At 37.5% G+C, this 72,089-nt stretch overlaps 1 protein-coding gene across 8 annotated transcripts; it reads left to right on the plus strand.

Moving 5' to 3' along the window:
- Positions 1–21,148: 21,148 nt before the first annotated feature.
- LOC133818597 (uncharacterized) lies at positions 21,149–49,056 on the plus strand. Of its 8 annotated transcripts, XR_009885964.1 has the most exons (16): positions 21,252–21,497; positions 22,197–22,646; positions 22,741–22,775; positions 22,862–22,940; positions 27,590–27,668; positions 28,702–28,758; positions 28,890–29,047; positions 30,470–30,526; positions 31,213–31,366; positions 40,647–40,917; positions 42,964–43,077; positions 43,742–43,867; positions 43,949–44,000; positions 44,544–44,774; positions 48,485–48,546; positions 48,664–49,056. XR_009885964.1 is itself a non-coding variant. In XM_062251562.1 (15 exons), exons 3-15 carry the CDS (start codon positions 22,416–22,418, stop codon positions 44,694–44,696), a joined length of 1,566 nt encoding a protein of 521 aa, XP_062107546.1. In that variant the 5' UTR covers positions 21,149–21,245; positions 21,374–21,497; positions 22,197–22,415; the 3' UTR covers positions 44,697–45,084. The 8 variants fall into 8 exon arrangements, 6 of the variants coding, with proteins under 6 accessions (XP_062107546.1, XP_062107545.1, XP_062107548.1 ...); XM_062251562.1 differs by lacking the exons at positions 48,485–48,546; positions 48,664–49,056 and adding an exon at positions 21,149–21,245 and having other exon boundaries at positions 21,374–21,497; positions 44,544–45,084; XR_009885963.1 differs by lacking the exon at positions 48,485–48,546.
- The last annotated feature ends 23,033 nt before the right edge of the window (positions 49,057–72,089 follow it).

Here is a 72,089-nt window from a genome sequence, read left to right on the forward strand (position 1 = left end):
TGAGCTGTGGAAACTTTACGTCAATGGATCCTCTAATGAAAATGGTTCGGGGTAGGAATTATTCTAATCACCCCAACGGGAAATCGCTTCCATTCGGCGCTAAGGTTTGGCTTTGAGGCATCGAACAACGAGGCTGGGTACAAGGTGTTGTTAGCAGGTCTTTGGATAGCCGCCGAGCTCAAAGCAAAAGCCAATCATTGCTACAATGACTCACAATTGATTGTTAACCAGGTCTTAGGTGAATATCACGCTCGTGGCATAAAAATGGCAGTGTACCTGGAGAAAGTTAAGGCAGCATTTAGGGGGTTTGAGTTCTACGCTATAGAACAAGTCCCTCGAGAACAAAATTTGAATGCAGATGCATTGGCCAGGCTTGCCACGGCCAATGAAGCTGACACGCTCAATGTGGTCCCAATAGAATTCCTACCGACCTCGAGCATAACCGAGTCCGAGGAAGAGGATGTAAACATGATTGACTCACAACCCACCTGCATGACCCTGATAGTTGACTACCTCAAAACCGAAAGTCTCACAACAGACCAAAACGAGGCTAGAAAGCTTATGTACAAAATACTAAGATACACCATTTTGGAAGGAAAACTATACAGAAGGGGATACTCTATGTCACTACTTAGGTGTGTAACTCCCCTAGGGGGCAGGAAGATTTCGGAAGAAATCCATGAAGAATTTTGTGGAGACCACACCGAGGGGCATATCTTGTCAAAAAGGTGATTAGGCAAGGATACTTCTGGCCAACAATTAAGGCAGATTCATTCGAGTACGTCAAGTGCTGTGATAAGTGTCAACGGTTCGCTTTGATACTGCGAACTCCACCCACCAAGATTACCATGATGAGCTCCCAATGGTCATTCACGATATGGGGAATTTAACTCATAGGCTCCTTGCCAACTGGAAAAGGTGGGGTAAGATATGATGTAGTCGTTGTCGACTATTTCACAAAATGGATCGAAGTCGAACCCTTAGCCACCATCACTTCGAAGAAAGTCCTAGATTTCGTAGTGAAAAACATAATTTGTAGATACGGGATGCTCAGGAAGATTGTGTTGGATAATGGGACCCAGTTCAACAGTGATTTATTTACACACTTTTGCGAAAAGAATAGGATAATAAAAAGTTTTTCCTCTGTGGCCCATCCCCAAGAAAATGGCCAGATCGAAGCAGTGAACAAAAATTTAAAAAGTTCTTGAAGAAAAGGATAGAAGAAGCTAAGGGGAGATGGTTAGAGGAGCTACCTCAAGTCTTGTGGGCATATAGAACAACGACAAGAACCTCGACGAGGCATACCCCTTTTTCCCTGGCTTATGGGTGCGAGGCCATGTTGCCCATCGAGGTCGAAATCCGAACCATAAGGCGCGACACATATGACCAAACCTTGAACCAATCCCAGCTCGAAGAAAGACGAGACGATGCCCAGTTGAAAAACGCTGCATACCAGCAAAGGGCTACGAGATATTTTAACAAGAAGGTTCGAGATAGGAAATTTGGATTGGGAGACTTGGTGTTAAGGTGTGTGTTTCTGGCCACACGAGACCCATCTGTTTGGGTGCTTGGGCCTAATTGGGAGGGACCATATCAGATTGAGTCCATTATTCGACCTGGAGTTTATAAACTAGCGAGGCTGAATGGAGGATTGGTCCCGCGAGCATGGAATGGTGAACATCTATGACCTTATTATCAATAATATAGGAATGATGTTTATTCGTTTTAACCAAGCATGTATTTGATTTTCACTTTTTGATTGATAAAGTACCAAATTTCATTCAAATGTTGTATTTTTATTATTATACTTTTTTGCAAACCCTCGAAATTCAATAACCTAAGATCGCAATCATAGGATATTAAGGGGGCATAAGTGGTATACAATCATACCATAGGCTCGAAAAAATATAACATAAATAAAAATTAACTCTAATAGCAATGTTTGGATTATTAACCAGACATGAAGAAAATAATAAGTGTATGGATCATTAACCAAACATGTGAACTAAACAAGTCTAGAACAAACCAGCAAGACCTAATTGACAGTCAAAAGTTGGAATTCTAGATAAACCAACTATAAATTATAAGTCAAAACTAGGGTTGGAAATTTTTGCAAATAAGTTTCGACCTCGTAACCTTGAGGTCATACACGAGGATGAGGAAAAGTAACTGGAAAAACAAAATATAACTAGACTAACGAGGTTACATACCATTTGGGTATTCTTTAAATACATGGTAAAAGTAAAGTTCCACCTTGATAATAACAAGTCGAACATGGAATTTCAAATAAACTATGCATGAATGTATTGAAATTCGAATTTAAACCCGATGTATATTTGTATGAATAAACAAGTATAAAAGTAGGTCCTTAAACATAACATGCTCAAAATATTTCGACCCAAAAATATGATGCATGGCATTGAGGCAAAAAATTAAAGGGAGTCAATATGCAAAAAATTGAAAGCATAAAAACTACTATTAGAATATAACATTCACGAGATAATAGAAATAGCTCAAAATTGAGCTGTAAATCGTCTTTGCCCCAAGGGCACAAAAAATATAATTACAAAAAATTCTAAGGGACACAACCCTGTTTGAAGCAGTTTAATGTTGATTGGCTGAACCAGACTCGACCTCCTTACCATTCTCATCCCCATTCCCGCCATCCTAGGTGGTGGTTCTGACCTCATCCTCGGCCAACCGAGCCTTCCACTTGGAGATGAACTCCTCTTCTTTGTCCTGGAGGAACGAAGTGTCGATGTCAGGGTTAAGAGACCACATCATGTACATGGCTCGGTCTGTAGCCCAATCTTTCTTGGTCTTAAACTCCTCGAGCATGTGCTTTTCCTCATCCTTAAGAATTTCGAAGGCAGAATTATTTTCCTCCTTCAGGCATTTAGCCTCGGCCTAGGCAACATTTGTCTCCACTTTTAGGCGATCAATCTCGGCCCTGGCAACATCAAAATTCGTTGTCTTGGTATCGAGTTCCGCCTTCATGTTATTGACAATAGCTTCAGAGGAGTCAGGTTTGGCTTGGAGAAGTTTGAGGGCATCCTCAGCCTTGGCTCAAGCTTCCTCAGCTCTGACTTGGGCCCCCTTGGCCTTCTTCAGACCATCCTCAGCTCGGATGCGAGCCTGGTTTGTTTCATAAACCAGGGTTTCAGCTGCCGCCATTTTTTAAGAGAATACAAAGCTCTTAAGAAGGACACCAAGAAGGGCATGAAACAAAGGGATTTTCCAATGGTTAGAAAATAAACAAGAAACCAAGAAAGTAAAAGTCACGAGAAACAGACTTAGTGAAACCCCGAGCTCCATTGTTTGGTCAGTGAGGCATGTGGGATTCTCTCCCCTCAAAAAATACCACACCTTGGCGTCGAGGTTGTTGCAAGATTGGCTTGTTCGGGATAGTAGGTTCAAGCATAGGTCAGCTCCCAGGGACCCTGCCACGTTCTCCAGGGGGTACTCTCGCATGTGGGATGACGCCATGAACTTACAGGCCACGGTCGGGGCATCCGTAGGCTTGAGGGCCAAAGGAGGCATGACTTGTTTGCCTTTGTCTCCAGCAGGGGTCAGACATGGAAGATATTTCTTCTCTTGGGGAGGTGGCATGGTCTCTGAAGGCTCAATGGTGGTGGCCATCAAGGTCATGAGAGTTGTGTTAAAGACCACGTTCGTGGAGTCCGGAGCCTGGGCCTTGGGCTCAGTAGAAGCAGGTTTTGAGGGAGATGAGCCCTCTACAATCTTTGCCGACTTCGAGGCGGCTCCTTTCTTCGAGGTTGCGCGACCTCGCTTGGTCCCTCGGGGCTTAGGGGGCTATCCCAAAAGGTTGTCAAGATCTGACTCCATGTCAGCTAAAAAGAAAAAGGAAGATTAATTAAACCGAGAAAGAAGAAAAAAAAAAAGGATTATATACATTTCTATAGTGAAAACGACTAAGTGTCAAGAACCTAACAAGAAGACTCACTAGAGCTCAAACTTGGGGACCAAAAAATTCCTTTGTCTTCTAATGAAGCTATGGGAGTCCCCTCCCTAAAGGTGGGGGACATCCTCGAGAGGTCCCTATAATCGTTTGTGCTGTATTGCACTCCTACCCCATCCCAATCCTTGTTTAGGCTATACATGGTTTGGTATTTACCAAGCCAACTATCAAACCTACGAACCCTAAGGTCTACCCTCGACCATGCTAAGAAATTATCCCTGGGGTCCTCAAAGATCATCATTACATCAGGCTCGTGCTTAAGTAATGAAGGAGACCACATGGACGAATCGAGCATGACTTTACCTCCTGACGAGCTCGCTGAGGCCTCATCCTGTGCCTCATTTCCCAAGCCTGAGGGTTCGAGGAAGCGAGGTTTATGGGCTCCGGAGCTTTGACTTGCATAGTTTCCTCTCACAGGGAGCTTGGCGGTGGGCACGAGTACGTCCTCCCTTCTCACATACTTGCAGTTGCTGGAGTCATCGGTGGTCTCGCCTTCTTCTAGTAGGTTGCACATCCGAAGCTTGTCCTCATGAAGAAGGTAAGAGAGAGATCGTCGACCATAGGGAAGCTTGAGGATGGTTTCCGTACACTCCCTCATGGCATCCGCGGGCTGAGGACGATGGTAGGTGGCTATATAAAAGATTTAAGTAAGTCAGCAGGGCTCACAAATTAAAAGAGAATTTAGCCAAAGAATATGAGGTACTTACAAATTCTTCGAGAGAAGCAGAGTTTAGAGGGAGTGAGACTGTTTATCCAGAAGAAGGCGGTCTTGAAGTTCGAAGGGTGATTTGGAATGTCCTCAAATAGGCGCTTCTCTTTTGGGTAGCTGGACAGATAGTAGAACCCATCCCCGCCATGAGCTCGGAAAGGGTTGCTTTTGAGGCAGAAGAGATACAAGATCTCGTGTGCTGTGGGCTCCTCCCACTTCATCTCCTTGTATAATGACTTTACTGCAAACAGAACCCTATACGAGTTTGTCTAGAGTTGGAATGGAGCTATGTCAGCATAGTCGAGAAAGCTCCTAAAGTAATCCTTTAGGGGCAGCAAGGCCCCAGCTCCTAAGTGCTCGCGGCCTTAACTTTTCTATCTGGGTTGTCTTCCCCAGGTGCAGAGCAGCTCCTCTCACCAGAGCTGGTCGGCCAGCATACCAAATTTTGAGAAAGCTTTAACCCATGGCAAGAGAGGAGCTCATAAATTTTTTGGGTCGAGGTTATGGAACTTTGATAATGTTCAGCCTCGAAGAAAGAACTCTTCGAGACCGGGATGGAAAGGGGTTTGGGAACTTTAAGTGGTTGGTTAGAAGGACCCTCCATTAAGCTGAATACGAGCTCACCGGGTGGAAAGGGTGCAGTGACTTTAAGTTTGAGATCTAGTGGGAAAGGCCTGATCTCAGGGTCTGGGTCAGGATGAGCTGCCACTTGGACTCTCTTCGACCTCGTCGATCTGACGTCGAAAATGGTCTCGTATATCTTCTTGATCACACCGCTCTTTGTGCTCATAGATCAATCACTAGTTTTGGGTGAAAGGTGATATAGGATTGGGAGTCGATGGGTGGTAAAGGATAGCAAACTTGGGCCCTTAGCGATTCTCAAAGTACTGCAACATCTAACAAGGAAGAAAAAGGTGAGGGCCCATCATATAGAAAATAATAATAAGGGATTAAAATTTTGATAACTCGAGCTCAAAAGCTTGAGATAACAAGATTTCCTCAATCGAGATTGAAGGCTCGAAAGGGCGAGATTGACTCAGATGTCTATCCCAAATTGTTGTAAAGTTCAGGCATCGAAGAGTGCACCCACGCGAGAGTGGGGCAGTTATTACCAATTTAAAAGAATACTAGATTTCCAAGGAAAAAGTTGGCAGTCACCTGAAAAGGCAATGTTTTCGGGATTCGTGCATTTAAACCCTAAACCAAAACCCTATTTCTTAAGCTACATGAAACTTATGACCAAAAAACCCCCCTTTCCAAAAAAACTCCATTTTTACACATTTCTACCATAAAATTTTCAATCTAAATTGTGATTCTAAGCATGCCAAAACTATTCAAATAAAAAAACTTGCCTAATGCAAGAAATGAGCCATAAAAATTTGGCAAAAAACCAGAGATATCCACACAGATAGAAGAAACATGTAAAATGGAAAAAATGTATATATAACAAAGAAAGATCAGAGTGCTTACGCGAAGAAAACCGGGGGTATGAAGAGATTGTTGATTGAAGGAGTAGTTGCAGGAATGATCTCACCGAACTAAAGGTTGATATAGTGTTTTGCTTTTTAGGCTTTGAGAACATGCAAAGAAAGCTCTGGTTCTTTCTTTCTTTCTTTTTTTCTCTCTTGTTCATGCTCTCTGATGAATAAAAGTGGGAATGGAGAAGATGGAGAAGAGGTATATATATACCCCAGTCAGCATTCCCAAAAGTCGAATTGATCTGGGTCGTTGGTTTGCATTAGAAGAAGATCCAAGGGATCATGTTTGATTCCAGAAATATGGCGGCAAAAAGAATTGGAAGGGACGTGCGCAGAAAAAGAGAGTACTCAAGTACACTGGGTATTCAATCCCCAAGTGATGCGTGTCCGCACTCGAGTGTGGTAGGTGACACGATTCCCGAAGGTGGAGTTCAAAAGTTTCCTTCTCATAGGATTCGAACCAACATTTTTTAGGGGGCAAAATGTTACACCTAAATTTCGATATCGTCATAAATGAGCCTCGAAATGTAGGCTCGTAAAGCATTAGCTTGAAGATAACAATCAGTGGCTGAATAATTATAAAATTTGCATGATTTTTGACTTATTCTTATTGGCAATCGAGCACAAGTTTAAAAGGCTCGAGCTTAAGCGTCAAGCCCGAAAGAACGAATCTTCTCTGATGCACATGGGTGTTATTCAAGCTTTAGTTGTAAGCTCGAAGACATTGGTCTCTGAAAATTGAGCTCGAGGAAACCATTAGCTGGGAAGGAGGCTGGTGGGAATAACAAGCTCGATGTATTGTGTAATGCCCCGGATTCCCTAATGTGGTTTAACGGCTGGATTTGTAGGCCGGGAGGGCCATAATTGTTTAATTAAGCCATTTAATGTGTTTATGCATGTTTATGAGAATTATATTATAATATAATGTTAATTGTATGCATGTCGGTGATATATGTTGAGACCACATTATGATGTGGGTTTGTTCGAGCTGTTCGACATGAGACGATCGTAGAATGTTGATTAGCGGTTTAGTCACAACGGGTTTAAGTGTCGGGACTTGGGTTGAGTCTCGGGGTGATTTTGATGATTAGAGCTTTACCGGGAGATAAAGGGTAACGGGATGTGAATTATTGGTATATGAGATTATTGAGAATAGCGGGAATTGGAGAGCGTTAATTATGATTAACGAGTTTGGAGGAAAGTACCAAAAATGCCCTTGGGAGTCTTTAGAAACCATTAATTGACCTAGGGGTAAAATGGACATTTCACCCCTAGGATAGATATAACCTTTATTAGCTGAAGAAGGTGGTGGAAAAAACAGAGTATACTTTAGAGTTCTCCCGTACCTTGTTCTCTTCACTTTTCTTTGTGGTTTTTGAGCCAACTTTGAGGATTCTAGCTTGGGAAGCAAGCCTTGGGAGTTTGGGAGTGTGTTCCACTATTGAAGAGCTTCATAAGCCAAGCTTTGGGTAAGTTTCTAACCATAGTTTCTCTGGTTTGCTCTGTTTTGGTTTTGTTTTGCAGCTGAGTTTACTAGGATGAATTCATGGGTTTTGTTGGGAGTTTTGGCTAGGGTTCCCATGCTTGTGATGTTTGGGATGTGTTGGGATGGTTTTTGGGTTTATTTGGCATCAAGAATAGGCTTTGGAAGCTTGGAGATCGAGTTAGAAACGAAGGAGATGAAGAAGGTCGGTTCAGGGATGTTTTGGGCTGGAGGTAGCGCTACAGCGCCCACCCTAGGGCGCTATAGCGCTCCTCAGGAGGGTTTTTGGCTTTTGGGAGGTTCTGAGTAGAGCGCTGTGGCGCTAGGGGTTGAGCGCTGTAGCGCTACCCTGTTCCTTCCAAACCTCGTTTTGAGTGTTTTTAAGGGTTTTTGACTTGGGGTTTCAATCCTTAAGGCCCGGGATCGATTCTACTCACCGTGTGGGCATGTTTCGAGGTCCCGAGGATGGTGCTTAGGTTAAGACCCTATTATTATGGATTCTCATTAATGGAGGTTATAATTGGTTGTGATTAGGTAACCGCTAAGGAACTAAAAGATCGATCGTTCTCAGGGGTCGTCTTTATCATACTTCTCACTCGAACTTGAGGTAAGAAAACAGTGTATGGATACAGTTGCACCCTGTACAGGTATATGACATGCATGGTTTGATATTGAAGCATGTTGGTTGATATATGTGAACGTGGATTGCATATTAAATGCTAATGAATGCTGAATACCTGTTTAAGACACTGACTAGCCAGGGACCGACTCTAAAGTCGATGATCACGCATTGAATGGCTCTATGGCGTTAATGCGGGACCGACCCTAAGGTCGAAGAACTTATAAGCGCTTGCCTGGTCTACGACCAGATGTCTATAGCCAAGGTATACGACCCCGGCGACCGTTAGTCACGTGGCTAAAGGGACGTTGTCCATAGTTTCGACTCTAGAGTCGTGAGGGAGGTTATGTTGGTGACCAGTCACCATGCACCTGTCCTGAACAAACTTATGAATGAAACACTTATCGATTAAGCCCTGGTGACCCTATCGTCACATGGCTAAAGAGAGCGATGCTCATTATTGTGACTTTCGGCTATTGTCACCTATTTGCTGGACTGATAGTCCTGGATGATTATTATGATCGTCGTTGATATTGTATCGTATTTTGTTGTGTTTTCTTGCTGGGCCTTGGCTCATGGGTGCTATGTGGTGCAGGTAAAGGAAAGGAAAAGCTTGGCCAGCCCTGAGTGGAGAGCTTGGGCGACGTTGTGTACATACAGGGCCGCTTGACCGCCACGGTCAAGGAGTTCTCAGAGGGACTAGGGGTTTACCCTATTTTTTTGCCGCTTAGGCCGGCGGAGTTTGTAAATTTGGAACTGTAGCGACTCTTTTGTATTACAAACTACTTGTAAACATTTTAAAAGGCTCATGAGCAGTTTTTTTACTTAATGAAATGTACCCTTTCCTTTTTACTGGTTTTCTACCTTAACCTGACAATAACACTTAGATCACGTTTTTAACCAAAGGACTCGGGTAGCGGGTCAAATTTCCGGTTCACCGTTCTCCGTAACTGTTCTGGGGTAGCCAGGGTGTTACATATTGGTTGATCTTGAAGGCGCGTTAACCATGCGTTTAAGGTCAACAACACGTTTTGCACACAACAGTTGTTAGGAGATCCTTATTCCTTAGGGGTTTGTTGTTATCTGATGTTAAATCCAAATTATCATGGGATATTATGTAATTAATGCATTTATTTTTATTTACTTAAAATTTGAATGATTGATTGTAACTTCTTCAAATAAGGGGAAGATATTCTGTCAACCAGGTCTACAAATAGCTTGGGGAATTTCATTTGTACAGGGACAAGATTGTACTAAGAATACTCTGTTGAATTGCTCTGAGAAAGCTCACGAATCAATACTATTAACTTGTGGACTAGGCAGATTCTAACTGCTGAACCATGTAAGAATCCTACTGTTCTTTTCTTATTTCCCAAATTTTTTTTGAGTGCTCTTCAGATTTAAGTTGACGAAAAACGACGTCAACACCTTGAAATAATAATTTCTTAACAAATTATTTCACCAAGGGCAATCCCGTAATTTAGCTTGTTTTTTGAAAATTTACCAACCCAGCTAGGACCGATAGTTGTGACGGCATCGTAGAGTACACTTATTGGTTAATACTTAGATAACGAGGTTTAAGAGTTTGAATTAGTCGTTTAGTGGCTAAACTAAGTAAGGACGATAATACCCTTACTTAGTAAAACTGTAATGACTAAAATGTCCAATAGTTTATTAATAACTTAATTGCCATAATTAATCTGAGTATACTGTAGGAATTACTAAAAGGAGCGTGTAGATGTGGTTTAAGGATTAATGCTCGGAGCGAATGAATCCAAGTAAGTCAACCTTTGACTTCTCTGGCTACAACATGAAATATACTAGTGTATTGATTGCTAGAAATAGGATATTACACTAGTTATGGGAAGGGGCTCAATTAGAGACAATGACTAGGGGGATGCTTAGATCCTTTCTGGGATGGTGCGGTAGGTACCCCGCCTATGTTAGCAAAGTGCATACGGTTTCTGCCTTTGACATTCTTATAGTCTGGTTCAAGTCCGTGACAATTATTATCGGTTCAGTTCAAGTCCGTGACAATTATTATCGGTCCAGTTCAAGTTTGTGACAATTACTATTAGGTCTGGTTCAAGTCTGTGACCCTCTGTCCGGTTCAATTCCGTGATCTCTAGTCCGATTCAAGTCTGTGACATCTGGCTATGGATTAAGCATGCGGGTAAAACCTAGAAATATCTATGAGTTGGTGTAACCCTGGTTACACTCTTCATAGTACTTATGCCCTAGGTAACACGAAGGTTACCCTGGTTGGGATTTAGGGTAGGGTTAATAGTGTTGAGAGTTGGGTCTCCACTATTATTTGTTTTAAGAGGGCACCCAAACACCCCGACTTTATTGGAAACTCCCAAGTTGGCTTCTAGGAGTTTTTTTATATTATTCCTTCATATATTTGCTTGCTCTGGGATTTTCTGTGTGCAAGATTGATTTGATTATTTATAGTTATCGGGCATAAGCATAAGTTTGTCGGGACGCTTAGACGTTCTTGAATTGTCTGTTTAGGGTCCGGATTTATCCAGTACCCTAATTCTGTAAGTGGTTTGATTTCTGGACAATGACTTGGTCATTGACCCCTACTTGTTTTTATGATTTCATGCTGCAAGGTTGAACTTACTAAGATTTTTTGCTTACTTAGTTGTTTCATGATGTAGGTAAGTGCAAGGGCAAAGCGGAGCAATGAGTGCTGGAGTCTGCTTGCAAGAGTGTACATGTGGCCCGACATTTGGGGAATATTTTGGGAAAATGTCTTTTGGGGCTAACACTGTTTTATCAGTTATGTTTGCTTAAATGTTTAAGAACAGTTGTAATTGGTTAAGTGTCTGCACACAACTTTTCTATTTAAAGCTTTTTATGTGAATTTTTTGGATATGTTTATATTGAAAATGTTATTTTCTGCATTGTTTTTGGTTTGGTACTTTCGGGTCTTTACAGACGGAAGTACGTTGAGTATTCCTCACGCCCAGAAGTGAAGGTATTCTCATTTATAATTTTTTTAATAATTCAACATACTAATAACAAGCGTCCTTTTTTTGTAGAAACATTATTTGATCAACTCAACAAATAGGAAAAAGATGAAAGAACCAAGACACAAGGGTTCTCTGTCCACATCAGATTTGCGCTACAAAAAAAATATGTTAATGTCCTTGTAAATTTTTTTTCTTTTCTTCACTTTTCCTTTTATTAATTTTGACAAAATTTATTTGTTTTGTTTTTACGTATGTGATAGCGCAATCTCGAGACTAGGAAACCTGCATCGATCTTAGATGCTTGGGTGAGTACTCACCACAAACTAGGCACAGGTGTTGGTATTAAATATGAAAATCAGAATACGTAGTGGAATAGAATCTTTTTAAAAAAATTATTAATACTAGCCAAGATCATACATATATAAATATATTAAATAGCACATAAAAGGAATAGAGATTACCTCTCGTAGCCTATCAAGTGTTCTTGAATCTTTTCGTATAAATCAATGATTCATTTCTGAAAGCTCACACCATAGCCTTCCAAGCCAATCTTCAAACATACAATAACGTGTGTGGGCACGTAGGATTCAAATTTTTGTTTAGACTCTCTAGATGTACTCAACACATGAGATCTAGAGAGGATTGAGAAGAGAAAGACTAGAAATTTCTAGAATTTTAGGTTTAGGAAATTCTATCGTTTCTTTTCTTGAGAGAGTCTGATAGTCAAAAACAACTTATTAAAAAAAATTTCTTGAAAGTATCGCTTCTTTCAGATTTATAAAGATAATTAACTAATTTAACTAATATTTATTTTATTTAAAATAAAATTGATCACTTACAACTTATTTAATTATTTGATTTAAATCTTATTTAAAAAAGAATAATTAAATAAACAAATTAATTTGATATTCAAAATTCAAATCCTAGTGATAGAAAATATCTTTGGGCTCTCCCTGGTTTTTTTATTACATTAATATTTAAGATAATATATTTATCTGATCGCTAAAATCTGCACGCAAGTATACGTGGTCGTGTCAAATAATAAATTTTGTAAGAACAGAGATTGTCCCACAGAGACTATGAACCAATTACCAATAATTGCTTTTTCAGTTCTATTTGGTGATTAAAATTAAGATGAATAATTCTAACCTACGAACACAATTCAAATAACTTTAAACAGAACAATGAATCAACAGATTAAAAATCAATAAATAAAAGCCTAGGAATCAATTTCATCAACTTTTCTTTCTATTAATTTTACTAATTAGTTCTAAATCTCTTCTTCCTATTCTAATAGTAGGTTAACATAAATTGATTCCTATTCTTTTTCAAGATATAAGATCTTAGCCTATATGCAGGTTTTCTACATCTCTGTGATAAACTTAAACATGTAGAAGGCATTAAGCATGGAAACCTAATTACTCACAAGTCATACAGGTGCTTTCGTCCAATATGCAACCTATGTCTATATAATGATAGCATATTCAATTCTCATCTTTAAAATTTTGAATCAAAACCATTAAATCAAGTATTTACTAGCATTAAGCAAATATCATATAGATTAGAATAAAAAAGAAGTATCAATAGAACATCACAATAAAATTAAATTGAAATTCAAGCAACTACATTAATCCATAGATAAAGGATTTATTTCATAGATAACATAATGACAATATAATTCAGAATATTGTTCATAGAAAATAACGTATTGAATTACGATGAAGAAGAAATCTAGAAACTAATAAACTAGAAAAAGAAATCTAAATACAATATTCACAACAGTCTTTTCTAGATCTAGGGTTTTTAAAACTAAAACTTCCTCTCAAAATCGTAGAATAATGTCACTTAAATAGTTTTCCAATGCTCCCAAAGTGAAAAGACTGTTTTATCCTTCTGAAAGTGACTTAAGATTACAAAAACTGCATCAATAGTGCTGGTTTTCTAGCGTTGTAGCGCTACTTACAGAGCCAAATTCTACCGAGAATTCTCTTACTAGCGTTGTAGAGCTAATTTGGTAGCGCTGGGGCGCTACTCTTCAAGATTTTCAAACGCTGTAGTGCTACTTACATAGCGATGTAGCGCTATTTACAGAAACAAATGCTTTGAAGTCATATTTCTAGCATTGTAGCACCATTATCATAGCATTGTAGCGCCATTATCCGAAACATTACTTGAACTTCTTGCTCCCGAATGACTCGATTTTCTCCAAAATAACTCCATTTTCTTCCACTTTCACTTCATTCCACTCTTTTCACCATCTTAGCGTCAAAAACCTAAAACATGAACAAACAAGCATAAATCTGCAATAAAATAGCCCTAAACTAATGAAAACCCTCCTAAAAACTAGACCATAAACGAGCCTAAAACTCGTTTATCATTATCCCAAAATAAATATTAGTTAAGTCAAAATTAGCATTATCTTAAAATATAAATTTTAAATAAATATCTTATAATAAGATAATTATTAATCTCTCTCTATATTAATCTAAACATGATTAATATTTATTTTAACATATAGTTTTTCAAAATAAAAAATATATTGTTAAATAATTAATTAATTCACAATTAATCAATTGTCTATAATTATCACATAATTATTTTCTTACCCCAGAAAATTAATTCCTTTGCAATTTAGTCATGCTCTCTACAAATCTCTCTTATGACATCCTTACCCTTGACAGTGTAGGACAGATGTGTCATGGGGACCATGGACCTATAATACTATGTTCCAATAAATCATATTATTAACTCTTTATTATAATAATCTTATTTATTAATTTCATTATTACTCTACTATAAATATGAAGTTGCACTCTAATTATTTATAGAATTATATTTACAGAGTTTTCTTTATAGTCCATTGATATAATCAATAAATATAGTTCTGTCCTCCAATTATTGGTTCGTTAATTAGAGCTAGTCAAAATTACCGTTTTGCCCTTCTAATTACGTCTTGTTCCTTAAGTATCATTAATTCACTAGCGAATAATTAATCTATAATCAAATTATAGATTTGAGCTCAATAGCTATTCAATTCCAGAATCAATCCTTAAAGGAACCAATATTCGATCCGTTAAGAAAGTGTGGATTCTATTATTGTAAATCATGTTCCTAACCATTCATGATATTGAATCTCCAAAACAAAAGTCACTAGCCTGATTATACTAAGAAACCTTCACGAGTGAATCAAAAGATCCAATAAGCACAAACAAGAGTTCATGACTACTCATATGATTTAGACTGATCTACAAATGATCATCTACTATGATAAGAATTACATATTTATGGAAAACAGTAACTTTAGAAAGATAGTTAATTCATATCGGTTCTGTCATATATAATCTCTATTATATACAGTACCTTTACCAAGATGTATATCCATATCATTAATCAGAATCTAGACTACTTGCATCCCGTATGCTTAGTAAACGATACTAGTAACCATTCATTAAAAGATTCATTACTTTAATATGTTACAAACTATTTTATTTATTGTATATGATCTTAATTATCTCGTACTAATACAAGATCATAACATCATAAATGAATATAGAATTTTCTTGATATTCATATAAATTATTCAAATAATAATTATAACATTCAAATATTATAAAATCGTACTTTTATTTAAATCAATAAAATATATATACATGCTTTTAGGGCATAAATCATAACAATAGGGTGGGTGACGGAAACAGCGGAACAAACCTGGGTATATTAACTTCTTTTTTTAAAACTTATTTGAGTTTATTTTTACTTTGTTAATTTGTAATCCATAACTTTTTCTTTTGTGTATGATAGAAAAAATTATATGATGTTCCTCAGGCGCAAGTATCATAGTCTACCATTGAGGATCCATCAACCCAGTCGACTCAGCCATTAGATGATGACTTGTCATTAGTACAGATAGTCTTTGGAAAGCTTCGAGACCATCAGATGGGTTACGACCTTATACTTACCACAAGGGACGTTACACATCCGTCATCCTATACCCAAACCCTTCCACCTCAGCTATCTCAGCCACCATACCAGTCTAGAGATGACGAGATGGCTGAGATGCGGAGACAGTTGGAGGAGCACATCCAGACTCATTGCATTGGCCCATGATCTGAAGATCTGCCTCAATCACCTCAGGATCTCAATGTCGGAGGGCCGAGCTAGTAGGTCAAGATCACACCTATGTGTTTTGTATTCATAAAACTTATCTATTTATAGTACAACTCATCTAGTTACTTTTTATTTTGAGTACAACTCATCTAGTTAACTTTAACTTTTCAAAATCATATGTATATATTTAAGTGTTTGATGAAAGTATTTTATTATAATTTAGTCATATTCTTTCAATTATATTGTACACAAATTGTTGTTATGTTGTTCTTTATACAAATAAAAATAAAAATATTTAATAAATAAAAAAATGGATTTTAGAAAAGCCTATACCGACGACATTTCGCATTCTACCGTCGGTAGAAACCATCATTTTTGTAATATCAAAAATACAATTTTTAAATGCCTAGAACAAAAAGTCAAATTTCACATCTTCATTATGTGGAACCGTTAGTGTTTTACACCTAGCTTGTGTAATACCAATTGAACTTTGTATTTTAACCCATCCTAACAAAATACACACACACAATGAAATGATAAAATCAAGTTTGGCTCATGAGGTCTAATCATGATTTTGATGATATAAAACTTAAGACAAAGTTACACAACTTGGGACAAGTCTCTATAACCCTTCTCTTGTGTTTTATTAATTTGATTTCTATTGTTGATAATTGTGAATCCTTATTGTTGATTAATTCTATTGATTCTTATTCTTTAGTAATTGGAGTTGTATTGAATATCATTCTTCTAGATTGTTGATTATTGAAATTGTTGAAACCCTCATTGTAGAGTCCAAGAACTTTACTTAGCTAAGTTAGATAGTAGTATTATAGTAATTATAGTATTATCTTTATGACTGTGGATTTTTGGTTCAAAGACCGGGATTTATTTGGACACTCATAGTAGTACTTGTAGATTTTCTAAGTTTAACCTATAGTGTAGAAATATTAATTTTAACCTAAGGTTTGATTAATATGACTGATATTGAGGATAATATTTATTATACTATAAGGTTTAGATAAGAACCAATAGGATTTTAAGCACATGTTATGTATGGGTGATTAAGGATTAAGTATTTAGAGGATTAAATTTAATAAGGGTAAAATTTGAATGCTCTAAGGTCAGTCAGCAGCTTTGAATACGTTTGAGGGCTTAGTCAAGACTGTTTACTCAATTCAAATTAAGCTAAAAATGTGTAATTTCGTGTTTAAATAATCAGCGTATGCCGATATATCGCAGCTATAGGGGGCGATATATCGCAGCACGTAGATACGGAAAACACGAAACAATGCACGTTTGCCTCGGGCATAATGGTCCAGGCGATATATCGCCTATAGGGGGCAATATATCGCCTCCTTCAGCATATTTTGAATGCTTTTGAATTCGTTTTCCATTCAACCTTTTGATAAGTCCAGCACCTTTTTGAACGAGTCTTCAGCCTCTGCTGAACGATTATTCAAATTATTTTCACCTAAAAAGCCATTATTTTTATTCAAGTTAAATTAAGATCCTTTCATTCCTAAACTCTATAAATAGGACCTAGTACCCATCCATTATTCATCGTTTGCTCTAAGTTCAGAGGCTGCAAGTTGCTAGGTGAGTGTGAGAGTGTAAACACTTGGGTGGGGAAATCATAAGCTTGATCATCATAAGCTTATCAAACACTTGGGAAAGTAAGGATTTATAGTATTTCGGTTCGAGGTTTAGATTGGTCTTACAAGTCTTCAAGGTAACCCAAACTCTAGTTTGTTTCTGTACTTTTTCTTTAAAAGTTCTCATAGTCTTCTACTTATTCTAACCTTATTCTTATTTTGGTTAGGAAATCTAAGAACTTGCACATAAGTTTTTGGTAAGTATTTTCTCAATGGTTTAGTCCTTCCATTCCTTTCAATTCTCTTCTTCTCTATACTCACTCTTTTTCAAATGGTTCTTAGGAGTGTTCCAAAGTCCCACCTCTGTCCTCTTATCCCGGTATTTTGGTAAGGAAAATAGGATAGAATTCATATGTTATATGTTTTATATGTTATCTTATGGTTTTTATGTTATGAAATATGTTATGATATGTATGTTTGTAGGCTTGGGTATATGACCCATATGACTAACAAGCCCCAAATAGATTATGGGCATATGACCTGCTTAGCTAGTAGGACCCCAGTAATCTAATGGACATATGACTTGTTTAGTCTATGGGACCCCAAGTAATAATGGCCATTATAGTATGTGTATGATATAAGTGTTATGTTATGTTTTTATGTTTCTTATGAAATTTATGTATATGAACTATGTGGTAGATTTTCCTTGCTGGGCATTAGGCTCATTCCTTTTTGTTTATATGTGCAGGAAAATAGCTATAGTGGCGGGTAAGGTTCGTGGATGCTTGGGGAATGTGTATCGGTGATGAATGGATTCAAGGAGTCGAGAGTTCGATTTCGAGGATGTAGTCTTTTATTTATGGTTTATGTGTATTTTTCTGCACCTATTTATGTAATCTCTTTTCATTTCAATTAAGCTATGTTTTCTTTTTAAAACAATGGGATCCCATATCCTGCTTTGAGTTATGTAAGTTTAAACATTGGTTTTTACAAGTCTTTAATAAAGTATGATCTTTTTCACTTATAAGTTCTATTAAAGATTAGGGTCTATGTATAGTTTTCGTTAATGGTCCAAAGTCTAGAGTAGTTGGATCATTACACTCATCCCTCAACACCATTGAAATGCATCGTTTTTGCATTGATTTTCACTTCAAGAATCAAGTTTTAATGGAACCATCTAAGTGGATTATTTTTGCATTACATTTCCTTCCATGTTGTCTTCCAAAATTAAGTTTTGATGGACCATCAATTTTGCATAAAAAAATCATTCATAAGTGTTCAAAACCTATAAATTAGTATTGTAAGTGAATATATTCATAGGTTTAAGTTTTGGAGTGGATTTCGATTAATTAAAACATAAAAAAGAAATTTGATGGACACTTTAATGGTGATGGGAGGTGGTGGTACTAATGGTGCTAATGGCAATGACAACGTTATTGGTGGTGGGGACATTGAGGGGATGCTTTGTCGCCTTAGGGAGATGATGCTCCTGTACAAAATTTCATATTACATGATCTTTGTTTATTTTTATGTAATTTAGATATTATCAAATAAACATGTAAAATCCTGGAACATGCTCCTATGCATTTGGTACAAAACATAGTAAATTAAAGAAACTTACATTACGTAGCGAAACTGGAAAAACTCCTTCCTTCAATCTCTCTATCACTTGATTCCTTTATGTAGTAGAGTATTATCAAGAGATTGAACTAGATCAGCAACACAATCTTCCTCACCAAGCTTTTGATCAACCTAGAACTAGTGCGGGCTGGTTCTCAACACATGAGATAAAGATCTAAAAGAGAAGAAGAAGAGAGTGAATGACAAAGAAATGATTAGATGTCTAGGTTTTCACTTACTCAATGAATCAATTGAGACTAACTTCATAAAAGCTAGATATAATATTCCTTATATAGACAACTTAATGTGATTTATCTAAATTTAAATTAATTAAAAATAATAAACAAAAAATAAAAATCTTGGGCTCCCACAAATGGACTTGGACTCAATCTCTTTTGAATTTAAATCCTAATTGGACCTAAATTCAAAAACTTTTTTATTTATTTATCTTTTAATTAATTAATTAATTAAATCCTTATTCAAATTAACTAATTATAATTTGAAACTTGATTTAATATTATTTATTTATATTAACACAAATTTATCAATATTAATAAATTTACCAAAAAATTCTCTTTTATTATCTAAATCTCATATCTCTATAAAAATTTCCAAAAATGACCTAGTCAATTTTAAAAATTCAAATTGATAATTAAATCAATTAATTGAGACATTCCAGATGATTTACTTAAAGGTGAAGTGAGGACGATGGATCCATTAAATCAAACTCCAATAAGTTACCATGAATTTATTTATGAATAATTTTACTACATTTTTAATTCCTCGTGACTCCACTATAGACTAAGAATTGAACTCTTGAATTCATATAACGTATTTTCCAAACCATAAATATGTTATCCATTGTTATAACTATTACAGTGAGTCATCAATCCTCTATCGATGACTTACTAATGAGCTGAGTACAAATTACCATTTTACCACTCATCAATATTTTATCCTTAACTCCTACTAAGTTCCTTATAAATAATATTTCCGTGAACTTAATCACAGAAATGAGATTTCAACCATTTAGCATTTTGAACAAAGCAATTAATGAAATCATATTTTCACTTCTCATAGAGAATTATAGATTTCATATTTATGAATAATATTCCCACTCAACTACACCACTAAATATCCAAGATGTAAGTATGAGCTAGACCGTAGGGTAAGCTGGTAATGAACAAGAAAAAATATTTAAATAATATAATTAGCAGAATATTATCACTCAGAATTAAGATTGACTTGACCTATGATCAGCATTGTGACATTGATTATATTCGATGACAACGATGTTTATTTATCTATCAATAATCAATATCGTTCCTATTCCAATGTAACCAAATACATCCGATCTTATCTACTTGGTCAATGCTTTGGACAAGACATCACACCTCAAATGTGTAAGTAGACCATATCGTAGATTGCCCAATCAGTGAAAATCTAATGCACTGATCTAATCTTAGGACTCGTTCTTTTAAACATTTAATTACAACTATAATCCAGTGTGACCAAGTCACTATAATTGTAACTATTTATATGTTCAATATTTTATAAATATTTGTATTATTTCAATAATCATGTAATAAAACAAGCAATCAATAAGATTGTCAAACTAAATGATTTCTACTACTTTTATTGACAATATAAAATCACGTTACATGTCTGGCATGGTTTTATAAGGGCATAAAACCAACTGCTCCACACATTTTTTACACATAAACATTACACATACTCACGTGACAATTTTTTTTTAACCAATCATGTTTAATATTTGGATGTAAAAAATGTGTGCACATATCATTACTCATTTTTTTAGATGGGGCATTATGAAGGAGCATTTAAGCTTTGAATTTGCCATGTAATTTCACCTAAGAGTAATGATATGTGCACCCAAAATATGCACCTAAACCTTACTCCGAGTGATGTGTTAGTTTAGTCTAGGCAATCACATTTATTAAAACTATGACTTACTATTTTAAAAAGAAGTGTCACATTGTAATGTTTAATAAATTTAATAGGGATATTTGCCGCAAACCCCCTATTTTTTTACAAAATTTGCGACAAACCCCCCAATAAAAAATTTTGGTGGCAAAATCCACTATTCTTTTACTAAAGTTGCGAAAAACCCCCCAATCAAAAATTTTGGTAGCAAAACCCCCTTTCGTTAATGGTTTGTTGCAAGTTACCCTTTTTATGTGTTAGATGCTAACTAAGATACATGTGACAACACTTTATAGGACCACATGTCAAAAAAATTAATTATTATTTTTTAAAATAATAAAAAATAGAAAAAATAAATTTTAATTCTTTTCAATTTAATTTTTTGTTTAATTTTAATTATGTATTATTATTATAAAACATTAATACCTAAAATGGATAGCTTGCAACAAACCGAAATGAGGTTTTTTCACCAAATTTTTTGATGGGGTTTGTCGAAACTTTTAAATAAAAATAAAGGAATTTTACCACTAAAATTTGTGATTAGGGGCTTTGACACAACTTTTGTAAAAAATAGGAGGCTTGCCGCAAATATCCCAATTTAATATATGATTATTTGTTCAAATATTTAAGTAAACAACACAAAAATAAAGGCACAACAAAGATTACCTGTACGGCAGTGTGGAAAGCAACCCGAACACCAATACCGTCCCTGAAGATCTTATTGAACTGAACAATGGTGTGTTGTTCGTATTCTCGGTTCCACTATTCGCCACCTCCTTCATCTTCTTCCTCCAGGAAACCCTAACTTTTCTCCACTTTCTACCTCTCTCTCTGTTCTAATGGTTTGTATTTACTATTTGTAAGTGTATATGAGCGGAGCGGGAGATAGGAGCTTCTTCTCCGAAGTCCGAAGGCGCACTAATTCATACGTCGTCTTTCATAATTTTTCTCGAAAAATTTATCGCTAATCTCTGCCTCGCTTAATCAGGTTCGTCAATTTATTGCGTTCTTATTCTCCCACCACCACCGTCTTTCATACATGTATAATATTTAAGTAAATTGTGGAATGGGAGAAGGGCAAGGATGTAGGGTAGATTTGATGGTTCTCTACTTCTATTCGATTTAGATGAATTTCCTTGAAAATTTGTACAATGTGCAGCTTTCAGTCTTGCAACTTTGGAATTTATTCATAGGTGGTGTATCTAACCAACCAAACTCCTTTACCAAGTTGTATTTGTTATTTTACTTGTTTATTTTTTTTTATTTAGTCAAAGAACTTTCACATTCTACAGTAAGTTTTTGGTCTTAAGACACTTGGATAGTTTTTAGACAATGACCACTCCCTTATGTCATTCAACTAAAAAGTTGTTACTGAAATCTAATTTACTCCATACTCAAATTCCCCCCTCCCCATTTCCAGTCCTCTTTGTTACCTTACTAATATGATGATTACCCATTTATTTATTTTCCCCTGTTTAAAGTTTTACTTTCACTTAATGCCTATGCGTATATGGTAATCTGTCGATGTGCGCTGTGATCGTAATGCTTGTCTTTTAAAATGGGAGATCGTTTAAAGATGTCAGTGTCTTTTAATCTTTAAATCAATTTTTTTGCACCAGAAACTCGTATTCTGGTTGCCTGTGGAGATGTAGATGGTATAAAAAAATGAATGTTTATTGATTATCAGCTGCAGCAGCCAGGAAGTTTTTAAGCTGGCGTGCATTAGCCTGCATACCTTAGATGATCGTTAACAAGAGAACTTCAGGAGACTTTTTATGCCAACTTGTAAAATAGGAGTTTGCCATCACGAGTTCATGAACAAGTATTGTTTGTGTCATAGTTTGTATATGATGATTTTGTCCTGATCAAGCCAAAAACACAGAGATAGACTATAGTGAGTGAATGAATGTTTGAGGAGAAGGATCATATTAAAGAAATGAGCAGTGTTGACAGAAACAGTCAGAATAGCAGTAACTCATCCTTTTCATCAACTCATCCAAAAATTGATGGTAATTCTCATGATGTAGTTCATAACAATAATCCTGATCTTCTCCCTCCAACCCACTACTCCAGAGTACGTATGGGAAATTATAGTGATATTGAATCCGCCGCTCAAGATGCTGTGTTACGTGAACAAGTATGCTTGTCTTTTTATATAACCTTACTTATCATGTTTCATCTCTTTTTTTTTTTGAACTCACATAGTCATTCTTTCTTTTTCTATATGGTAGGAAATCACTACTCAAACAGTTATACGCAGCCAAAGGTTTGTCTAAATTTTTACTTATTTCATTTTTCCTCTTTTGTTTGATTAGTATATGTTTTAATCGAGTAATATTGCTACATCTTCAGAGAGGCAAGAGGTGTGGAAGGATCTCTTCAGGATAGCTCAGACATTTTCTCTGGACATCATGACCCCAATGCTATCAAGGTATGCAATTTGGGTATCTTTACTTTCTCATTTATACTTTGGAAAGTTTGTAGATAAGCTTTATTTAATACTCTGAGTTATAGTGTGAATATTAGATGTCTATTAGTTGTCAATTATGATTAATTAATTGATTTAATTTTCTAGAATAGATTCTCTAGTTGTGTATAAATAAATGTTATATTTCAATACAATACAAGAAATTCTCTTCACATCTCATAACATGGTATCAAAGCTTATTTTGAGATTGTGATTCGAAATTAGGGTTTATCACAAATTGGGGTTTGCAATTAGAGTTTGGTTTTTCTTTAATTTTTTAGGGTTCCTTTTTCGGTAGCCCTATTTGGAGTGCTCTTTTGTTCTCACCGCCGGCATAGTAAGACTGCCCAGCCGCCGACCAACCAATCCTCGCTGTTTGAAGTCCAGAATCGCTGTGAGTGGGCCCCACGCGCCGCCGTCTCTTGCTGCACCGTACCCCTTGCGTTAGCGCGTGTGGGCGCATGCGCCGTGCTTCCGTCGTGGTTTCGACTCTGGTTGGTCCCCAGGTCTTTCTCAATACTTTTCTGCTCTGTTTGTGTTCTTCTCCGCGAAATCTTCTAATCGATAATTAGGCCAAAGAAAGAACTTTAATTTAATTAGTGTTTTTTTATCTCGTTTGCTTGTATTCAAAACTTGATTCTTTATCTTATTTTCATTGCAAAATGCTGTATTTCTCGGTCATTCTCATCTCTATTTTTGTTCAGATCTTGTGTTTGGGGTTTCCCTTTTTCTCGGCTTTGTTTACTTGTTTTCGCCATATTTGCTTTTGAGGTTATGACTGAGACAAAATCAGTGGAATCCGATGTGGTTCTTGTGATGTCTAAAATCATGGACCATAAATTGAATGGTTCGAACTATTTGGATTGGAGTAAGACTATTCGACTTTATTTACGAAGTGTCGACCAAGATGACCATTTGACTAATGATCCTCCTAAAGACAAAAGTGATTTGAGACAGGCATGGCTCAGGGATGATGCTCGCTTGTTCCTTTAGATTCGAAATTCCATTGATAGTGAGGTAATTGGCTTGATCAATCATTGTGAGTTTGTTAAAGAACTAATGGATTATTTGGAATTTTTGTACTCGGGAAAAGAGAATCTCTCTTGTATGTATGAGGTTTGCAAAACATTTTACCATGTGGAAAAACAAGATCAGTCCCTGTAAACTACTTTATGACATTTAAAAAGACGTATGAGGAGCTTAATGTGTTGCTGCCATTTAGTACTGACGTGAAGGTTCAACAAAAACAGCGGGAGCAGATTGTTATCATGAGCTTTCTAGCAGGGCTCTCATCTGAGTTTGATTCTGCTAAGGCACAAGTTCTTTCTGGGTCTGATATCTCCTCTTGACAAGATGTCTTTAGTCGTGTTTATCGCACGGAAATCACACCACCCGATTTGCTTAATGGTGCTTTGTAAGTCGCAATAATAATTATGCGTCTGGGAGACTCTAATCCAAGTGGAAACAAATGAGGCAATTCACAAGGATTTGATACTTGAACGCTAGATTCTGGAGGCATTATTTGCAACTATTGTAAAAAACCGAGCCACACCAAGTTTGAGTGTAGAAAGCTACAGTTTAAAAACCAGCAAAAACACTAAGCTAATGTTGCGTTTAATAATGATACCTCTAACAAATCAGTCTTTATCTCTGCTGATGAGTTTGCCAAGTTCTCCCAGTATCAGGAATCACTTACTTCTTCATCTCCTTCTATCACTATTATTGCTGATTCAGCTAAAACTAATGCGTGCCTTCTTTCCTTATCCTCCAAATGGGTCATTGATTCTGGTGCCACAGATCATGACAGGTAATTTTAGTCTCTTTACTTCGTTTCATTCTTCTGCTTCTACTTCTACAGTTACTTTAGCTGATGGGTCACCATCTTGTGTTCGTGGGTCTGGCAACATCACTCCTACCCCTTTGCTTTTTTTGTCTTCTGTCTTACATTTACCTAATTTATCCTTTAATTTGCTCTCTGTAAGTCAACTCACTCGTAAATCTCAACTGATGTGTCTCATTTTTTCCTGATCATTGTTTATTTCAGGATCTTATGACGAAGAAGATTATTGGTAAAAGACATAAATGTGGAGGCCTCTACACTCTTGATACATTGCCATCTAGCTCTATTGCTTGCTCGAGTGTTTCTTCTCTTTTCAAGGCTCATTGTCGGTTGGGTCATCCATCTCTCCCTTTACTAAAGAAACTTTGTCCTCAATATAGTACTCTGTCTTCCTTAAATTGTGAGTCATGTTAGTTTGTAAAACATCATCGTCTTAGTTCGAGTCCTAGAGTCAATAAATCTGTTAGTGTTCCTTTTGAATTAGTCCATTCTGATGTTTGGGATCCTTCTCCTATTTTGTCTAAACTTGGATTTAGGTATATTGTTACATTTGCGGATGATTATTCTCGTGTAACTTGGTTATTTTTAATGAAAAGTCGTTCAAAGTTATTTTCTTTGTTTTGTGCTGAAATTAAAACTCAATTTAATATTTTCATTCGTACTTTGCGAAGCGATAACGCCAAAGAATATACATCCACATTATTTCTATCTTATATGACTTAGAATGACATACTTTATGAAACTTTTTGTGTTGATACCCCATCCCAAAATGGTGTGGCGGAACATAAAAACATACACCTTGAAACTGCACGAGCTCTCTCATTTCAAATGCATGTTCCTAAACCATTTTGGGTTGATGCAGTTTTCACAGCATGTTTTCTCATTAATCGAATGTCGTCCTCTGTTCTTCAAGGTGAGATACCTTACAAAATTCTTTATCCGAAAAAGTATTTGTTTCCTGTTGACCCTAAGATATTTGGTAGCACTTGTTTTGTTCAGGATGTTCGTCCCCATGTCACTAGATTAGACCCCAAGTCTTTGAAATGTATTTTCCTTGGTTATTCTCGTCTTCAGAGAGGTTATTGGTGTTATTGTCCCAGTATTAACAAATATTTGGTCTCAATTGATGTCGCTTTCCTCGAAGGTACAACTTATTTCCCTTCTTCGTTTGTTTCCGCTCGTCAGGGGGAGGACGATGATTTGTTGGTCTATTCTATCACATCGTCTGCTCCTGACTCAGAACTGTCACCGGTCTTGCAACCCGTTTCTGTGAAGCCTCCTATTTTTCAAGTTTACTCCAGGCCTCAACCTCTTGATTCATGTCCTACACCTGCTCCTTTGTCATCAAATCCAGACCCGAGCGATGATCTTCCAATTGCATTACTCCAAGGTAAACGTCAATGTACTTATCCTATTTCTTCTTTTATTTCTTATAATAACTTGTCGTCTTCCTCTTGCTCTTTCATTGCTTCCCTTGATTCTATTTCTATTTCTAACACTGTTCGTGAAACCATATCTCATCTTGGTTGGCATAATGCAATGTTCGAGGAGATGAATGCTTTAGATAACAATGGTACTTGGGACTTGGTCGATTTACCTTCAGGGAAACAGGCTATAGGTTGCAAATGGGTCTTCGCGGTTAGGGTCAATTCGGATGGGTCGGTTGCTCGATTGAAAGCTCGTCCTGTCGCTAAGGGCTATGCTCAAACTTATGGAGTAGATTATTCTGAAACTTTCTCTCCTGTTGCAAAGTTGACATCTGTTCGGTTTATTTCCATGGTAGTTACTCATCATTGGCCTTTACATCAACTTGATATTAAGAATGCTTTTCTTCATGGTGATCTTCATGAGGAGGTGTTTATGGAGCAACCTCCTGGTTTCGTTGCTCAGGGGGAGTCTGGACGAGTTTGTCGTCTTCAAAAATCTTTATATGGTTCGAAACAAAGTCCTCATGTTTGGTTTGGAAAGTTTAGTCAGGGTATTGAGAAATTTGGTATGATGAAAAGCAAGTCTAATAATTCATTGTTCTACAAACAATCAGAAGTTGGCATCATTTTGTTAGTTGTATATGTGGACAAGGTATTGTGTATGCGAATCATGGACACACTCATATTGAGTGTTTCTCATATGCAGATTGAGCAGGTTCCAAAGTGGATCAAAGTGGATAGAATATTTACTTCAAGTTATTGTATTTTTGTTGGAGGGAATCTGGTCTCATGAACCGTTATGTCACGGTTTAGTGCAGAGTCAGAATATTGGGCTATGACACATTCTGTGTGTGAGATAATGTGGATATATCAGATATTGGCTGAAGTAGGACTTAAAACTTCAGTTCCGGCAAAATTATGGTGTGAGAACCAAGTTGCTCTTCATATTGCATCTAATCTTGTGTTTCATGAACAGACGAAGCACATTGAAATTGATTGTCATTTTGTTCGTGAGAAAATTCAACAAGGCTTGATTTCTATAGGACATGTGAAGACTGGAGAACAACTTGAGAACATCTTCACAAAAGCTTTAAATGGGGTTGGGGTTGACTATTTTTGTAACAAGCTAGGCATGATTAACATTTATGCTCCAACTTGAAGGAGAGTGTTATAGTGTGAATATTAGATGTCTATTAGTTGTCAATTAGGCTTAATTAATTGATTTAATTTCTAAAATAGATTCTCTAGTTGTGTATGATTAGATGTTATATTTCAATACAATACAAGAAATTCTCTTCACATCTCATAACACTCTGAAAGTAATAGCTTTATGGGCTATTCTACAGGAGCATCTATTAAAGATGACCACTGAACATCGTGCTGAAATGGCTTCAAAACGCGGGAGGTCTACTCTATCCGAAGAAGGTTGGTGGGGAGTTTCTTATTTTTAACTTATATGTGTTGTTATACACTTGGGTTTTCCAAGTTGAGTTATATTTTACCCTTTTAATATTCTAAATATTTGGTAATATGTCTCCTCTCTTGCCGGAAGTTTATATTAGTTTCTTTTGGCCAAGAGAAGATTTTTTGTACTTTATTGTTTACTATTTGTCTTTGTTTAAAACAAGGGGAGTTGAGTTCCTAAACTGCAATAAGTGGTGTAATCTGCATTGAGAAACAAAAGGAAAAATTAGAGCAACACAACCATAAAGAGTAAGAAAAATATGGTAAGGATGTTTCATGTATCGATGGAGGATCATTTACCAAGATAAATCAAACTTTCTTTCATGTAATTTCAGATGATACTTTATCACATATTTTATTTCTTTTATATTTAATTATAGAAGAGCTGTTGTTTCTTATATATAATATAAATCATACAAAGGGTCAATTATATAAAAAATGCAACTTTTTTTTTTTATTGAAATTGTGGAGTGCTGGCTGTTTTGTGGGCTGGTTGGATAAGAATGATAGAATCTTCAATGATGAAGAGAGTTGCTTAGATTCTTGTGGGAAAGATAAAGTTTTAGGTTGCTGTGTGGATTACGTTAGGAATGAGATAGTATTTTGCTATTTATCTTTTCTCTGATCTGTTAAGAGTAGGAGATTTATTGTAGTTGAGTGGAGTTTAGGGTGATATTTTATCACCCTTTTTGTCATGTCATTTTTTCTTCTCCTGAGACATGTTTTTCTCTCTCATTTGTGTGTACTTTTTCTTCTAATGAATATACCATTTTCGTTTCTTGTATAGAAAAAATGCTGAACTTTATTATGAAATCAACTGGCATGAGCTCAAGGGATATAACAAGTATATTTTAGTTGCAAGATTTATTGATTGTTATCATTATTTTATATATTTTCAATTGAATAGATTTTTTTCCCCGCTGCATCCGACTGATACTTATCGTACAGGTACTCCCATGAAAGTTTCTCTAATTGTGGTTTTTATTTCACTCAGGTAACACAGAGATCGGTAATGGATATGGAGTCCCTGGTGGAGGTGCCTATAATGGTGGTATGAGAATTATTATTTCTGTTGATAGTACGAATTGTAAATGGAATTGGAGCATTTTATTGATTTCAATCTAAATTATTTCTGTCACTTTGTATTCTGGTAGTTACTGGGTTGTGACATTATATGTCCAGGAAATTTTGGAGCTGGAAGTAACGAAATGGATGAGAAAAATTCTGTGCCTGATGGAGAGTCAGAACATAAGCCCGCACCTAAAGAGTTGCCTAAGTATCTTAAACAAAAGTTAAGAGCAAGGGGAATCCTTAAGGATGAGCCAGAAAAAAATATTTCAGTAAGTTTTGATGATTTATTTCTATTTTATCAATCTCTTTTTTCATTTACCCCAGTTTGATCTGATAAAGCAGAGAAATAATCATAAAGAATGATTTCAATTGCATTAAAGATGCCTTTACAGCTTGTAACTACTATAAAACTTCAACTTGGGCAACTCTGGCTTTTATCAATAGAAAAAAAATCTTGGGCAACTCTGGTTAATTATCATCTATCCTAATAGCCCCTCTTAACCTCGAGTTGAAATATCTTCAATCTGAGTTTTATTCTGAAGTCCTGGAACTGAGAGCTGGAAATAACTTTGGTGCACCCACATGCTATTTGGTCCTTTTTTTTTCTTTCTTTCTTGTTTTTGATAAGAAACGAAAATTGTATTAGAAAAGTAATGGAGTTGCAAGTTATTTACAAGAAATGATTAGTGATGTGGAATCATTTTAAATTACCAATAAATTCAGATCTCTAAATTGATCAAAAAAGGAGAAATCATAAGAAGCCTTAGTTTTAACAGAGTAAAGATCCAGTTCTATAGCATACCCTTAGCTCTTACATGGAGCACTCGATTGGCAGTGAGCATCACAGTACCTGATAATCACACCACGTTGTATGTATCTGAGGCAACTGTATCTTCAATTCTGAAAAGAGTTATTGTATCCTGTCAATTCAGCAAGCTCTCCATCAGCTGCCAGGAGTAAAGTTTGTTAGTAGTGTCAGCATGGCATTTCTAGAATGAATTTGTTAGCTTGTAATAAAACTGAGTATGGTGGGGAGGAGAGAAGCAGAGTATGATAATGAGGTGAATTGTTTCGGGAGAGTGGGCGGTGTTGTAGGAGACGTATCTAGATTAGTCTAGAATATTTATTTGTTATATTTTGTAAGTTTTGTTACAAAGACTATATAAGCCTAAGAAAATACTGTAATAGGATATTATCATATATTGAAATAGAGTCTTGAGAGAGATATTCTCCCATTTGGAGTTTTCCCCTTTGTTTCCCATGGATTTGGCTTGAGCTTTACTCACCCAATCCAATCTGCTGCATCAGGCGGTCTTTCAAATTACCTGCATATGCTCTAGTTTATATTTCTGTGTTCTCATCAATATACAAAGGAATATTCATCATCTTTCTCTATATCTTTCTGTGCCTGTTATTTTGGCGTCTGAATTTTTATCTGGGACCTTTCATACTTCTCTTTTCTATAGCATGATCATGAGAGATTCTTTTGATAGTCTGCTATAGATGCCTGTTCTGTACTGGTTGGAGAAAGAAAAAGGGAGTTTACGACAAAATTCAAATCTTTCTTTTTTATTTACATCTTTCCTACCTTTCCAACTATCTGATTGCCTTTAGTTCAGTTTCTTCGCGTTTAATTTTTTAAAAAATTCCGTAGTTACTTAATAACACAAACATTTAATTTTTTATTTCAGAAATTGGAGACTAGTTCAATGAAAGTCACAGAAAAGGCAACGTTGCCTCCTGGATGGGTGGGTGTCTATTGTTAATTTTTTATTCTATTTATTCAAACTTTTTGTTTCTATGAATATAGCAGAAATATTATGTGTTTCTGTCATTATGTAATAAGACCTTTTAGCTCCAAAATTGGATCTTTTCCCAAATATTATCTGCTGAATGGATTCGCATTCTCTGATCTTTCTAGGGATTGGAGAAATTTTTGGACTTAACTTTTTGGGGTGGGTTTGTTTGTGGGGTTTTTTCCTTTTATTTGTTCCTATTTGTAACCACGGTTTTCCTCCGCCATTATTTGTAACCACGGTTTTCCTCCGCCATAAGTGAGGGCTCTCAATTTTATTGGGAGGAGGTCAACTTCCATTGACCTCTGTCTCTTTTTTAAAAAAAAAACAAGACCTTTTAGCTGAAAATGAAAAAGAAACTGCTTTTATTTTTTAGTCTGTTTTTCCCTTCATTTTCTTGCTGGTAGGGGTTAGGAGGAGGGAATATGGTCAGAATTTAATGGTTTATGCTGTCACGCTCCATTTCCCTTTCATGAAATCTTTTTCTGATGTAATTAGGGATTTTTGTAAGATCTAAGATGATATCGTATGAGTTTGTCACTTCAGTTGTTTTTCAAGTCATTTTAAGTTCCAATATTTTCAGTAGAATCTCTTATGGCTTCCTTTTACAAGGCTAGAACTTCTTGACTTTATTATAGGTAGAAGCAAAAGACCCTTCAAGTGGTGCTTTCTACTACTACCATGCGGCAACGGGGAAAAGTCAATGGGAAAGGCCTGTGGAAACACCAATTATACAACCTCCAACACCCCCTCAGACAGAAGATTGGGTAGAAGCACTAGATGAAACATCAGGTATTTTGCACATGATATAGACCTATTCTATTATCATGTTTCTTAACGATTGATTAACTTTAGCTCGAGTTTCACACATTGCAGAAATTACTGACATAGTATTCTTTTGTGTCTATGTGTTTCAATAAGAAACAAAGGGTTTCATTACATATTACTTATCAGAATTAGGTAGAAAGAAAATAAACTTGGGGCAGGCCACTCATGGACATGTAACCTTTGTCTCTTTTCATAAAAAAAAAAAGAATTAGGTAGAAAGAAAAAGAGAATATTTTAAATTCTTTAATGCCAAAAAGTCATAATTCCACACAAGAGTTTGCTCTTTTTCGTAATGAGTTCAAATTCGTAGCTTGGTGTCACAATATTATGCTTATTCTCTTCGACCATAATGTCCACAAGATGGACATAATAGCAACATTCAACAACTTCCCTCTCCATTTTTTTTCTCTTTTTCAATTCTAGATGGTCTCTTTTTATTGGTTTAATCCTCTTCTGGTTGTTGCTCTATCTTCATTTATAATTTTAGTAGATTTGGTATTTGGAGGATACATGTTAAACTTTGGGAGAGACTGTTAGGTCCTAAGAAATCCACAAGAACACTGCCAAGAACAAAGCACAACTCTAGAAGACAGAAGGAGATTCGAGAATAATATTTCTAGAATTTCGTCAAGGGAAATAGGCCATGCACAATCATTTGTGGTATTGGAGAGACCAACCATTCTCCACACACTCAAATCTTTCTCAGGGATGAAACAAAGCCTTTCCTATTTGTTGACTCGTTTTTTCATTAACTTGCACAGAGCAATAAATGAAGAAATGTTGTGTGTAAAATCTCAAAGTGGAACTTAATGATAAACAGTGAGCCAAAGAAAAGAGAAATAAATGTAGTTATAAATAAAAGAGACATATTTATAGTGGTTCGGTCCAACAAAGATTTGAACCCTCAAGAACAAGTACATTGAGTTTGATCTTGTTCTTGGGGTAGTTACAATAATGGAGAGTAGAGGCTCTCTCTGAAAATGAACAGTTACTGACTTGTTTTTCGACTCTTGTTATATTTCGATTTGCACTATTTATAGCTGCGGAGATGGGAATAGTTGACGGCGATAACTTGTTTCCCGGTTAGGCTAATTTTTGGTACACTAAGATGAAGGCAGATTTCTGTCTCATCAAAAATAGTAATTCGACAAGTCCTTTTCATTTAAAGGTTGAAGGCGTGCTCTGGTGTTGGAGAAGACTCGGGTGGCGAGGGCCACCAACGAGTAGCCACCATCCTTGATGACTAGCGAGGGCCTCTGGCGACCGGCTAGGAATCCTGGAAACTAGCCGGGGCTTTGTGGTGCATACTCGTTTGGCCAGCGCGACTGGGTAGGGCGATTGGCTAGGGCTCTTCTACTTACGATTGGCGCCAACGTAACCATCTGGGAATCATTTGGCTTCGCGCCAACGTAGGCCGGTTCTTGCGAGTCCCGCCTTTTCCTAGGTGTTGGGAGAGCAGCGAGGGCCATTCCTCTTGGTGACTAGGGGCGACTGTTGTGTCACACCACTTTGTCTTGACATGTCATCGCTTCGCGGGCTGCCACATGGCACTGTTGAATTTTGGGTATAACACTATATAATAAAGTCTCCCCATTCCAATTCCCAAACCAATACACTAAATAACAATAATAGCGGTCCATTCCAATTCTATAACTATAGGAATATGGACGATCATTTATGTTTCTTACGGCTAATGTAAGTAAGGAGAGTAGGAGGCCTAGTAGAGACCAACAATATTGTATTGATTTTATGAGTTGGGGTCAATTTCGTTTGTAGAAGAGTTGAAAGCTTATGTATAACCCTAGGGATAATATGTGGTATTCCAATGTATGAGGTTGTTAATGAAAGAGCAGCACACCCTCTTTTGAGCTTTTTTACCACTGTAAATGAATGCTGCATCATTTGATCTGTGTATCTTAAAAGCATTTTAGTTGAAAAGGAAAGATTCTATATTAATATTCTTTAATAATAGATGTTTTATTTGTTGCGAACTTGTGATTATTTGCTGTAGATAAAATATTTGTCAATGCTATAAATTAGAAAATTAGTCAAGACAACTAGCCATTGTGATCAAATTCTAGATTTTGTATTAGTTTCTTGATTGTGTTTGTGTTCTTTCTTCTATATAAGAACTTGTAAGAGGTGTGCTAATAAAGCAAAAGCTTGCAATTTGCAAGACATCTTTTCTACTTGCTGGGCAATGTATATATTAATTTGTGTGGAATGATATTGTCTATACTTCTTGCATGTAAATCTGGTAGCATATTGTCGTAACCCCTTCACGTGACAAATATCTAGGATTGCCACCCAAGGGCATACCCAAAATAATCTAATTATAGTAACTCTCCAATTATATTGCTTGGTTTCCCTATTGGAAAGATATCAAGTAAATGCTCAATTATACAATATTTTTTACACCCTCCCTCAAGCTGGTGCATAGAGATTCCACATGCCTAGCTTGCAAATTAACTCATTGAAACTTTTTGCTGATAGCCCTTTAGTCAGTAAACTATTGTTGTTGCTTGTTAGGAATATATACAACACATAGTTCATTTCCATCAATTTTTTCTGTAATGAAGTGTTTGTCTACTTCAACATGCTTGGTTCTGTCGTGATGGATTGGGTTGTGTGCTAGGTTGATCGCTGATTTGCTGTTGCTGTACAACTTTAAAGGCTCGGTCCTTTGAAGTTTTAATTCTTGTAGTATGCGTTTGATCCAAATTAATTCGCATACTCCTTGAGCAAGAGCTTTGAGTTCTGCTTTGGCACTACTTCGGGCTACCACTGGTTGCTTCTTACTCCTCCAAGTAACCAAGTTCCCCCATACTTTAGTACTGTATCCAGTTGTTGATCTTCTGTACACCGCTTTTCCATATCTTTCTTTGAACCCTGGAGGGATTCTCATGAAAACTTCCTCTTCCAAATGCTCATTAAGGAAGACATTTTTGATGTCTAGTTGTTATAGAGGCCAATCGAGATTTGTCGCACTTGATAGCAGAAGACTGATTGTGTTTAACTTGGCAATGGGTTCAAATGTCTCATTGTAGTCAACTCCATATGTTTGAGTGAATCCTTTTGCAGCTAGTCTCACTTTGTATCGGTCTATAGGTCCATCAGCCTTGTGTTTAACCGTAAATACCCACTTACACCCCACCACATGTTTATCTTTAGGTCGATTGACTATTGTCCATATGGTGTTGCTTTTCAGTGCCCCATTTTCCTCAGTCTGATTTTTTCCATTCTTTCTGTGAGAGGGCTTCAGTTATATCCTTAGGAACTACCACAGTACCACTTGCTTGACTTCTTCTAGGAAAGCTTTATAATGTGAAGTTAGTCTGCTATAGCAGACATATCTGAACATTGGATGTAGAGTGCAACTTTGGACTCCCTTTGTCTTGGCAATGGGTAACCCAGACTTAGGTTCCACCATACTAGAAGGCCCAATGTTATGAATATCATTATGTAAAATGGGATTGGGAGATCGATCACTTACATTAGGAATAGTTCTTGAGTTGGATTCATGAGAAGTTGAAGCAGTAGTTGACTGTATTACTTTTTTTATTGCTAGAAAGATGACTGTATTACTTGGTCTTTTTGTTGCCGAGATTGTTGCTCAAAGGTTCCTATGTCAGACAGAGAGAGAGATGATGGATTGGTATGAGTAGCTTGATTAGTTACTAGGATGACCTTAGGTAGGCAAGTATCCCAATTAGAAACTTTACTCACTGTCCCTTCCTGAAGTAAAATGTTAGGATAAAAAGGTTGTTCTTCATTGAATGTAACATCTAAGGAGACGTACATACATCGAGTAGAAGGATGATATCATTTATACCCTTTTTTGGTAGAAGAGTAGCAAAAAAACACGTACTTGAGCACGTGGATCAAATTTGGATCGAGAACATGGACAAAAGAAATACAACCAAACGTTTTTAAGAGAAGATGATAAACAAGTTGTGTACGCGAATATGCTTTAAGAAGGATAGAGAGTGGAGTGTGATATTTTAACACTCAAGAGGGCATTCGATTGATGAGGTAGACAACAGTAAGGATAGTCTCACCCTAGAAATGCTTAGGGACAGAAGTTGTAAACATCAAGGTTCTAGCAATTTCCAATAAGTGAATTTTTGCGTTCAACAATCTCATTTTGTTGGGGTGTGCCTGCACATCAGCTCTTATGAATGATGTCATGAGAGAGAAGGTAATCACCCAAGATGAAATTACAATATTCAGTTCCATTATTTGTGTAATATTTGAAGATTAGCATTGAATTGATTTTTATCATGGAATAGAAATTTTTAAATGTCATGACAGCATTATATTTATTTTTAAGAAGAAATACCCAACTAACACGTGTATGATCATTAATTAAAGTGATAAATCATCTTGTATTTGTAGTGTTTGTTATTTTGGATGGTCCCCATATATCACTATGAATAAGAGTAAAATGTTGTGTTGATTTGTAGGATACAAAATGAAAAATAACACGTATGTTTAGAAAATTGGCAAATTTCACACTTACATAAGTTCAAGTCTTTATTTCGAAACAACTTAGGAAAGAGATATTTTAAATATGAAAAACTAGGGTGACCTAGCCTATAATGCCACTGTATAATATCATTGTTGCTAGAAGAAATACAACCAGATGCAGAAGCTTTATTCACTTGAGCAGAAGGAAACAAACAATAAATGTAATACTGCCCACTAAAGTGGAGTGGAGGAAGAAAATGGAACAGGAGTGGTTAAGGGTAATTCTAACCCCCACGACCACTGAATTTCTTGCTGGTGATGGTTGGACTCCCCCTGAAGTGATGTGGAAGTGAAGTAAGGAGTATCCTCGAAAAAGGTGATGTCACATGAGATAAATGATCTTTTTGTGATGGGACAATAACACCGATAACCTTTTTTATGTAGGAGAGTAACCTAAAAATATTGTCTTAATGGCTCAAGGATCAAATTTACTCTGATGGTGGGAGTGAACATGTACAAAAGCAGTACAACCAAATACTTTAGTTGATAGAGTATTTGTAGAGATGTGAGGAAATAGTGATTGGAGAACAGGATATGGTATTTTGAACTGAAGGGGGCGACTAGGGAGACGATTAATGAGGTAAGCAGCGGTAAGGACAACGTCGCCCCAAATGTATTTAGGAATATGCATAGTGAACATAAGAGCACGAGCAACTTCTAAGAGATGACGATTTTTGCGTTCAACAACTCTATTCTGTTGCGGAGTATCAACACACGAGCTTTGATGAATAATCCCATTTTGAAGAAGATAGGGACCAAGAGTGTTATTGAAATACTCAGTATCATTGTCGGTACGAAGTATTCTTATTGACGTTTGGTACTGTGTTTGGATCATATGATGAAAGTTCTGAAAGACTTGGCATGTTTCAGATTTACTTTTAAGGAGATAGACCCAAGTGAGACGTGTGTAATCATCGATAAAAGAGATAAACCATCGCTTACCATGAGAAATATTGACTTTGGAAGGTCCCCATATGTCACTATGAATAAGAGAGAATGCGTTGGAAGGTGTATATATTTTGTGAGGGGACGAAGCACGTGTATGCTTAGAAAATTGACAAGTATCACAATGAAAATCACCAATATTTTTATTGACAAAAAATGATGGAAATAAATATTTTAAATATAAAAAACTTGGATGTCCAAGTCAACAATGCCACAACATAATTGTTTTTGAGTCTGAATGTGAATTAGAGTTTGAAACAAAAGATGAACAAGAATTAGAAATAGAATTTGAACCCAAATGCAGTAGAGAGGAAGACTCTTTGATAGGTTGTTGTCTTTCAAAGAAATAAAGTCCGTCACGAATCTTAGCACTGCCAATCATCCTTCCCGATGATAGATCCTGAAATTGACAAGAATTGGACACGAATTTAGCAAAGCAATGATTATCATTGGTTAATTTATGGACAGAGATTAAATTGCATTGCAAAGAAGGAACATAAAGAACTGATTTAAGAATGAGATCAGCAGATAGTTTAATAGTGCCTATTCCAACAATAAGAGAATGGGTGCCATTTGTAATTGTGACACTAGATTTAGTGGAACAGGGAAAATAAGTATCAAACAAATGTGGTAAACCTGTCATGTGATTAGTGGCGCCTGAATCGATGATCCATGGTGTGTTGGAAGTGGAAGAAAATTTACCAGTGTGCAACAGAGGCACTATGAGTTTCAAGACCGGAACTGGGTTTCATGGATGATTAACTCAAAAGAGTGCACAAGTGGGCAAGTTGTTCCTTACTGAACGGAGGGGCAGCAACACTATTTTGATCGGTGCTACTCTCAGTCTGAGTTTGGTATGCCTTTCTCTCATGTTGGCAGCGAGGAGTCCAATTGGGTGGTTTACCATGGATTACCCAATAAGTGGATCGAGTATGACCGTGACGTTGGCAGTGATCACACCACGATCGATCTCCCTTACGATTAGGTCGAGGGTTAGGAATGGATTTTCCATGTGGTGGTGGGTCGGATTTTGAAACGAGAGCTGAACTTTCAATGGGCTGTAGTTCAGGAGTAGTGAGCATAACACGACGACGTGCTTCTTCAGTATCAGGAAATGGGGCACGACCCACCAAACGACCTTTGACTTCATCAAGACTACTGTTTAACCCTGTAAAAAAATCAAAAGCTCGTTTTTCTCTAACTGCTGTCGTTGGATCGTAGTACAGTTAGCACATAGGGGTGTAGTATCAAGGTACAGATCGAGCTCCTGTCACAAGTCTTGTAAGTCAGAAAAATACTAGGTAACAGTTTGATTACCTTGCTTGATTTCTTTGAGCTTGGTACGGATTTTGAAATCTGAGAAGTGTTACCGAGATCAGAATACATTTTCCTGGCAGCGTCCCACACCTCCTTAGCAGTCTTAAAGAATAAATATCTGCGGTTAATTTTTGAGTCCATTGAATTAATTAGCCACGCAAGAACAATTGAATTTTTAGCTTGTCATACCTTGTATGTAGGATCATTGACAGGTGGTGCTAAGAGATCACTAGTGATATATCCTAGCTTACCATGACCACATATAACAAGTTTGACAGATTGGGCCCATTGTAAGTAATTTTTTCCATCTAGTTTATGGGCTGTAATATTAAGGAAACCACTATCCATGTTATAAATGGAGCTCATAGACCCACTGGGCAAAGTTTGGGTTGAGTTAGGGTTATTTGAGTGAAGCCCAATACTTTTAGAGATGGGCCCAATCGTTTGAGATGATATGTCCTCACTGCTTGACATCTTCTAGGATTCCTGAGACTGCCGAGAAGCATCTGGGCTATTGAATGGTCGAGAACCACTGGGCTCCATACGATGGGAGAGGACTTGTGCGACTGCTGGGCTCTTAGACTTGTGCGACTGCTGGGATGCCGTGAGGGAGCTGAAGTGCCGGAAGAGAACAGATGCTACCGGTGCTGGAGAAGACAACCGGAGCTGGACAGAAAACAGATTGCCGAGAAGAGAAAAAGCCTTATAGCTCTGATACCATGTGAAAATGGTGAGGGAAAAACACCTTTCTTATAGTATATTTTCTTTTTCTGTAAAAGATTTACAACCTAGGGATATATATAGGCTATACAAGACTTAATACTATTAATTACAAAATGAGAAATGTTTGAAGAATAGGAACCGATTCCTATTTCTATGGAACTCAAAGATCAAACTTTAAGATCTTTAATTTCTTAACTGTCAACAAAGACAACTGAGAGAAAGGTTGAAATGTTCACAGATGCAGACTAGGTTGGATCAGTTGATGATAGAAAGTCTACATTTGGATATTGCACAATGGTATGGGGGAATGTGGTCACATGGCGAAGTAAAACGCAAACAGTGATCGCAAGAAGCATTACAGAAGCAGAGTCTAGAGCCATGGCTCATGGAGTGTGTGAAGCTATATGGATCAAACATCTACTAGAAGAATTGAAGATTGAATATGAAGCTCCTATTCAACTCTACTGTGACAACCAATCTACCATCAGCATTGCACATAATCCTATACATCATGACAAAACTAAACACGTGGAAGTTGACCGCTACTTTATTAAAGAAAAAATTGACGGAGGAATTATCAGCATTAGATATGTGCATACTGATCAACAACTAGTTGATATTCTCACAAAAGGACTTTTCAAACAAGCATTTGATTTCCTAGTAAACAAGCTTGAACTCATCAATATTTATAGTCCAGCTTAAGGGAGAGTGTTGACAGTTAGAGTAATAGAGTATTAATGATTTGATCTTTTGGGTTGCCTAGGGGTATAGGAATCATTTCCTATTCTGTATTTAATGGAGTGATACTTGTATAGCCTATATATAGTTCTAGCCATAAGTTGTATTATAATGTATCATAAAATAAAAAGATAGTGGAGGTGATTAGTTCTCACCATTTTTCACATTTACTATTCTTCCACAACCTCATGGCTATCAATATTGTATCTAGAATCTGTCTCCCTTCCACAAAGGCCCCTTCATTTCTGAAATTGTGAGTGATAAGGCTTCTTTTCAATCTATTAGTCATCATCTTTGAGATAATCTTATACAGACTTGTGATCAAACTACTTGGTCTGTAATCCTTTACTTTGCTTGTGATTCACATTTTCATATAAATTTCCAATTGTTTTGAAGGCTTGAGGTCAGATTACCATATTTCTCTTTGATTGTTTATTGGATCATGTGTATGATGCTTCTTTCTGTTCCTGTGACTGCATGCTGGGGTGCTGAGTCATATTCGCATTGAAAAAAGAAAACGAAAAAGAAATAATGTTGTTGAGCATACATTGTTTGGGTTAGGCAAAGTACAGAGGTGGAGCGAAATACAGTAAACTTTGGCTGGATATGTGCACTAATTAAGTGTCAAAATTATATGTAAACATCCCTAATTTAAATAAACTATATATAAAAGTAATAAAATGTTAATAAATGTGTGATGTGTGTGTCATGTCGTATCAACTGGGCAGTGGATTGATCAGAACCCACCCATTTATTATTTGTGTTCCACATGTCAGTCCAAATTTGATGCGTAGATTAAAAGTCACCTAAGTTTATTTATTTCATATAGATTTTGAGTTGTCTCATTGTGTATAGTTTTTTCTTACTCTAGATATGTTGGCCTATAATTAAGCAACGTGTGAAGCATCAAGAGAAAATAATTGTTTGGATTTCTTGTTGTGTTAACTTTTTCTTAAAATTAAAAAAACAATTCCTGCTATTTTGGCATGTGCAGGCCACAAGTATTACTACAACACAAAGACTCATGTATCACAATGGGAACGCCCTAAGACACATGTATCACAATGGGAACCTCCCAGTGCATCCCAACAAGTTGCAAATCAGCACCTTCTCAATGCAGTTTCTGAAAGTATATCCAATGTGAATGGGAAATCTGGGCTTCTAGAACAGAAGGATCAATCATCTGAACCAGAGAGGTGCATGGGATGTGGGGGGTGGGGAGTCGGGCTAGTGCAGATGTGGGGATACTGCAATCACTGCACAAGGTAGATTCCTGGCTCCGTAGCTATTTATTTAAAAATTAAAATGAAAGGATTTTTATTTATTTATTTTTATGAAAAATGGTCAGGGGTTCTCATATTATTGAAGCTAAACGTCTAATGCTGCTTTCAGAAATGTTTATCGTAACTATGAGTAGATTTTGGGTCAAGGGATGATGATTTAAATTATGTATTGCATGTGTTGTTGCTGTTGTTCTTTTCTTTTTCTTCAAAACTTCTCTATCCAGATTATGCTTCAATAACATTTGAAGCTAATTTGACACATAAATGCTCTCTTGTGTTTTCTTTTAATTGTTGTTGTTGTTGTTTAGCATGTGAATCTAATTGGACACACTGATTTTGGAGAACAGAATAATGTGCAATTACATGGATTTCAGTGGCATGTGAATCTATTTGGATACTTTGACTATGGAGGAATATTAGAACAATATGCAACTAATTATCAAATGTTGGTGACTTAGTGTGCACTATGTGTTTTTTCCTTGCTGTGTTCTGTAAACAGCCATTGCATAGGGTAAAGTATTGCAAGTAGTTGAAAATAGAGTTACAGTAAGCAGAAGTATAATTGTTATCAAGGTTGGGAGAGCTTATTGTTGGTTTGAAATTTAAAATTGTTAGGGCCTTGGTATGTTTCACATGTCTGCTAGAAGTGGAAAGAGGCCAAGCGTCCAGGGGTAGTTTTGTCAGCAAGACTTTTGCTAAAGGGAGGGTACTTTTGTAATTGTTGAGTTGGTTATGGTGAATGGATATAGGGGTATCAGTGTGAGAGAGTGGGGTATGCCTGATTTGAGTGTTCATTACATCTTGGAGAGCCCAGGTCTGTCGAATACCTGTGAGGCTTACTGGGTTTCCTCTTTATAGTTTTTTCATTCAATGATACTCACCTTCATTTCTATTATCCTGTTACTGGCTACTGTTCTGGGTTGTTTTCTGCTATTTGTTGCTATAATTGATTCTCAGGTAGCTCGGGGCACATAAAAAATGTTTGTACGTCACTAATTCATCATTGCGGAATGGGCAGTTTATTGGACAATTTGGCTAGGGAGAAATCAACTTAACATTATATGGGATAAAAAGTTGAGCTTTGGGTGTCTGTGTGGTCAATGCCAAGGAGTTGAGGAAATCTTTTATTTTTGAGGATATTATATTAACTCCCCAAAATTTGATTAAGCCACCCCATTTTTATTCAAAATTAATATATTAATATAAATATATATTTTCAATTTATGCTCACATTTTTCTATTTTTTTTTCTTTTTCATGTTTTGAAAAATACATATAAATAATATATATTTTAAATATTTAGATAGAAAAAATTATACATTATTGATTTTTTTTATGAAAATAATATAAAATAAAATTATTAAAAATAACAAAAAAAGAAATTAAAGAATGTCAAAAAAAAAAAAGAGAGAAAGTGTTAACAATAATTTTAAAAAATATTAATTTTTAATTAATGGGATGCTTTTATATATTCTTGGGGTGTAAATATAATGCCCCTATTTTTGTAGGATTATGAGGGACTTCTCCTTCATTGTTGTACTGTTTTTGTTAATTACTACTTATTTCTAATTTGGAAAAAATGAAACTATTTGTAGTTAGACCTTGAACTTTAATTACATTGGGACTGTGGATTCTACTTTGTATAAGGCTGACTAGAGTGAAATTTCAAAAGAAAAGAGACAAATTTAAGATAGAAAGGTCAAAATTGAATAATTAATTCAAGTAGTGTAATAGTTTCATGTAAGGTCAAAAGAAGTCTGGATTGCCAGCCATTGCTTGAATAATGGTAGAGGGCCAATGTGGCAGATCTGTTTTGCATTGCGGGAAAGTGCAATTGAAGAATGAGGGTTAAAATATAAATTATGAATAAAAGGAAAGCAAGTTAGAGCCAGGGCCAGCATGAAATTTCTGCTTTTTTATTGTTATTCATCGGGCTTATGTTTTCCTTTTTCTAACGATTTAATAATTTTCTTAGCTGATTGCATCTGTTGAAGTGCATTGGTACTAACAGGAAACATATATACTGCAGAGTTTTAAATCTTCCTCAAAGCAAATTTTTGAGAACCCATGCAATTAACCACTATCTGGTTTGCAAACCAGCAGAACTGAAAGGAGATTCTGACAAAAAGGTGCTTAACCAGAGGTACCGTCATTTAATGGTTTTTTCTTTCTTTTTAATAAATTGTATATTTTGTCCCTGTTGAACCAAGATCTATCTGATTTCAGCAGTGCATATTTCTGAAAAATTGAACTTGATTAGTTATTAAAAAAAAAGGACTTTTTCTTCTTCCAGGTAGTACTTTTTATAAATCTTGATGGCGAAAAGATGACAACTGGACATGGGGGAATCTGTTTAAATGTATAATCATCAGCAAAGAATGTCATGGCCACTTAAATACAAAACAATATAAAAGACTAAATTTCATAGCATAAGCAACAATAGACACATAAAAATTTCCTAGTTCACACTCTCAGTTGTTTGAGGGCTTAGGTTCTGGTGAGATAAAATTTCACCTAGGTGTCTCCTGGGTCATGAGGTTAAGGCGCCCAACTGAACCCCTCAGATTGGAGCCTGACTGGGGCGGAAGCAATAGTTAAAATAGTGATTGAATATCTTTATGGCATGAATAACCAAGGATGTAAAATTCTTAATCTTCTTTGGAAGATTGTTACATGAGAAATATAAATATATATATATATATATATTAATTTCTGAAACTAAAGGAAATTGTTACCTTGCCAAAGTATGTGGAGTTAAGTTGAACTATTTTTCAAGAGAATACGTTGATTTAACTCGGTTTTTTTAGGTCCAATTGGAAGCCTCCAATGGGAAAAGGAAATAAAAGAGAGAGTAAGAAACGAGCATACTCGCAGGATGATGAGCTGGATCCAATGGACCCAAGCTCTTATTCTGATGCCCCAAGAGGGGGCTGGTAAGTTTCTATTTCAAATATTATGCTTTATGTGTTTTTCCATTCCTGAAGATGTGCCTGAATAGTTGCTGGTTGTTGCAGGGTTGTAGGCCTTAAAGGGGTACAGCCACGAGCTGCTGATACCACTGCCACGGTATAATCACTGACCTGATTTTTCATGTTTCTCTTGTTTCTTTCTTAAAAAATAAATAAATTAGGCTAAATGGCCTTAATCATTAAAAGTTATAGTCTTTTTATCTTTCTCGAAAATTTGCTGCTCACCACCTTTTTTATGAAAGATTTTATAAACAATGTTACAACGCTTTCTTTGCTTCTTTCTTGTCTCATTTATATTCTGGCTAGACTTATATTCTTAATACATCTATTCATTGTTTTACCAAAAATTTTGGTTGTTACTCAGAGCAACTATTCTTGTAAACTGGTCTAGATTATATAGGGATTTCATGGCGATTGCCAGATCATATGATCCAGCATGACATTAATTGAATGATAAAACTAATACCTTCTTCGTGCTATCTTCCTTTTTACCCGTTGTTTTTTTTAACTGTTGCGACTGGCAATGCAAACTATTAAACAATTAGCCCAGCCCACATAAACATTATGAATTGACTCTGTTCTGTATCCTGAGGTTTTCAAGCTTCAAGTAAAGATTTTCTATATTTATGTGAAATTTCAGGGACCCCTATTCCAACAGCGTCCTTACCCATCGCCAGGAGCTGTTTTGCGGAAGAATGCTGAAGTTGCTTCACAAACCAAGAAATCAGGCTCACCCTTTATACCTATATCCAAAAGAGGAGATGGGAGTGATGGACTTGGTGATGCTGATTAAGAAGACATCCCAAAAAATAATAATATGCAGAGCTGGAAGGCAATTGTGTCATTTGTTTGTAGTCGAGGAAGGATAAATGTAAGTCACAGCTTTTAGTTTTATATAAATATGATCTACTAGAAATCCATTTTGCCAGTACTTGTTAGTGCCAGCCTTGTATTTGGCAAGATCTCTCAGCCTTATTTTATTAGGTTCAATTCAATATGTTTGGTAAAGTTAAAGAAAAAAAATGATCAGCACACAATAGTGTTATGCTTTCGGCCTGAACTAAAACTCTTTAGAGACTATAAAGCTTAGGCCTTGAATTCAATTTGCAAGATTTGTAGAGCTATGTTTGGTAGCAGGGAGAAAATAGAAAGTGGGATAACAACATGAATATCTTTTTTTATTTTTTTTATTTAGACTGATCTACAAATGATTATCTATTATGATAAAAATTAAATCTTCATGTCAAACGACAAGTTTATAAAGATAATTAATTTTCATCGATCTTGTCATATATAATCTATATTATATACAATACCTTTACTAATATGTCTATTCATATTAGTAATTCGAATCTAGATCACTTGCATCCTGTATGCTTAGTAAACTACGTTAGTAACCATTCATTAAAGATAATATACTTTAGTGTTACTGAATATTTTATTCATTATATATATATGATCTTAATTCTCTCGTACTAATAGAATATTATCTCATGAATGAATAAGAATTTTTCTTGATATTATTATATAATTAATTCAAACAATAATTATAATATTCAAATAAAATAAAATTATACTTTTATTTAAATCAATAAAATGTCCTTACATGCTTTTAGGACATTAATTCTAACAATCTCTCTTAATCACATGTTGCATACATGACCCATAAACGATTTTGCATGAAGTGTCTTCATAAACGTGTCTGCCAAGTTATGTTCCGACGCTATCTTCATAACAGTCACATCACCTCTGTGCATAATCTCTCTAACCAGATGGTATTTTCTTTCTATATGCTTTCCTCTCTTGTGGCTTCTAGGTTCCATGGAGTTAGCTACTGCTTCATTGTTGTCACAGTACAAGATTAGTTGCTTATCCATATCTGGAACTACTTCCAGATCAGTGTAGAACTTCCTCAACCAAATTTCTTCCTTAGCTGCTTCACAAATCGCTATATGCTCGACTTTCATGGTTGGATATGCTATATTGGATTGTTTAATACTTCTCCACACTACAACTCTTCGTCCAAGAGTTAATACTGACCCAGATGTCGACTTGCGACTGTCTTTGTCTGATTGGAAATCAGAATCAGTGTCTCACCCCCTGAATATACAAACATAATCTCTCGTTCTCCTAAGATACTTGAGAATGTGCTTTACTGCAATCCCGGGTTCCAAACCAGGATTTGATTGATAACGACTCACAATCCCTACTGCATAGCATATGTCAGGCCTAACACACAACATAGCATACATAAGACTCCCCACTGCTGAAGCATAGGGATATTTTCTCATGTCCTCTTCCTCCTCAAGTGTCTTTGGATATTGCTCTTTGGAAAGAGTAATTCCATGTTTAGTCGGTAACTGATCTTTCTTGGAATTCTCCATAGAGAACCTTTCAAGCATCTTACTATATAATATAAGCTTGAGAAAATGCCAAGAGCTTGTTCTTCCTATTCCTTAGGATTTGGATTCCCAGAACATAGCTCGTATCACCAAAATCTTTCATTGGAACTTTTCAGCTAACCACTTCTTTACGTTTCACAATGTCTCTATATTGTTACTAATGAGAAGAATGTCATCCACATAAAGAACTAGGAAACCACCACTTTTCATTTGATATATTTATATACACGTGCTTCGTTGACATTCTGTTTGAACCCATATGTTTTAATTGTTTCATCAAAGGTGATATTCCATGATCTAGATGCTTTGCTTTAATGCATAAATGAATTTCAACAAATGGTGTTTTCTAGGCACCTGGTGCGGTTGCGCCCTAAAAAAGTTTGGGTTTTCTGGGGCCTTAGCGCGGTGGTGCTATTGAACAATTCCTGAACTTTTGGGACTTTAGAGCGATCGTGCCAGACCCTAGCGTGGTCGCGCTAGGTATTTGGAAACAAAAATCTCTGCCCAGATTTTTCCCAATTCTTCTCAAATGGTTCCCTGCAATTTCAGACCCCAAATACCCAATCCCAAACAAATTTCCAGCATGTTTAACCCCACAATTTGACCACATATCAATCATATAACCCATATACCATAATAAGATGCCATAAAACATACCGAAAACACAATAAGCCACAATTTGCAAACTAAGCTTTGCCCAAAAATCCGAAAATCAACAACTTAATTTTAACTCAATCATGGAAATTGATACAAAATCAAGTTTCAAATCAGTTCTTAGTTGTTTCCTAATACCCAAACACCCATCAAACAACCCCAAGGCCCTCTAATTTTGAAAATCCACCAAGATCCCAATTTCATACTCAAGAACACAATACTAAAGAGATAAATTTGCTAAAGGAATTCATACCTCTGAATTCGAAATCCCAGAGGCTTGATGATGACCTTGAGAACTCTAATCTTCTCGGACACTTAAATTATCTAAGCAATTCCAAAAATTCCAAAAATTTCCCCAAGTCTTGAGTGTTTTGGTCTTGAATGAGTTAGAAGAGAAAGATAGGAGAGGTGAGTGAGAGAGAACATGAAATGCATAGGGTGGCTGCTAACACTTAGCAGTTTTCTCTAGATTTTGGGTCAAAACACCATTTTTCCCCTACCTCCAATAAATCTCTTAAATAACCTCAAGGGAATTTTGGTCATTCAACTTAAAATTCTAATTACACCATTAATCACCAAATTAATCAACTAATATCCCCCAATTAATTTCATTTCACCAATAATTCACAAAATATAGAAATTCCCAAAATACCACTACGCTCAACTCGAGCGAATCATTTTTTCTTGTTGTGACTTTTCTGCTAAAACCGCTCGAAAGGATCCACTCATGTCGAAAATCACATATATCCATATAATAATATGGTCTCAAGCATATAACACATAATAATTACAAGTATACCATTAACGAGTCAAAATCACGAAAATGCTCATTTTTAACAAAAGCGGGTCTTTAAACACATTTAATACACATAACATGCATACTTAATTATATTATAATATAATTCACATAAATCACACTCGTGCCCTTCTGGAACCCTAATTAAGGTACTAAGCCTTATTAGGTGTTATGGGATGCTAAAATGCCCTTGACCCTCGAGAGAAGCACTGAGTAACTTAGGAGTCTACACGATCCTAGGGGTACTTATGCTCCATTATGGAATATTGTTTTAGTCCGGTTCACAACCATGGGACTTTGGCCAGGGGATAAGTATGTCCGAGTAAACTTCGAAGTCTGAGCGATTCTAGGAATGCTTATGCCTCATCGTGAGATATGATTTATTGGCCTGGTTAGCTATCATGACAATCGACCAAAAGGTAAGTAGGTCAAGTAACCTAGGAGTCTCGATGAGCTGGTGTGGATCTATCAACCCCGTTTAAGTTAGTGTAAATGCCATAGGTAACCAATGGTTACCCTCAAGAGGGATTCATAATTTAGATATCAGTGTAGAGACTTGAGTCTCCACTGCGATTTGAGCTGAGATGCTTGGGGATACTTTTGGCAACTCCCGAGTTGACCCTCTGGGATCAAATTATATCATTAGTTATTTTTCTGCTTCTGCTTTGCATTGGTATGTATGGAGGGTTTGTGTTCTGATTTTTGCTCATGGTATTATGATGCCACCAGGACGCTTAGGTGTTCTTGAATTGTTTGATTAACGCTGTGATTTATCCGGAACCCTAAGTGTGGTAAGATATTTGTTGTGCAAACAATGACTTGGTCATTGGTTCCTATTGTTTTATATAATTTTGGTTGTCAGATTGATTTACTAAGCGTTATCGCTTACCTAGTTGTTTATGTTGTAGGTAAAGGCAAGGAAAAGTTGAGGAAGTGAGTGCCGGGGTCTGCTTGCAAAAGTGTAAATGTGGCCCGACCTTTGGGAAGTTTGCACTTTTGAAATGACTATTTTAATTATGTTTAAACAACTTTGGTTGCTACAATGCTTTTAAGTTTTAATGTAATTTTTTTTAGTGTGTGCACACATTACACTTAAAAAGGTTTTTTATGAGTATTTTTTAGACTTTTTTAATGGTATAAATGGTTTTATTTTTGCAAAAATTAGTGTTAGTATTTTTCGGTCATTAAAGGTGGTATCATAGCTTGAGTTGATCCGATTCTGTAGACAAACCCACATGTACATTCTGCAAGGTAGATCGACACTCTGTAAGTATTACCTTTAAATTTATTTTAGTTGGGTTGTTTCCTTGTTACTCACCTAGTTTCAATAAATTACAGGTTGAGATGGCGGACCAACCAGATGTTATACATCCTAAGATAGTTGACCCACCCATAGTATACAGGCTAGAGCAGGGGATTAGCTTTTATGAGACGTTCTATAGGATGAGGCCGTAGCAGTACGATGGAGTAGACCCGAACTCGTACAATGTGTGGGTCTGGACTTATGGTATGGAACACATTCTCGGTGAAGGTCGTATTCCTGCCTAGTTCTAGGTGAGATTGGTTCACCTATATATTTGCGAGGCCAAGCTTTTCGGTTGCTCTAGTTCCGTCATCTAGAGCCGGATACCGTATCGTGGATAGAGTTTCGACTCTCCATCGAGTTTGCTTTCGGGCCATTTCACAGCTGATCACCGTGGTATTTGGAATATTGAAGGGAACTAGTGGCACGCAATTGCCGAGCGATCTAGGAGGTAGCCATGGAGGCATCCCATGAAGTGGTAGCCGAGCATGCAACCTCAACGGTGGCTCAAGAAGGAGAGGTTATGGACCAGGATCTTGAGGACCTCGAGGAGGATCCTTAGGAAGATCCATATGCAGATCCAGAGGAAGACATGGAGAGCGACACGGATGAGGCGACACTGAAGAGCAGAAACAGTCAACAGAAGCAAATTGGAGCTGCGCCTCAAGTGTTTCCTCTCACTCAAGATGATAAGGGAGCTAGATCATCATAAATGGTGGCATGTCAGATTCCTATATCCCAAACTTCAGCTTATGCATTGATGGACACTGGTACATCACATTCTTTTATATCTGTTGCCTTTGTGACGAAAGTAGATAGAAGGCCTGAACCTATGTCTAATATGTGTGAAGTATCCTTACCTTCAGGAGAGGATATGTTGGTGCAGTCATGCGTTAGAGCCGTACCAGTCTAGGTAGAAGGACGTGAACTGACAATCGACCTGTTAGTTTTGGACTTACACAAATACGATGTCATATTTGGTATGGATTGGTTGACCAAATATGGGACTGTTATCAACTGCAAGCGCAAGAAGGTGATATTCACTCCTGTAGGCGAAAAACCATTCGAATTCAAGGGTGCGTCCCGAGAAAAGAAGTTGCCAATAATCTTGACATTGAAGAAGAGAAAGATGCTTAATAATGGATGCATTGGATACCTTGCAAATATCATGGAAAAGAGATGGAGATAAAGCTGCAACCGACCGACATACTGGTGGTATGCAAATTCCCTGAAGTATTTACCGATCGAGAAGTGGTGTTCAAAATAGAGATAATCCTGGGAACAACACCTATATCAAAAGAACCATACTAGATGGCACCATCTGAACTCAAATAGCTACAACTTAATTACAAGAGTTGTTGGATAAGAAGTTCATTAGACCAAGCCATTCTCTATGGGGAGCCCCAATTCTGTTCGTGAAAAAGAAAGACAACTCCGTGAGAATGTGTATAGATTACTGGGAGCTGAATCAGGGGACAATTAAGAACTGATATCCTGTACCCAGAATTGACGATTTATTCGATCAATTACAAAGAGTGTCAGTGTAACTGTAACGCCCTGGATAGTCAAGATCGTTACACTGTGTGTTTATAAAGTGTCAGACTTGCTAATCAAGTCATTTAATTTAAATCGTGTTACTGAAACTATAAAGGAACTAGGGTTAAAAATGTTTTGGCCTCGAAAGTCACATTTTCATTAAGAAGCACCATCTGTTTACACGGGATCCCAAAAATATTAAGTTTAAAGACTGTTTACAAAAGACACAAGGTTTATATACAATATCAGGCCATATTAAGGCAAAACAGACAGTTAGGCAATCCCTGTCCTAACCAACTCCTCGACCATGGCGATCGAACAGCTGGCTATGTACATTCAACCCCGCAGCTCTCCACCTCAGGATTGGTCCAACTTGCCCTTGCCTTTACCTGCACCACGTAGCACCCGTGAGCTAAGGTCCAGCAAGAAAACACAACAACAGAGCATAAGCAATCAATGGATAAATCAATATCCCATACAGCATCACATAATCTCATCCATATAATCATCCAATATAATCAAGTATTCAACATACAAAACATATCAACTCATATCATATATCACTGCACAAATGATAACTAGGGCTAGCGCCCTCAGGCTGCTCCCTCCGTTATCCTACTGACTCCGGCCCGCTTAAACCGAGCTCAGTGGATATAAAGTTGTCCTCGGCTACCAGTGGCCAAGCTGCGCCCTGTGCGCAATTGTTATGTACGGCACTCTTAGGCCGCTTTTACATGTCCCATGGCGTAATGCCATCATTGACACGATACAAGTATCGGGAGCACTTAGTCCCATCACAAACATATAACTAGGTGCAATTTTCTTACCTTTCAATTTGCTAGCTTTGATCCCTCAACTCCTTGAGCACGATCCCCCTCGAGCCCTAGCGTTCACCTAAACACAACCATGGCCAAAGTCATCATCAATTCTCAAGTCCAAAACTTAGCCTCGGGGCCAATCCCGAGCCCCCGGGAAGTCCTAGTTCCACCAAACAAGGTGGTGGAATCAAACCCCAAACCCTAGATCAAAAGCCCTAGCAAACAACCCTAAAATCCCCTTCAGAAGACAGGGTAGCGCTACAGCGCTCATGGGAGGGCGCTACAGCACTACAAACAGAAGCAAAATCCCTCAGCAAGCTTGGCCTAGTGCTATAGCGCCCAAAGGCTAGCGCTGTAGCGCTAGTCACAGGCAGGCCAACACCAGTTTTTCCCTTCTGCGATTTTCTCGATCCAACCTCAACCAAAACTCCTCCAAATCCTTCCCAAACCCAAAAACAATCTTATGACCATACTCCACTCATCCCAAGCACCCCAAATACCTAGAACTCAAGCACATGCATCCCCAAACTCAAAATTCACCATAGCAACTCCTAAACACTAAAACTTAGTAGAAACCAGTTGAACATCAAAGTTAGAGCTTATAATTTATACCTTTTATGGGATTTCGACCTTAAGGTGCCTCTAGACTTCCTTGGCTTGCTCCTCCTCAGCCTTAGGCCTGAATTCCCTAAAGTTTCCATCCAATTCAACTTAAACACCATAGCTCAAAAACCAGAAACAGAAACTGAAGAACTCTAAAGTCTTACCTCAAGTGCTAATGAATCCTTGCTAAACCTCTGCCAATTCCTCAGCCCTAGCTTAGGATCCTTGATGTTCAGTCTATCCCAGCTCTCCTCTGGGCTCTGCTCCAGAAATCCTCAAGAAATTGATGAAGGAGATATAAACCGACCTAGAAAACTCTCTGTTTTCTCCCTTTCTTTTCCCTTCCTTTTCCTTCTTTTTCAGACTTCTACGCTTCTCTACAATTCCCACTAACATAAAGTCTCAGTAGTTCCCATATTTAGAAAGCCAAATGACCTTAATGCCCTCCCCTTTATTTCTAACCCTTTAATCCACTTAAGGGCATTATAGTCATCTTACCCAATTCCCGCTAACTCCTCGAGTGTCTCTAATATTTCCCGCCTAACTCTCGATACCTAATTAATCACCAATAATATTCCTCAATGTCAAAATAGACCTCAGTATACTCACTAAATTCCCATTTATACCCCTAAGCTCACCCCGAGCCGGGTATAAATCCCCGCCATGACTTTTTCGCTACTTTGCTCACTAGGATCGTCTCGAGTCACAGATCACAGATATATCCACATAATAATGTGGTCTCGACAATTATCACATATATCAAAGCAGTTATGCCCATAATGGCCAAAATTACGATTATGCCATTCTAACCTAATTAGGGCCTACATGCATACTAATACACATAATTATGCATCTCAAATATTCAAATAGTCATATAATATGCTTTAAATCATAATCATGCATCTTAGTCATTAAAGTCACACATAATTCCCATTATGCCCTTCAGGCACACTAATCAAGGCTCTTAAGCCTTATTAGCGAATTTGGGTCATTACAGTAACGCCCTGGGTAGCCAAGACTGTTACATTGTATGTTTATAAAGGTGCAAGACTTGCTAATCAAGTCATTTAGTTAGAAACGTGTTACTAAAACTATAATTGAACCAGGGTTAAAATATTTTGGTCACAAAAGTTACATTTCATGTAATTAAACATTTTGTATATGAGATCCCAAAAGAAATAGAGTTTAAAAGACAGTTTACAAAAAATCCAGGTTATAAACATGTACTGGCCACTCTAAGGGCAAAATAAACATTTAGACTTCTCCCGTCTTGTATCACTCCTTGGCCGTGGTGACCGATTAGCTGACTATGTACATTCAGCCTCAAAGCTCTCCAACTCAGGACTGGTCCACCTTGCTCTTGCCTTTACCTGCACCACGTAGCACCCGTGAGCTGAGGCCCAGCAAGAAAACCATAATACAGTGTATAAACAATAGACGACAGTCAGATATACAACAAGTCATACAGCTCACATAAACAGTGACATCAATCTACAAACCAATAATCATATATTCAGATAACAAACTCTTCACAATCATTAATTAAACAACATTAAACACATCACACCAAAATACAGGGTCGTTGCCCTTAGGCCGCACCCTCTGATTATCCCACTGACTCTGGCTCGCTTAGGCCGAGCTCAGTGATTATGTACTTAACCTCAGCTACTAGTAGCCGAGCCGCGCCCTATGCACAAATATTGATTCCTGCACTCTTAGGCCGTTTATCACATGTCCCGTGACATAATATCATCTCATGACATTACATACAAATACAGGGAGCTCTTAGTCCCAACATATTCACATAACCGGGTGCAGTTTCTTACCTTTGATTCCGATAGCTTTGATTAGTGAAATCAACCTTCAAGCACGATCCCGTCTGGGCCCTAGCGTACACCTAGTCATAGCCATAAATTAGAACCATCACTAAACTTCAATTCTGTAACCTAACATCGGGACCAATCCGGAGTCCTCGGGAAGCCCTAATTCCACCAAATGGGGTGGTGGAATCAAACCCCGAGCCCCTGAGCAAAAACCCTAAGAAATTACCCAAAAATCCACTTCTGAAGGCAGGGAAGCACTACAGCGCCACAGAGTGGGCGCTATAGCGCTACAAATAGAGCCAAAAGCCCCCCAGGAAGCCAGCATAGCGCTGTAGCGCCCTAAGGCTAGCGCTACCTTCAACCTCTGGTTTTCTCCTTCGAATTTCCTCGAGCCAAAACTCCCTAAAACTCCTCCAAACCTCAACCACACACCAAATTGAGCCTACCATCGCCTACATCTCATCCCATATAGCCCAACAACATAAAACTTAGCCACATGCACCACCAAACAAAGAAAACAAGACTTGAACTCAAAACTCAAGAACTCGGCCAGAAACTCAGAAATTCAAAACTTCAAAGCCAGAAATTGTTACCTTTAATGGGGAAATTCGACCTTAGGTTATCACTATACCCCTCTAGCCTTTAGCTCCTCAACTCCCAAAGCTCAAATCCCTTCAATTTCCATTCAAAGTTCAAAATCAAAATCAACTTTCTCAAAGTTAGAAAGTTCAAACCAAACTCTGAAAATTTTACCTTAATTGAGTATGACCTACAACTGAACCTCTAGCCACCTCAAGGATCATAGACTCAAGACTTTTCTTAGGCCTTCCCTGAGATTCCAGCTCCAAAAATCCTCAAGATATGGTGAAGAATGGCCAAACCGAGAGAGAAAGAGTCCTTGTTTTCCTTCTTTCTTTCCTTCCTTCTGATTCCACTATTTTCTACAATTTCCACTAAAGCCAAAATAGAACAACACTTATCTTTGTAAACCATCCAAAAGACTGTTTTTCCCTCTCATTAAAACCTAAGTCTTAAATCATTCTAAGGGCATTTTGGTCATTGCTCCCAATTCCTGCTAATTCCTTGAGTGTCCCTAATAATTACCGCTTAAACTCTGACACCTAAATAATCACCAATTATTTTACTCAATGTCAAATAGTCTCCAATATATTTCCCAGATTCCCAAAAATACCCCCGGGCTCCCTCGAGCTGAGTATAAATCTCCATCGTGACTTTTCCGCTAAACCGTTCACTAGTATCACCTCGAGTCACAAGCTGCAAATATATCCACATAATAATGTGGTCTCATCAATTTATCACAAATAATTACATTTATGCCCTTAACGGGCAATAATTACGAGTATGCCCTTATAACCTAATCAGGGCCTACATGCATACAAATACACATAATCATGCAACTCATATATCCAAATAATCATATAAGCATGCTTATCACATAATCATGCATTTAATCATTTAAATCACACATAATCTAGTTATGCCCTCCCGACACACTAATCAAGGCCCTTAAGTCTTGTTAGTAATTTTGGGTCGTTACAGTCAGTATTCTCTAAGATCGATCTACGATCAGGTTATCATCAACTGAAGGTGAAAGAGTCAAACATTCCGAAGACGACTTTCCGAACCTGTTATGGCCATTATGAATTCACAGTGATGTCCTTCAGACTCACCAAAGCACCTGGAACATAATTTCATTTTTCAAAACTTTGCTCCCAAGTTTTCTCTCATTTTCTCTCTAAGTCTTGGTCGACCACCTCTTGTGTACCCTGAATTTGTTTCACACAATTCCTCACTGAATCTCTCATTCTCTCATCTCCTCCCTTCTATCCACATAGCCCTAAAGCAATTGGTCATTTGTTGAAAAACTATACAAAGCTAGAACACCAAAGGTAAAAGTCTAGACTTTTTCTTTGTTAAAGTTGTAAGTTTTGTTGGTTTCTTCTTTTTAGTTGCACTTGTTAGCTTATATAAACTATTTTTTGGGCTTGTGGGGAGTGTAAATATGTAGATTAAATGTTTGAGTAAGGAATAGAAGTGCTAGAGGTCATCCAAAACCAACAAAGTAGTCTACAAGAGCTATATGGTCACCTCCACTATATTTATGCTTGATGTTTGAATAGTCTACCATGTTTGTATAATTTGATACGTTTCAAAGCATTATGGGAATTTCAATAATGCTTATATGTTGGTTGATCAAACATGCATGAATGTTTGGATGATTGTTTAGTGATGGAACCCAACATTCCATATAGGCAATTTATGATTTTGTGAGAAAATATTTAAGTCTTGACTTCCATATGGGTGAGGCGAAAGTTTTATGAATTTATTTATGGTTCTTGGTTCCATGGTGTATTTTATGAAGATTATATTTTCATAGTGTGCATAAACGTTCAAAAATGTTTTGAAATGACCAAGTTATGATTTTCGCAAAATTGGTGTGCAATATGGAAAAATGGCTTTTAAAAACTGTACAAACAACCGACTTCGGACGACGAGTTTCATAGGTAAATTAATGTATTTTTGGCTAATTTTTAGAATGAACAATCTTTTGATATTTTTTCTATACAGTTGGTAAAGTTTCAAAGAAAAAATTAAAAGGGTTAAGAGATATGAGTTTTCAAAGTTAGGAAAAAAAAATTCTGGAAGTTCAAAATAGCTTCGGGATAGCCATGTTTGGGAATACTTTTCACTAAGTAAAAATTATCAAAAAGACCTAAGTTTTATTATGGGAAATGTTTACATACTCTAATATGGGCCTAACAAATTTCAGATCTAAATAGTGAGACAATTGAATTTTATAAAATTTCAAAGTTTAAGAAAAAGATAAATTTTTCCTTGGACAGTTTTAAAGTAGGGTAAAATAATTTTTACCAAGTAAAAATTGTTATTTTTTTAAAAAATTTGGCAAGAAACTCTTTGGAATATCCAAGATTGATTATGCAAAGTTTGAAAATTTTTAAAGTTATAGTTTTCAAAATACAATTTACTAAAAACTAACAAAGTTTATGCTTTGAACGAAAATGGTAAATATTCTAAGTGTTTGGTTAGGAAATATAATTTAATCTTGATAATTATAGATTCAACTTTAGCACATTAAATAATTATTAAAGTTAATTTGGATACTAGAAAATTTAAATTTTTATTAAGGTAAATACCATTTTAGACTTGTGTTGTGCAAAAGTTACTGATCAAACCTTCTGTTTTGTTGAATGACAATTCAGACATTATGTTTTGTAAAACACAACAACATAATATTCTGCGCCTGATTTTGGCCAATTTTTTTAATAGGACCAAAATACCATCACATTTTTTAATTAAGGGAATTTACCCATTTGGTACCCTATGTTTTTGCAAAGTATCATTTTGGTACCCTCTGTTTTTAATAATGCTTATGTGGTACCCTGTATTTTAAAATTATACATATTTGATACCATAGACTCAGATTTGATAGATAAAATTTTGTCAATATGATCAAACTATCATCAGTTATATGTAATTAAGTAATTAAATTTAAATTTGGAACTTACATAATTGACAACAGTTTGATTAAATTGGTAAAATTTTATTAATTAAATTTGAGTTTAGGGTACCAAATATGTACGATTTTAAAATATAGGATACCATATGAGCATTATTGAAAATAGAGGGTACCAAAATGATACTTTGCAAAAACACAGGGTACCAAATGATTACCTACCCTTTAATTAATGAATCAATAAAATAATTTTAAAATAGAAAATAAATTATAGTATTCATAAAAATACTAAAAAAAATTATTAACTAATTTTAAAACAGAAAAATAAAACAAAATCTAATTAAATAAAATAAACAAACTAAATTATAAAAAAGGGAATTTACTTATTTTGTACATTATGTTTTTACAAAGTATCATTTTTGTACCCTCTGTTTTTAATAATGCTCATATGGTACCTTGTATTTTAAAATTATACATATTTGACACCCTAGGCTCAGATTTGATAGATAAAATTTTGTCAATATGATCAAACTGTCATTAGTTATATGTAATTAAGTAATTAAATTTAAATTTAGAACTTACATAATTAATAGCAGTTTGATTAAATTGGTAAAATTGTATTAATTAAATTTGAGTTTAGGGTACCAAATATGTACAATTTTAAAATACAGGGTACCATATGAGTATTATTGAAAACAGAGAGTACCAAAATGATACTTTGAAAAAACACAGGGTACCAAATGGTTACCTACCCTATAAAAAAAGTTAGATTTATAAACCCTAAATCTAATTACATTGAATGTTTGAAACCCTAGATCTAAAATGTATATTTTTTACAAAATTAAACTTTTTTTTCCATCATCATCACAACCAAATACTACCATTTTGTTCATCTTCTTCTCAGGAAATTTTCATCATCATCCCAACCAAATCACCGTTGCCCAGATCGTTCTTGGACCAATCCCCACAAGTCGACCTCGTCCCTAAAACCTTTCATCTTTCTTCAAACGTACACACCATTCTTAGATTTCAGTTATGAAATTACCCAAATCAATATAAGCATATAAAACCCATATCTATAATCTTCAAATATTCATGATCCGGTAAAAAATGAATTAAAAAACCAATGAGCTTTACTCAATCATTTCAGAAGAATTTTATCTTAGAGAGATAAAAGGAGTTTCCTCAAATCCACTGAAGAGCTTTAGGTTGTGATTAGTATTGAATTCAAATAAGATTTTATGTTCTTAAAATTTAAAAGTTGTGGGACCTACAAAAAAATCTTGTTTGGTTTATCATTTTTGAAAACTCATTTTAAAAACAAACTCTAATTTATCAAAAGAGTTTAGGAAACAATGTTTTCACGTTTTCAGTGATCTTACTTTTTTTTTTCTTTTTTCTGACCACTTTTTTCTTACGTTATCTTTACATGATTCCTATTAATAGACTCTTTACATTTTTTTTGGAAGGTGCTATGTTATGTACAATATTTTTTCTTTACTGATAATTTTTTTTCTTTCTTTCTACAATTCTAGTGTTCAAATATTTACTGTATATTTTTTTTTATAAAAAGAGTATTTTCTTCAATTTAAAATTCTTATCCACTTCCATAACTATATATATTTGTTAAAATATTTCATTGTCGATATAACTTGATTCTAATTTATAATATATTTTTTAAAGTAAAATTCAGCTAATGATAAAATATTTTATAAAATAAAAATTAAAAAAAATTACTATTAATAAATAAATACAAATTTATCATTTCAATTCCATACTAAAAGTTAAATATTATAAAATAAAAATAACTAACAAAGTAAAATATTTTTCTAAGTCCACAAATTGTAAAATGAGTTTTATGTTTTTAGATTATCTCCCAATCATACATTCAGTTTTTAAAAATTAAAAAACAGCTAACAAAGTGCAACCAATCACATATTCAGAAACATGTTTTCAGACAATGAATTCAAATTTTATTTTAGAATCACGCTTTTTAAAAATATAATTTTCAAATGGTGAACCAATCTGGCCCTTAGTCATTGTTCCCAAAGCCCAGACCTAAGAGCCAACCCCTGTCGTTCCAGATGAAGTGTAGCCTCGCAACCTAAATCTCTGATGCATATCTCTGACCTCCCTTCTTGTTCTTGTCATGAATAGAAGCATATTGTTATCGTGGAATGGATTCTTGTTGCAACTAGAAGAACCATGAGACAAGAAGAATAAGAAGAGGCGAAAAGAAAAGGAAAAACATACAACCCCAGTCTGACTTCGCCCCCATCTGCACATTTTGGCTTCAATTTCGACGAGAACTAAAGACCCAGCCACAAGAATTGAATCCCCGTCGCGCGCCACCTCCGTCTCTGTCAGGTCTGAACCTCCAACAACGAGAGTTTCCATGGCTGAAGAGGTCTTCCTTCGACGACTAAGATGAAGAAGAAGATCGCATGTGCAACTAGCTGACGACGCCGACCTCCGCTCCTTCCATCATCGGCGTGGATTTGGTCTAACCAGATCTGCAGTAAGGAGAAGAGAAAGAAAGGAGGCAACGTTTCTTTTAGGGTTTATATATTTTAATTTTTTTTTATTTTAGATTAAAGATTATTTTAGTTTTAAGTATAAATTTAATCAATTAATTAGTTTAATTCAGTTTTTAGTTGTTTTAATTTTATTAAAATATACTTTTGATTATTTTAATTTTGATTTTTTGTTTGTTCAAATTAGTTTAAAGTTTTAAGTAATTTAAATATATATTTTTAATTTATTTTATTATTAAATATATTTCCTTATTTTTTTAATTAACTAATTTATAAATGTAGGGATATTTTAGTCATATTGAAAAAAAAAGTTTGACAAAATTTTGGTTTAAGGTATTATTTTGTTCCATTTTGCAAAAAGTAGAGTCCGAATTGCAATTTAATAAAACAAAGGGTCCAATTAGTAACTTTTGTACAACACATGGTCTAAAATGGTAGTTACCCTACAAAACCCTAATTTTTCAAAGAAATGGATTAAACTATCTTTTTTAAAATAAAATTAACTTTCTCTTAGTTTTTTTAAAAAACAAACTAAATTTGATCAATATCTTTATAATCAATTAAATTAACCTAATTTATCAAAGTTTACAATTTAAGTAATTTTACCAGAAAGTATTAGATTTTTGGTAACTTATCAAAGAAAGGGTAAAATCGGTAAAGCTTGAATGCTTCCAAAACTATATTTTTCTGCCTAGGTCCGATAGTGAAAATAGACTGGAAAATTTCGTAAAAGCTGAATTTCAAATAATTGGACCTGTTGTGGGGATTTTTTTTTGAAAACCTTAAGTGTCGTACTGCGACTTAAAAAGTGTGAGGATGATAATACCCTAGTGGGTATTCAATTGTGACCTTAATGCCCAAAGTAGAATAATAATATACTATAATGCCATAATTAATCTGAGTACACTATATGCTAGTTACAGTGTTGGCTAACAAGACGGGATTCTACGTGGGACGATAGCCTGTGCGTAACAAAGTGTAACGCCCTACTACCTTAGAGCCGTTACTAAGTGAGTTTAAAACAGAAATTGTGCATCTAATTGACTCAAGTGGTTTCTAAAACCAAAAGTGTGAATAAACCAGAGTTTAAGGCTGTACTCTTTGAAAATGTTTAGTTTCATTAAAAACGTTAATTATAAAACATCTGGGATCCCAAAATAAGGTTTACAAAATATTTACAACTCAAAATAGATTTACACTTGATCAGCTATCAAAAGAATGGTTAAATACAGCCATATACAAAATGCCCCCAACCAAAGCAGTCGGGCAGGCCGAACATGTACGCGCCGCCCCCACGCTCTCCATACTCATGGCCGGTTGACTGACTCCTTGCTTTTACCTGCCACACGGAGCACCCGTGAGCCGAAGCCCAGCAAGAAAACCCAAATAACACATAACATATGCAAAGTAAATAGCTGGCAATAATTCACTGATACATAGGAAAACCACCATAATAAACAAGTACGGCCATGCCGCTCCCAAGGCCTTACCAAAGCCTGGAGTTTCGGTTCTCACCGCGAGGATAACTCATGTATCCCTTGGGTCCCACCCTGAATATAAGCATCCCATGTGCTGTGTTACTTTCGGCCCACGGCCGCCCCGGCCTATGCCGTACCCGGCCTCTGCCGCTCGTTTCATCATAATAACACATATAGTACATTCAAAATAAACATTCACACACATCATGGTTCATTTAAGTTTAAGCATTTGCACGTAATACAATCCGGGGCCACGCCCTACAATCACACAGTGGGGCCATGCCCTAAACTCGGGTGTTACGGTTTTCTTACCTGTATCCCGTGCTTTCCAAAGTACCACGGTCACGAGCACGGTCCTTTAGCACGAGCCTCTCCGAAATCCTAGTCACAACACACATAAAACACTTTTAATACTAACCAAACCCAAAACCACTTCCCGGGACCAATCCCGCACTCTCGGGACCTCTAAAACCTTAAAACAACACCCCGGAGGCATCCCACGAACCCCCGGAGCTAAGACCTAAAATTGCCAAAAAGAGCTACCCTGAAAATTGCCTTGTGCCGCGGCACCACATCCTTGTGCCGCGGCACCCATCAGACAGAAGCTCCCTTGCCGCGGCACACAAAAACCCTGCCGCGGCACGCCTTCGCAGACCCAGAATTCTGGATTTTTCCTGCAATTTTCCCCGAGCTTTAACCTCCCCAAATCATCCCAAACCAAAACCTAAACCCCAAAACTCAAATCCAAACCTCATATGAACAATCTAACACCCCATAAACACTAGAATCAAATCCAAAACATCAATACACACAAGATCCACTCCTTTGATTTCAAATTCAACAACCCAAATCAAAACCCATGAAAATCTTAACTCAAGCATTAAATTCCTCAACCAACACAGAAAACAAACTTAAATAAGCATAAGATCCTTACCTCAAGAGTAGAATCCACCCTAAAAGTTCCCTTGATCTCCTTCTAAGCTTCCCACTTCAGCCCCTTTCTACACCTCTTCTTCTTTCTTCTTCTTTGCCCTAGCCTTTCTCTCCTCTTCTTTTCCTTCTCTTCTAATTTATCAAAGCCACAAGTGACCCAAATGCCCAAACCGTACCCCCTAAATCCCAGCTGCATAATGTCTATTTGCCTTGCCAAAAGACCAAATTACCCCTCCTTACTAATCCTTCTAAGCTAAACCTTCAAGGGTACTTAAGTCTTAACACTTTCATTTCAATTCTACCACTTCCTATCTTAAAACTTGTTACTCACAGCAGTTACAAATGGTTACCAAATTACCAATACTAATCACTCTTTCTAAACTCAACTTACAAGATTCCCGAAGTACCCCTGGGCTCCTCCCGAGCCGGGTACAACAACCCGTTGTGACTTTTAGACTAACTGGCTCACTAGGACCGTCCCGATGCGTGCATCCTGGTAAAACATCACACTCACATGGCACAATTCACATAGTATAATTATCACAGTTATGCCCTAACATGGCCAAGTTACAATCATGCTCATTTTAAGACAATCAGTTCTACATGCATACTGATTCACATAGTCATGCATCTCAAATAATCCAATAGTCATATAACGTGCAATAAATCATAATGATGCATTAAACTTAATAAAGTCACACACAAAATCCCATCATGCCCTCCAGGCACACTACTCCAGGCCCTTAAGCCTTAACACTGAATTTGGGTCGTTACAACTATCCCCTCCTCATGAGAATTTCGTCCTCGAAATTTACCTAAACAACTCGGGATGCCGCTCCCGCATATCTGATTCCAGTTCCCATGTCGCCTCTTCGACCTTGCTGTTTCTCCACAATACTTTAACCAAGGGGATGGTCTTGCTCCTCAAGACCTTGTCCTTCCTATCAAGGATCTGAACAGGCTTTTCTTCGTATGATAAGTCCCGATCCAACTCCAAGTTCTCATAGCTCAACACATGAGTAGAGTCCGAAACATACTTCCGGAGCATGGACACATGAAACACGTCATGAACTCCTGATAAAGCTGGAGGCATTGCTAACCTATAAGCCACCTCCCCAATTCGTTCTAGAACCTCAAATGGGCCAACAAACCTGGGACTCAGCTTGCCCCGAACGCCAAATCGTTTTACTCCTCTCAGGGGTGAAACCCTGAGGAATACATGATCACCAACCTGAAATTCTACGCTCCTGCGTTTCTGATCTGAATAACTCTTCTGGCGACTCTGGGAGGCGAGCATACGAGCTCTAATTTTCTCAAGTGCCTCATTGGTCCTCTGAACCATCTCAGGACCTAAATACCTTCTCTCACCTGTCTCATCCCAGTGAATCGGTGATCTGCATTTTCTACCATACAACATCTCATACGGAGCCACTCCGATAGTCGCCTGATAACTGTTATTGTACGAAAACTCAATCAGAGGGAGATACTTACTCCAAGATCCCTCAAAATCCAAGACACAAGCTCGTAACATGTCCTCCAGTATTTGAATTGTCCTCTCAGACTGTCCATCCGTCTGAGGATGATAAGCGGTACTAAACCGAAGCTGCGTGCCCATTGCCTTCTGCAGGCTCTTCCAAAACTTGGAAGTGAAAGTGGGGTCTCTGTCGGATACTATTGACCTCGGAGCCCCATGAAGTCGAACGATCTCCTTAACATAAAGCTCTGCATACTGCTCCACAGTATAAGTCGTCTTCACAGGTAAGAAGTGGGCGGACTTGGTATACCTGTCCACAATCACCCATACCGAGTCATGCTGACCCACGGTCTTTGGCAATCCTACCACAAAGTCCATGGCAATGTCTTCCCATTTCCACTCGGGAATCCCAAGAGGCTGTAATAATCCTGCTGGCCTCTGGTGTTCCGCCTTAATCTGCTGACAGGTTAGGCATCTAGCCACATAGTCCACCACGTCCCTCTTCATGCCTGACCACCAATACAAAACCTTCAGGTCATGGTACATCTTCGTAGAACCTGGGTGCAAAGAGTAGGGAGTGGTATGAGACTCGTCCAAAATCTCTCGCCGAATGTCTGGATCAATCGGAACACAAATCCGTCCTTTGTACTTCAACAAACCCATCTCAGAAATAGAGAAGTCCTTAGCTGCTCCCGATAGGACGTTCTCTCTACGCTCAACTAACTGGGGGTCCTTTCCCTGTGCTTCCTTAATCCTCTCGAGGAGTGTTGACTGAAGAGTAATGTTGGCTAACCTCCCAACCACTAGCTCTATACCTGCTCTGGTCATCTCTCCTGCTAGTCTGTCAGATATCTGCCTCGAACTATACAACTGTCCTGGGCCCCTTCGGCTCAATGCATCAGCCACCACATTAGCCTTCCCAGGATGGTATAGGATATCACAATCGTAATCCTTTACCAGCTCAAGCCACCGTCTCTGGCGCATGTTCAAGTCCTTCTGGGTAAAGAAATACTTTAGACTCTTGTGATCAGTGTATATCTCGCACCTCTCTCCATACAGATAGTGTCTCCAAATCTTAAGTGCGAATACCACTGCAGCTAATTCCAGGTCATGCGTGGGATACCTCTGCTCGTACTCCTTTAATTGCCTTGATGCGTACGCTATCACTTTCCCAGCCTGCATCAACACGCATCCCAGACCCTGTCTGGAAGCGTCACAGTAGACCACAAACTTCTCATTATCTGTTGGCAGGCTCAGCACTGGTGCAGTAATCAACCGCCGCTTCAGCTCTTTGAAGCTATTCTCGCATCGATCTGTCCACACAAACTTGGTCTTCTTCCTTGTCAATTCTGTCAACGGAGTAGCAATTCTGGAGAACCCCTCTACAAACCGCCGGTAGTAACCTGCTAGTCCAAGGAAACTTCTAACTTCAGGAACATTGCTGGGTCTAGGCCAAACCCTCACTGCTTCCGTCTTACTTGGGTCGACCAGTAACCCATCCTTACTGATAATATGGCCCAAAAATGAAACTTGCGATAACCAGAACTCGCACTTACTAAACTTGGCATATAGCTTATGCCCTCTTAACCGCTGCAACACTAGACGCAGATGATGCTCATGCTCTGTCTCTGTCTGGGAGTATACTAGGATATCATCAATAAACACAATCACAAACTTATCCAAGTAATCCTTAAAAATTCTGTTCATCAAATCCATAAATGCCGCCGGGGCATTGGTTAATCCAAAGGACATAACCAGAAATTCATAATGCCCATACCGAGTCCGAAATGCAGTCTTTGGTATGTCCTCATCTCTGATCCTCAATTGATAGTAGCCTGATCGGAGATCAATCTTCGAAAACACTATACTCCCTTGAAGCTGATCAAATAAATCGTCGATCCTAGGCAATGGATATTTGTTCTTGATGGTCAGCTTATTCAACTCCCTGTAATCGATGCACATCCTGAGCGATCCATCCTTTTTCTTAACAAATAAAACTGGAGCACCCCACGGCGAGAAACTCGGTCTGACAAACCCCAAATCAAGTAGTTCCTGCAGTTGAATCTTCAATTCCTTTAATTCTGTTGGAGCCATTCTGTAAGGTGCTTTGGATACTGGCTCTGCTCCCGGAGCCAACTCTATGACGAACTCGATCTCCCGCTGTGGCGGCAACCCCGGCAGATCTGCTGGAAACAAGTCTGGAAACTCGCAGACGACTCTGGTTTCATTCGGTCCCACTGCCGCCACCTTAGAGGAATCCACTATACTTGCTAGGAATCCTATGCAACCCTCTTGCATCAGGTCTCTAGCCTTTAGTGCCGAGATCACAGGTACCCGCGGTCCATCCACCGATCCCACGAACACAAAGGGTGCCTCGCCCTCCGGTTCAAAGGTCACCATTCGTCGCCTACAATCAATTGTTGCTCCATATCGCGTCAACCAATCCATCCCTAGTATTATGTCAAAATCGTCCATATCTAGTTCAATCAGGTCAACAAACAATTCTCTACCATCTACCACTACTGGTAAGGCTCTAACCCACCTCCTAGAGACTACCAGCTCTCCTGTAGGCAATACAGTCTGAAAACCCCTAGCATACAAAATACTAGGTCTACACAGCTGATCAATCACTCTAGCAGAAACAAATGAGTGCGTAGCACCAGAATCAATCAATGCAGTAAACAAGGATCCAGCGCTAAAAATCTGACCTGTGACCACTGATGGGCTGGCCTCTGCCTCAGTCTGAGTCAAGGTGAAGACCCTAGCAGACGCGAGGCTGTCACCCTGCCTAGGCTCCTCCTTCTTAGCCTGCGGGCAATCTTTCTTCAAGTGGCTGGTGCTTCCACAAACAAAACATGCCCTGATGCCGGTACCCGCTCCAGAGGCGGACCGGCACTCGCCCTGATGCCGTCGCCTGCATCGAGGACACCATGGATAACTCCTCCAGTTGTCATTACCGCCCTGGCGGCCACCCACGGAACCGCGAACCCTCCTGTCGGAACCATAGGGAGTAAATGAGTCTGGTACTCTCCTCTTCTGCTCACTGGGGCCGCTGCCCCGACTAGGCCCAGAAGAAGAAGGCATTACCCTCCTGGTATCACGCCTAGCAGCGCTATCCTTCCAGATCTGATCCTCAGCCCTCTCAGCAGTGAGGGCCTTGTCTACCACTTGCGCATAGGTAGTCTCTGGAGCCATTGTAATACTCACGTCACGGGCGATCATTGCACCTAATCCCCGTACAAATCTGTCCCTTCTGGCCATATCAGTCGGCACAAGCTCTGGCGCAAACTTCGCCAATCTATCAAATACCAAGGCGTACTCAGTGACAGATAACCTGCCCTGAGTCAGACTGTTAAACTCATCCGCCTTCGCCGCTCGAACGGCTACGCTGTAGTATTTCTCGTTGAAAAGGCTCTTGAATTCCTCCCAGGTCATAATAGCAGTATCCCTTCGCTGCCCCACCACCTCCCACCATATTCGTGCATCATGTCTAAGCATATAACTGGCACAATCAACCCTATCCCTTCCTTCAACCCTCATGAAGTCCAGGATTACCGACATTGTACTCATCCACTGCTCAGCCTGCAGTGGGTCTGCTCCCCCCTCAAAGGTAGGAGGTTGTTGTTTTCTGAATCTTTCATATAGAGGTTCCAACCTGTTCCCAGTCACAGGTTGAACCGGAGCCGGTACCACACTAGGCGGTGGTGGTATCACAGTGGCCGGTGGAGGAGCTGGTTGCCTGTACTGAATAAGCTCATCCTCTGTTTTCTTCAACCTAGCCTCCATCTCTGCTAAAATCTGTTGCCAGTTCTGAGGAGCAGGTGGAGGGTCCTGCCCCTGGTTATCATCCTCGGCCTGAATGCCGCGGAGTCTCGATGATTGGCGAGGCATTGCAACTAAATGCCTGCAATCAATGACACCGCTCATTAGGCATGATAACAAGGTCCAATTTCCACCTCTCAATCTCAACAACAACCAAGATCAATCGACCAAAGTGCCATACAAATATCATGCAGCATACAACGGGCCTTGCCCTGGCATCATGCATATGTTATTTCAATGATCATGCTCATAATAATTTAGGCAGGCACACAAAGCATTAAACACATATTCATGAATATATCAACCGATCATACCAAACTACCCTGAGTCGAGCTTTTCAATGGCAGCGTGCGTACATGTTCGGTCGATCTCCAGAACCAATAAACCTTGGCTCGCTCTGATACCAAGTTGTAACGCCCTACTACCTTAGAGCCGTTACTAAGTGAGTTTAAAACAGAAATTGTGCATCTAATTGACTCAAGTGGTTTCTAAAACCAAAAGTGTGAATAAACCAGAGTTTAAGGCTGTACTCTTTGAAAATGTTTAGTTTCATTAAAAACGTTAATTATAAAACATCTGGGATCCCAAAATAAGGTTTACAAAATATTTACAACTCAAAATAGATTTACACTTGATCAGCTATCAAAAGAATGGTTAAATACAGCCATATACAAAATGCCCCCAACCAAAGCAGTCGGGCAGGCCGAACATGTACGCGCCGCCCCCACGCTCTCCATACTCATGGCCGGTTGACTGACTCCTTGCTTTTACCTGCCACACGGAGCACCCGTGAGCCGAAGCCCAGCAAGAAAACCCAAATAACACATAACATATGCAAAGTAAATAGCTGGCAATAATTCACTGATACATAGGAAAACCACCATAATAAACAAGTACGGCCATGCCGCTCCCAAGGCCTTACCAAAGCCTGGAGTTTCGGTTCTCACCGCGAGGATAACTCATGTATCCCTTGGGTCCCACCCTGAATATAAGCATCCCATGTGCTGTGTTACTTTCGGCCCACGGCCGCCCCGGCCTATGCCGTACCCGGCCTCTGCCGCTCGTTTCATCATAATAACACATATAGTACATTCAAAATAAACATTCACACACATCATGGTTCATTTAAGTTTAAGCATTTGCACGTAATACAATCCGGGGCCACACCCTACAATCACACAGTGGGGCCATGCCCTAAACTCGGGTGTTACGGTTTTCTTACCTGTATCCCGTGCTTTCCAAAGTACCACGGTCACGAGCACGGTCCTTTAGCACGAGCCTCTCCGAAATCCTAGTCACAACACACATAAAACACTTTTAATACTAACCAAACCCAAAACCACTTCCCGGGACCAATCCCGCACTCTCGGGACCTCTAAAACCTTAAAACAACACCCCGGAGGCATCCCACGAACCCCCGGAGCTAAGACCTAAAATTGCCAAAAAGAGCTACCCTGAAAATTGCCTTGTGCCGCGGCACCACATCCTTGTGCCGCGGCACCCATCAGACAGAAGCTCCCTTGCCGCGGCACACAAAAACCCTGCCGCGGCACGCCTTCGCAGACCCAGAATTCTGGGTTTTTCCTGCAATTTTCCCCGAGCTTTAACCTCCCCAAATCATCCCAAACCAAAACCTAAACCCCAAAACTCAAATCCAAACCTCATATGAACAATCTAACACCCCATAAACACTAGAATCAAATCCAAAACATCAATACACACAAGATCCACTCCTTTGATTTCAAATTCAACAACCCAAATCAAAACCCATGAAAATCTTAACTCAAGCATTAAATTCCTCAACCAACACAGAAAACAAACTTAAATAAGCATAAGATCCTTACCTCAAGAGTAGAATCCACCCTAAAAGTTCCCTTGATCTCCTTCTAAGCTTCCCACTTCAGCCCCTTTCTACACCTCTTCTTCTTTCTTCTTCTTTGCCCTAGCCTTTCTCTCCTCTTCTTTTCCTTCTCTTCTAATTTATCAAAGCCACAAGTGACCCAAATGCCCAAACCGTACCCCCTAAATCCCAGCTGCATAATGTCTATTTGCCTTGCCAAAAGACCAAATTACCCCTCCTTACTAATCCTTCTAAGCTAAACCTTCAAGGGTACTTAAGTCTTAACACTTTCATTTCAATTCTACCACTTCCTATCTTAAAACTTGTTACTCACAGCAGTTACAAATGGTTACCAAATTACCAATACTAATCACTCTTTCTAAACTCAACTTACAAGATTCCCGAAGTACCCCTGGGCTCCTCCCGAGCCGGGTACAACAACCCGTTGTGACTTTTAGACTAACTGGCTCACTAGGACCGTCCCGATGCGTGCATCCTGGTAAAACATCACACTCACATGGCACAATTCACATAGTATAATTATCACAGTTATGCCCTAACATGGCCAAGTTACAATCATGCTCATTTTAAGACAATCAGTTCTACATGCATACTGATTCACATAGTCATGCATCTCAAATAATCCAATAGTCATATAACGTGCAATAAATCATAATGATGCATTAAACTTAATAAAGTCACACACAAAATCCCATCATGCCCTCCAGGCACACTACTCCAGGCCCTTAAGCCTTAACACTGAATTTGGGTCGTTACACAAAGGATATCTGGTAAGTCTGTTTGTGGTTTACTTGTCTACAACATGAATGAACAAGTGTATCTCTTGCTAGAAGTAGGACTTATATGCTAGTTAGAGAGAGGGCTCATTTAGAGATACTGACAAAGCAACGCTTATGCTTCACGTGAGACATTGTGTAATTGTAGTTCGGGTTTCACCCGAGACCCTCGATATAAGTGTCATGTGGTTTATGAGTTTGCATGATCCTAGGGGTACTTATGCTCCATTATAAGATGTTATGCGTTATAGTCCTAGTCATGCCCATGATCCTCAAGATAAGCACTGAGTAACTTAGGAGTCTACACGATACTAGGGGTGCTTATGATCCGTTATGGAATGTTGTTTTAGTTCGATTCGCAACCCTGGGACTTTAGCCAGGAGATAAGTATGTTTGGGTAAACTTTGGAGTCTGTGCGATCCTAGGAATGCTTATGCCGCATTGAGAGATATGATTTATTGGTTTGGTTAGCTACCATGACAATTGGCATGAAGGTAAGTAGGCCAAGTAACCTAGCAGTCTCGATGAGCTGGTGTGGATCCACCAACCCCGTTTAAGTTAGCATAAATTCCCTAGATAACCAATGGTTACCCTTGAGAGGGATTCATAATTTAGATATCAGTGTAGAGACTTGAGTATCCACTGTGATTTGAGTTGAGATACTAGGGGATACTTTTTGCAACTCACAATCGAGTTGACCCTCTGGCTCAAATTATATCATTGTTTATTGTTTTGCTTCTGCTCTAGATTGGTATGTATGCAAGGTTTGTCTTCTGATTTTAGGTTAGGTTATTATGATGCCACCACGACACTTAAGCATTCTTGAATTGTTTGATTAGGGAGCAGATTTATCCGGAACCCTAAGTGTGGTAAGATATCTGTTGTGCGAACAATGACTTGGTCATTGGTTTCTGTTGTTTTATATCTTTTATTTGTCAGATTGATTTAGTAAGAGTTATCGCTTACCTAGTTGTTTATGTTGTAGGTAAGGGCAAGGAAAAGCTGAGGCAATGAGTGTTGGGCCTGCTTGCGAAAGTGTACATGTGGCCCGACCATTGGGGACTCTGCACTTTTGAAATGACTATTTTAATTATGTTTAAACTATTTTGGATGCTACAATACTTTTCAGTTTTAAAGTAAATATTTTTAGTGTGTGTACACATTAAGCTTATTTTTTTTTATGAGCATTTTTGAGACCTTTTTAATGGTATAAATGATTTAATTTCCAGCAAAATTAGTGTTTTTATTTTTTTTGGGTCATTACAGTTCCTTGTCAAACTCAACTTTTTCACTTGTGTTTACATATTGAGCTATGCAAGATTCTTTTTTACCAAAGAATTTTCGGCTCTTAAGGACTATAGCTCTTTATTCATTTTTTCTTGGCTAGCTATCATGGATGCTAAATTGTTTTTAGACCATTGATGTGCAACTTTGAAGAGCTGCTTCATTTTTTTTCTTTCATTTTGAACCCATTGAATACTTCCTGGAATTATGGATTGCATTTTTTCAGTAGTCCTGGTCAATTGCTTCTTAGCAGAATATTTCTTATTTACTGCATGCCATGACTTTTTCGTTCAATTTTTTAGGAAGAAGAGTAAAAATACAAGATAAACAAATTAATTTTCCATAAACGATGCCAATTGTTCGATTAAAAAAATTGATGAGTGGTCTTTTTTGATGTTTAAGTTATGGGTTGCATATAAAGTAAAGATCACTAAGTGTGATTCGTAGCAATAAAAATCCAAGGATTGATAATAATGAATTTTCAAGGTGACAGAATAAAAGAAACCTCCCAAGGTACCTGCAAGGAGGCACTTCAATGCTAAACTTAGGAAAGATTCTCTCAAATCAATCAACATAATATAATAAATGTGTTA

Source organism: Humulus lupulus, chromosome 2 (assembly GCF_963169125.1).
Source record: "Humulus lupulus chromosome 2, drHumLupu1.1, whole genome shotgun sequence".
Classification (NCBI taxonomy): domain Eukaryota; kingdom Viridiplantae; phylum Streptophyta; class Magnoliopsida; order Rosales; family Cannabaceae; genus Humulus; species Humulus lupulus.

Bases quoted from the DNA above. Each gene is read 5' to 3' on its own strand.
- LOC133818597 (XM_062251562.1), top strand. From the start codon at position 22,416: ATGTTTGAGGAGAAGGATCATATTAAAGAAATGAGCAGTGTTGACAGA. The intron at 30,527-31,212 runs GTGGGTGTCTAT...ACTTTATTATAG, and splicing joins CAACGTTGCCTCCTGGATGG to GTAGAAGCAAAAGACCCTTC. The intron at 43,078-43,741 runs GTACCGTCATTT...CGGTTTTTTTAG, and splicing joins AAAAAGGTGCTTAACCAGAG to GTCCAATTGGAAGCCTCCAA.